We start from the raw sequence: 72,089 nt of genomic DNA, 5'->3' as shown, positions 1-72,089 counted from the left end.
CTCCCCCTGTGGTTCACAGGCCTTCACTGAAGCCCCGCCTCCATGCACGACAGGAGGACCAAGGTGACTTCATGATGCATTTAATCCCACCGGTCACTGTTCACCTCTGACTCCGCTTTCCTCTCTAATCTACAGATAATACAATCCCCGTCATGGGGAAACTACAATTTCATGATGTTTTCTTTAAATATCTGTACATCATTGCCCAACACCAGCAGTTCCTCCACTGCAGCTGAAGTGAAACCCCTTTTAAAATACTGCTTAAAAACCTGATGTTTTATTAAAGGTTTTAAACGGTAACTGCTTCATTAAGAGTAGAATAACTTTAGATATTCAGACAAAGGTCTGAGGTTATGGTGGCTGTAAACGATGCTTATTTTCCTCGTTTATTGATTCTATCCCCAACGTGAAGCTGACATCTATTAGTTGATTTTTTTTTCTGCTACAGACAGTTAAATTTTTTTGTTCCTCTTTCTTTTACCATGTTTCTCATCTATTGTTTTGGTACAAGGTGCATTTCTGTGCATATTCATTTGTTTCATGTCTAAGTGGATTTATCCGCTCCTTTTCTGTTTTATCTATAAAGCTCATGTCCATTTAAGGTCCAATTAACCGATGAATGAGTTTAAGTAGTTGTGTTTTTTTTGTCATTTGATGCTCGATGCTCTCGTGTCCTGTCATGTTTAAGTGCACAGGCTTTAGGAAAACAATCTGCTGGCGCTTGTTAAGGACAATGACTTGCGCTCGTCCCGACAATGGTTCTGAAATCCTAAAATGCTCTTATGTAACTGGAGAACTGTTATTTCAGCTGTTATTGTCAGGTGCATGGAGGTGAAAAGACCGCCGTCCGCTCTCAAACCCTGCGACTGCTGCTTCTTGTCACTGCAGGGCTCGGTCATTTGCACAGTCGAGCGTAATGGCTTTTTAAACAATGGCTTCAAAAAAGGGCTTGTGTTTGTGTTTCCAGTCCGCGCCCCCTTTCGCGGTTACGTCACCCTGTGATCAGCTGTGGCAGGTTGCACGTTTTTTTCTGACATGACAGCTGTTCCGCTGTTTGAGGATTATCTGGTGTTGCTCCCACGTGTGTCACACGAGGAAGAGGATTACTTTGAAAAGCACACGAGAGAGAGAGAGTGAGTGAGTCTGGGTATCTGTGCAATGACAAAGTGAAGCTCAGTGCACTATCAGGACGTGGGGTGGATGTGTAAAAAATGTGACACTGCTGTTAGTTGTTAAAGGTCCTGTGTGCAACATTTAATTATTGTCAGATACTGAATTTACTACACATAGGTCCAAGTGTCCCTTGCACCTGCCGCCTTGCCAGCAGGTGGCGCTATGCCTTTGACTCAGTTCTAGTGTGTTGATGTGTTCTGGACGAATCTGTAATGTTAAGTGTGGATTTTGGTGCAGATCAATATACAGCAAAGTTACAGGGGCACTTCCCGTTTCGCCGGCAAAACGGCAGCGAAATTCAAAATGGCCGACTTCTACTTGGGTCAATGTTCGTGAAAAGTTGCAGGGCCACTTCCTGTTTTCGCGGCGAACGGTTAAAATTCGCCAAATTTGCGATGGTCGCCTTGGCCACGCCCCTTTTGAATCTGCTAGACCTTTTGATTGATAACTTTCCATCTTTGATGTTTCTCGTACAAATGTATGTTTTTTTGTTGTGTTGGTACAATTGTCGTCCTCAGACAAGTTTATTTATATATTTATTTACGAAACGCGCAAATCGCTAATATGGACGGAAAATCAAAAATGGCCCACTTCCTGTTGAGTTGAGGCCATGGTCCCTATGGACTTTTTTATACGTCTCGGGCTTTGACACGTTTCCACCAAGTTCTGTGAAATTTGGTAGAACCCAGTTTAGGCTTTTTCTTACCTTTGGGGGTGCTAGTGAGCAATTTAGCACCACTTTTATGTATTTTCGCCAGTTCTGATTTGCGTGTCAACTCATCAACGTTGAGTACCTTGTAAACGTTGATGTTTTTCAAATCACAACATAAAATAGGGATTTCAATCGGTCCTCGCTCCGCTGTGTGAGTACTCTAATAATGCTCTAATAAGCCTTTTAAAAGTACTTTTTTTTTACATTATGCATATGAAGAACAACAATATAAAAGGGGAAGTGATGATAAATGCACACATGTTGTCTTCTCTGCTCTAGTGAACACGAGCAGTAATTAAAGTGTGTCAGTCGTGGTGCGTCGCTGTCGTCTTTTCAGTTCCTCCATCGTGAGGCAGATGGTTCAGCGGAGTCCGGTTCATTATTCATGAAGAGAAGTGGCTTGTGTTCTCCGCCGATGTTAGCCTCACCGTATTGATTGACAGTGGCCGCTAATGGCCGTGAAACATGCTGTCAGAGCAAATGTACATTCGCTATCTGACAAGGGAAGGGAAGGGAAGTGTGTACATTTGTTTATCGGAGCTGACAGGCGTTTCCTTTCTAATGCAGCCAGATGGATTTACAGGAATTTTGAACAGGAGCACTTAAACCTGTGCTACGTGCAGGGGTTAAAAACAGCTCCAGTTAATTTTTTTTTCTCTCAAAAATGTCTATAAATTACATTGTGTAATGATATTGTAGATTTTCCCTCACAGTATAAAGTAGGGTTGAACAATTTAGGAAACATTTTTCTCAAGGATATCATGATTGTGATTTATGGGAATTAAATGATGCTAACACATTAACCACTATATTCTAATGCAAGGTTGACAACTTAAACATGTTATTTACCATTGCTATATGAACCATGGGTCAGATTTGCTGTGGAACACATTTGCAACCTTTGCAATTTGCATTATTTCAACCTGCGATTTTGATTTACGAAACGATTAAGTACACAGACATGCGTATTGGTGTCGGGTTCAAATGTGACTGTTACTTGTCTTTTTACGAGACCAAAAGAAGCAGCATTACAGTGGCACACGTTTTATTCACTAACCACACATTCATGCAAATGTTTAGTAGACTTACTCAACAGGTTTTTACTAAATTACTGTGTAAACAATACGGCTGTCAAAAGTAAAACCAGTGAAATTAAAATGTGTTTTAAAGGGTGCCCCAACCTCCCCTTTGCCTCTTCAGAGTGCATAGGTGCACAAACACCACCTGGGGTCAGCTTGTGCACGTCCATGGTCCAGGGTGGGGCCAGGTGTGACTCAGCAGGTCGAGCAGGTCATCTTCTAAACTTCACCCAGTGACTCAGCTCCTAATGCCCAATGTGGCCCAGGGCGAAACACTTAATCCCCTTGTTTTGTCTCTCTGTGGGCAGTGTGGAATGAGGGCAGTGTAATGAATGAACAACTTAAATCTTTATTTTGAACATGTCAACTAAAGCCATGTATATGAGAGTATGAACATGAATGAGAGACAAATCCACTCACGAGTGAAGTGTATTATTTCCTGGAGTGAGCGGTCTGTGTGTGTACTATCATAGCACATTAATGCAGTTAGCTAATGGGCATTATCTGATTAGTGGTGGCCTGAGGGTGCAGCAGCAGCAGGAGGATGCCGTCTTGGTATTGTTCAGGACAGACCGAGTCTGTATACACACATACAGTATAAAGGCAAGATAATACCCTGGAGTCGCATGAAGTGAAACTCACCTTGGCTACAGTTGCTATGGTTAGGATGGATGAGTCCATACACCGTGATGCTCGATATTTGATCGTTCTTTAGCCATTTTTGTCATTCTATCGTGCACCGAAGGTAAATTCTGCAACATAAAGAACCTCATTTTGCATATTCATCTAATTTTAGAACATCAAGCTCCCTCTTCCCTCTGTTCTTTGATGGTGAATTTTTAGTAGAACTGTGTTGGGAGCTTTTCCCTCAACAGCTTTGAGCTTCTTCTTCTTTGCACATAAGCTTTGATTTTTGTCGCGATTAACACAACAAAAGACCTTCTTGCTCCAACCGGGATCACTCTTGAGCTTAAACTGTGACATGATTCCTAATTAGTACGACAAAGTCGTTAGTTAGTTAGCGATAGATTTAATGTGCTCTAATGAAAGCTTAGTTAACGTCCACCTCGTGAGACGGGATCCTAGGTTGAAGCAGTGGCGTGCACAGACATTTGGGCGGCACCTTTTTTGATTGGACGGGCACCCGTGGGAAAGAAAGTCGCAAGAGCGATGGTAGTAGCTCAGCTAGGATTCGATTCTAAGACGCTTAACCCCACGTTGCTCCAGCGTATGAATGAAAGATGAGTGATGCTCCGCTGCATGAAAATGGATGTGTAAATCAGCTTTGAATGGTCATCAAGAGTAGAATAATAGTGCTGTATAAAATACAGACCATTTATAGGGCACTGGATCACTTTTCTATCCTTTAGAAACAATAGTTTTTTAAATGTATATAGGCATGTGGGCTTTTCATGCGTAGCGCCTGATGGCGCTTCTATGCAGTTCTAGCAAACAAACTGGTGACGAGCAAAGTAGTTGTTTTCCGTGTACTGAATGGTTAGAATTATTTCGTTAAAACGATTAGTACAGTTCACTTCCTGCATGACCGGAGCGCAGACACACAGTCGCTATGACTAAAATATTGGGACTAGATATTTCCTTGTTAAATGTTGGAGATTAGCATGCGTTATCAAGATTTTCCACCCCAGGGAGTGGGAGTGAAGTATTGTCTTTGTGCGTCTGTCTGTCTGTTTCCACACTTGCACTTTGCAAATATGACCAACAGAGGCCGCCAGAGGCTTGTTTTTGCGTGAATGGGGCGAAATCTGCCATCTCCGATTGCCTTGTTCGAGTTTCATTCCTGCGTCGGACGTCTTTATCGTCTCATATTGCCCACCCGTTACAGAACAGCTGTCGCTCTTGACCAGACGAGATAGTCATTTGCCCCCCAGGTCATTTGAGTCTGGAAACCTCTTATAGTAAATCAATAAAAGGAATGGATTCCAGCTCGGTCAGACCGTATTTGTTGTATTTGCAGTTGATTTGTACGTGTTATTTTCAGAGAGATTACATTCCTTGTGTCTTAAATCATCGTTGTAAAAATATTGCATGTGAGAGAAGGTGCAACGTGGTGGATTTACTGTACTACAGAATGGGTCTCTATGTTTTTTTCCTGCCACGTTTGTTTGTTTGTAACCCAAAGAATAAAAGACAGATTTTGATGAAATCTTACTGGGAATTTACAGTAAGTTACGGTCCAAAGACAGTTCGTGTGTATTTGGCACACAGGAGTGCCGTCTCTGGCTCTTTAGTGTGCGTCTTTGTCATGAATCCAGATGTTTGTTTTCTTGGCCGTCGAGTCCGCAGCCCGCTGCCAAAGTTGTTGTAAAGCAGGTATGCGAGGCTGTGATATCACTGCATGGGAATTGTTTCAAATAAATGTGCCGTGTTGATGCAGATATCGGGCCACGAAAGAATGAGGTGTGCCGCACAGGCGTGTTGACGCGCGACCCTGTGCAATGTTTAATCTCACCTGGGGGGTGTTGAAACTTGTATGATGAAACGTGGCTCTTTGTTTCACATCGGTAAATTACTTTCCTACCATCACCGTCTGTCTCTTGATTGTCATCACCTTCCTGTTGATGATCCGATTGAATGGATAACAACCAGACTGTCCGCTCCACATGCTCAAAAGTGAGTTTTCTGTACAACAAACAAGCAGAGTTGTGTGTCATATTTAGGCTAGCGCAGACAAAGATTTATAACTCACTGATGTTATCAGTGTACTTAGTCACACCTCGGCCTGTTGAGACACTGAGTCGCTAATGATCTCACCTGGAACTCGATTGTTTCTTCACGTTGTTCCTGTGCTTGTTCTCGCAGGTTGAAGCTCTCAAGTAACTCTCAAGTGTCTATTGACCAAACGGCACAAGAGCATGTACAATATTTATTACTTTATTCTATTTAACCTTTATTTAACCATTGAAAACCCATCGAAATCTCTTTTTCAACACCTGGCGACACCTGGCCAAGAGGTCTGCGGAGAACGAAGTGGCTCTTTGGTTCTTTGAAGAAGAGAATGGAAATATGAAGGAACTAAGCCAAGAACAACCTTATATAATTAATAAGAGCCAGTGTGTATATCTGCATACACTCAGAGACGGCCATTCAGATTTAAAGGTGCACTATGTAATAAAAATACTGGCCATAAAATCCTCCTAATATGTCACAGAGACTCAGGAATAATGTTCATATAACAAACTGAACTCACCAACAACAACAGTACAGACAAAATATTTGCATAAAAAAATATCTTTTGCAGACTGCAAATCATGTTTATGTTTTGAAATCATGTTTTGGCATGTGGCGCCACCTACCGCCGTCTACCAATCATTGCAGTCAGTAGAGTCTCAGCTGCCGAGCAACCACAGTTTGCCAGTTACATCAGAAAACGAAACCTAAAAGACCTCGGTATTTTGAATTTGAATGTAGTAACCGTTTTTGGCCACATTCTTACATATGGCACCTTTAACATAAAGTTCTCAGTGAGTGGACAACAACCAGTGACCAATCTCAGGGCGCAGTGATACACGTTGTTCAAAAGCAGGAAGCAGAGGCCTTGATCACCACTATTATCTCGAGATCGGGGAATAATTAAGTCGTTATCACAGGATAAGAAGGCTCGTGATTCGCCTCTGAATTTGTTCCAGTATAGATAATTTATCCATAAATATAAATATTAGATTTTATTTTCATTCTGCCTTAGTAAAATGTGTAAACCTTCTTTTATCGCCTATCCTGTGACATAATTGACTTTTCCTGAGTGGTTTCTGAGGCGACTGTCGGTGTCCGTCTGGCGAGCGCAGGTGTGTCTCTCCACATTTGCACCCGCGAAACAACAAAACCATGAGCGCAGAGCATGCAAATACATAACCATTTGAGCCTCCCTGTGTTTGTGACAGGCTTTTGCTCTGCACGTTTGTTTGCCCTTTTTTTGACGAAACCTGTTTTTAACGGAGGTCGCTCTGTGCAACAATGGACGTCGCAGCATAGTCGTCGAGCTGACCTTTTCAGAAATCCACCACGACACCTGTTTAGTTAAGTGTCGGGCTTGAATGAGAGTGTTTAAAGGCCGAAGTACAAAAAAAGCACCATATTGGATTGCACTTGGCACAGAAACCAGGTGTTTCGGAGTCAAAACACAAGTCAGACGGGTAATCAGCAATGACAGCGCGAGGAAGGGAAGGTCACCGTGTCTGTGCACTGTCAAAGGCTTTTTGGAACTATTTTCTCGCAGCAGCAGCAGCAGCAGCAGCAGCTGGCTATTTGTCTGTGGCCGTGTGATCCGTGATTAGAGAGCAAGACCGAGGTTTGGCCTCGGTGGAAGGAGTCACAAGCTTTTAAAGGCCTCGCTGCCCTGTTCTTAGTCGGACACACACGGTTACTTAAAAACACCAGGGTTTAAATCCAGAGCCGAGAAGTGGACACATGCCAGGGCAATCCACTGTCAGTGTGCGCTATGGTTTGGTAGATTGATGCTGACGTGAACGTCTGAATCATGCCAGTTTTGGAAGGTTTTTTAAGACGATCATACATGATGACGATCTTCATGTGTGACGAGTTTTCTGTTTTCGTGCAGCGTTAAACCTTTGTAGAGCCGGGTTTTTACCCGTGTGTGCGTGCGTGTGTGTGTGTGTGTGTCCTGTCTCTTATCTCACAGGCGTGTGTGACCGTTGGACTTTGGTGTGTATTTGACGAAGCTGTTTGTCACTAGTCTGTTTGTGCATTAGTGGACGTTTGCATGTCCTATTAAGCGCTTCGTTTAAAGCTTTTTGATTTTCTTTTCCACTTGCCAAAAAGTGATCGCAGCTCCTACCTTGTAACCTAAACATTTTTTCTTGCCCTAAAATAACTTGATTACAATAATGAGGCTGATATTTGGCAGATCATACCTCACCCGGTCATCTGTACTTGTTGGAACACACGAAAAGGGCAATTACAACTCATAAAATGTACATTCCCACTTGCCAAAAAGTGATCGCAGCTCCTACCTTGTATCCTAAACATTTTTTCCTGCCCTAAAATCACTGTATTTCAATCATGAGGCTAAAATGTGGCAGATTATACCTCACCTATTCCTTTTTATTTGTTTGAATAACTTTAAATATGTCAGTATAACTCACAAAATGCTCATTTGCACTAAGGTGATTGCAGCTCCTACCATTTAACCTGAGCTGGCCCTTGAATATGCTCATTTCTAATCCTAATCTTCTTTTAGACAGTGCCACTGTTTGAGGCCGTACATCATAGCAGATCTTACTACGTATCTGTTTTATAAATGCCTCTCATTATTAACATACAACAGGTATTTTAGTATAATTTTGAATTTTGATGTTTAATGCACTAAATATTTCTGAGGCCTCATCAACCATTTCCTGCCTGGACGTTTCATATCGCATAGACCTACAAACTTTGATCCCAAAGAGCTACATATGCCTATCAGCATAACCCAAGCCCCCGTAATCTCAGAGTTGTAAGAATGTCATCAATATATGGACATGTTTTTCTGTTTTCGCAGACTACACAGGTTTAAGCTTTTATTTCACTTTTTAAATGATTATTTTTATCTTTATACTGCACATTATTTGATTCCCTTTACTCGGATACATTCATTCGTTTCTTTCCACCTGTATTCAGGCAGGGTGGTCCAGTGAATTCACTCTTTTTCATGGGCAGCTTGTTTTTATAGGTCAATAAGATCCAAGGAGGCAAAATTCCAACTATTGGTTAATAAACTTACAACACTGCAAAGAAATGAAGGAAGGGGCAAAAATATATAGATCTATATGGTGTTTATGCAAACACACTTATAACACGTTACCTTTGTAACAGTGATCTGGGCTTGCATAGTTTGGATGGCGATAACTATGTAAATACTAGAGCAACACACAGCGTAGCCTGCAAATACATTTCATTGAAGAGCAATACAGCAATCACAGTAATCACGGCTCCTCACTTACAATTGTAAGGGATATTTAAAAGTAGTGTGGTTTGCATATTTTCTCGATTACATTTTTCACTGATGCCCAGACCAGGAACTCCAACTGAATCCCTAATTGTGGTATCTTTTCACGACTTTAAAAGTGTTGTAGTGGAATTACAGTTGCCCTGCAGGGAATGCACGTTTTGTGCATTCAACAGCTGTGCGATCGATCCGCCGTCATTCACCAGCTTTTATTCTCTCACCCCCGTCCTCGTATCGACGATTTGGCACGGCCTCCGGCGCTGCTACCGTGACACTGCCGTTATGCAACGTGTTTGAGTTTGACTTTGCCAACGATTCACCGGGCGTTCGGCCAAAACAATCAATTGTGCCATTTGTGCTTTTGAAATCAAATCTTCATAGATGGAGAAAGATCAGACTTTCACAGAGGTGAGGTTTCGTTTGTCTGTGGAGAACTACGCTCAGGTTTAGTGCAACTTTAACAATACATTAATACAATGACATAGATATTTATGGAGCAAAATTTACAAGGTATATGCAGGAATCCTGACGTTAATTTCAATACCTTTTTAAGACTTTTTCAAGACCTTCTCGAAATATTTAACTCTTACAAAACAGTTTGAGTTTGCAATAAACTTACATTTTCCCATGTCTGACGATTGTGGGGTTTATTTCGCGCAATATCTGACACTATTTCCGCGCCAGGAGCAAGATGCGTAGCGTCACATGTATGTGCGCGATGCACCGATATTAATATCACTAATACTAATATTCTTCTTCATCTGCCGCCATCTTGTCCTCTTCTGTCCTCATGTCCTCCTTCACAACAACAACCTAAGCTTTTATTTAAGTTATTTTTTTGTACAGTAAGTACGTTTTTATTTGTTTTGAATGAATAAATGTTAACTTTAGTCTTAAGTTTGCCTTTGTGTGATCACATTATCAAATTATCTTATACAAACTGTATTGTTTTGATGCCATAATTTGCCTTAACACACACTATGCATTGTATACATTTTTGAATCGAGAATCGTATAAATCGAATCGGTTGAATCGAGAATCGATTTTGAATCGAATCCTGACCCTAAGAATCGGAATCGAATCGAATCATGAGCCACTCAAAGATTCACATCCCTAGTAATTCATATTTTTCTTTTTTTTTTTGTATTTTGGCACCATCCCTGTATCGATTCTAGCATATATGGCAATACACCATGATTCTGATTCTGATTAAAAATAAATACATTCATGCATACTTTTTGCAGTCAAACTTTATGGACAAAATTGAATACCTCATGAAATAGTGATTAAGACATTTTATTACTTTTTAAGGGCATGCATTTTCGCAAAATTTAGACACCCTGCAGGAATAGTTGTGTATTTTTAATAAGAATGAATGATTCAGGAAAGACAAATGTTCTGTGTGTTCATTTGCCGCTAATTTGATAAAAAGAATAGTGGCAAATCTTTCCCTTTAAAGATCAAGCGAGGCGTCCTGATTGAGCAAACAGCGAGGAGGAGTGACGGGAGGGAGCGGCGCTCCAGGAAAGAGAGGGAGTGTGATTACCTGCTCTCTCTCTCTCTCTCTGTTACCTCCCCTCTCTGGGAGTGCACACACACACACTCTTTGCGCTTGTTCACACACGCTCTCGTCTTCATGCCTCACACACACACACCTCCTCTTCCTCTGTGTGTGTGTGTGTGCATCAAAGAAACAGTTTGCTGGACAGGGTGCGAGTGTGTGTGTGTGGATATGTATGTGTGTGTGTATGTGTGTGTGTGTGTGTGTGTGTGTGGGTGTATAAAAGTTCCATCTCTTTGACCTAAAGACTGGATTATTCTATTTTTGGCGGAATTTTTTGTTGTCGTTAATCAGACGCAGAGACATAACTTTGTTTCTCACTAAAGGACCTGCTGCCGCCGTCGCTGCCGCCGCCGCTGCCACTGCTTCTCGTGCAAGTGACAACTCAGTTGACAGGGTGAGTGCTGCTGAACACACACACACACACACACACACACACACTGACTCTTGCTCAATTGCACAGCCATTTATTTTCTTTCTGTGTTGTCTCTCTCTCTTCTTTCATCATGTTCTACGTCTGCAATTTGACATTCTGTTCTGATGTGTGTGTGCGTGTGTGTGTGTGTGTGTGTGTGTGTGTGTGTGTGTGTGTGTGTGGGAGACAACTAACCCCTGGCGATTCAAACTCAGTTGTGTGTTTGCATGTGCAGGAGACGAGCTTGAACAGGATCAAACAAGAAAGTATTTCATCAAATCTTAAGCTCTTTTTTTTTTCCCCTGCAGAGAAAAAGACTCTCTCAGTCGACTCTTTTATTGTTTAGTTATCCTGTTTTTTCCCCTCATTCACTCACTACTTCTTTTTTTCCTGACAAACAAACAACAAAAAATGAAAATGACATCATCATCATCATCCGCCGTCCCCGGTCAAGTCGTCTCTACCCACAGACGGTTATTTACGGTCACGTCCACCCTTCAAAAACACGACCGTTCGCTGAATTATGCGCCTCGTGGTTTGAACTGCGCTCTGTTTTGAGGTCTATTCATTATGTTCCGGATGCCATTTCTCACGTCAGAGCTTATGAAGCTGAGCATGCAGTGCAGCTTTTGGGTCCAAACTGTGGAACTTCCTTCAGGGTTTGGTGGATTCTCTGGCTTGTTTATTCATTCTTTGGTCAGACGCTTTTCAGGACTTAAAGATCTTATATGTAACACTTTTTTCTAGTGCTGGGCACTAGGTTAACACACAACGTGTTTCCATGACGACTGAGTGGAAGTAGACGCGCGTGACGTCATGTTTACGTGCCGCGACACCCCAGAGTCCAGGCACCGTTAACCAGTTAGCTCCGTTAGCTGCATTAGCTCGTTTAGCACTGTTAGCGCACCTACAGTCGAACTGGAGCGGTCTGTTTATGAAACGAAAAGAGCAGCGCTACAAATAACCACACTCTTAGAAATAAGGGTTCCATTTGCTTCTGAAAAACCCTTTCCCGAAGAAAGGGTGTTTCAAGGGTTCTTGGTAACACTAATAGTTCCAGTAAGAACCATTTTGATCCAGAGAACCCTTTAAATAAAGGATTTTAAAAGGGTTCTTGGTGGAACCCTCCAAAAGGGTTCCAGGTGGAAACTTTATAAAAAGGTTCTACCTGGAGCCAAAAATGGTTCTCCTATGATGTCAAGCCGAAGAACTTTATACGGTTCTACTTAGCACTTTTATTTCTAAGAGCGCAGCATACCTGTGTATTGCGTATGTGTGCCTCTGTTTTTCAAGGTTAGCGTTACTTTAGAGACTCATTTTAACAATCCGGAGTCACGCAAACATGACGTCACACCAGTCTTTTTCCGGTCAGTCGTCATGGAAACGCGTCGTCCGTAAATGTTGACACCGTTAACCGCCGTTAGCACGTTAGCGCACCCAGCACTACTTCTTTCATTTAAATGTATCATCCACTTTAGGAAGGAGGAAGGAAATATTTCCTAATATCTTTTACTAATAGATCATGAATATTCATTGTTGTTTTCAAATATTTAGGGGAACCAAAACGAAACAACAAGACAACAAATCCCATGATACCGTGCTGCTACCCATTGTCATCAACCCATTTTTGTACATTTAGAGACTCCTAGAGACAGAAATTACACCGTTCGTGTTAAATTCTAGCCAGGAAAAGTTCCTTATTTGACATTTCTGCTTTCTACAGTTGTCATTAAATATAAAAAGGTAAAAATCGCCCTTAAGAAAATATTGCAAACGTGTTCTGTTTTCAGTACCGACTGAGTAATAGCATCAGTACTCTGTGTCCAGTTACAGTGACCGTCTGTCCAGAAGTGCATCCTTGCATTATCGCGTTCCTCAGTGGTTAATGGACAGGAAGTACATGTGCACTCTCCTGAGGGTGAAAATGAATTGAAAACTCTCAGGGAAGTTAATGGGGATACCTGCTCGCGTATTACACGACTGAGATATGTTTTGTTCTGACTTATAAGTGGACACCACCATCAACCGCGGATATTCCCAGTTTATTATGACTCTTCATTCTTACAGCTTTTGCTCTTTTGCCAATGGCCAATGCATGAAAGTTAGACTAAGATAGGTCTGAACAATCTTTAAGTTATTAGGAATTCTCTTTCTCTCCGTTTTGCTCGTCCATTATTGTGAATTTCAGTGTCGGGAATGCCGTGCAAGAATCTCCGCGGATTAAGCAAAACATTTTCTCTCTCTCTGGAATGAAGTGATTAGGTCGTGATGACCTTGAACAACTTGTGATGATGCTTTATATTCAAAAACGGTTCAAGATAAACTAAAACTAAAAAACACTTGTAGTCGTTAATTAAACCTGTTCTTAATAAATTGACCTATACATATATATATGTATATATATATATGAGATTACATGCGTGATGTCAATCCCATGAAGAAGTTGACATGTTTTTTTTTCTCCAATCAATGACTCCTGCATGTTAATCATTACTTCCCTTATATCAGTTCATGAATTCATATGCCTATAAAACGTCCACCTAATAGAAAGGGACTATTGTGCGATGGCCTGAAGATCAGGAAGTTCAGAAATCGTGAACTTTGAAGTTTGTCCCTGGTTATAGTTTTAGCAAAAAGAGAGTTTTTCGCCAACACTCCCTCCTTTAGATTTCTTAACTTAACAACCGCACACAGCTTACAGTATGTACTCCGTATTATTATGCAAACAAGTGTAACACATGTACACACAAAGAATGACATACGTGGCCGTGTCCTTCACATGTGTGCTCCTCTAAAGCAATAGCAGCTATAGGATTACCAGTCTGCCTGTTATCCTATTACAAGACAGAGGTTGTAAGCTGTCATCTGTGTGTGTGTGTGTGTGTGATGGAGTCTCACCTCGTACTAAGACGCTGCACAATGAGTGCACACGGACACACAAACTGCCTCAGCGTACGCTCGCACCTGTGCATCCCGCGTCTTGAGTTTCACTCCGAGCGTTTACAAAATATGGCTTGGATAGTGGATTCTGGGATTGGGTTCGGTGTCACAAGGTCAATCCTTTCAGGACTAACACGCGTAGAAGAATGTAGGTCTGTTTTTTGTGAATGACCACGTTAACAGTAACATGACATGTTGACACCAGTGAGTAAACTTTGAACTGCTACAGCAGAGACGGAGAAACGAGAGGAGTGGCTGCCGTGGTGTGCGATGTTTATGAGGTATGGGGACGGCCTTTAAAAGACGAGATAGGAGAATGCTTTTTACACATATATACAAGTGCAGACCGTACTCGCAGAATCCTTTTCCCTGACTACAAGGATCGCGCCTCCTTCTCACTATATCGTTTGTCACAGGAAATCAAACCAAATGTGCCTGGCTGTCCTTTGATCAGCAGAAGCTGCTGTTTAAAAATATCCTGAATAGTGTTTTCGTCATCAGCTCGGCGAAGGATCTGAGGGACACGAGCTGAGAGAGGAAGCCGATTACGATCCTATGCTGTAGACGTGACGATAATTGTGTTCTCTTTGCTTTCTGCCTCAGCGAATCAATCACGAACGCTGATTACACAGAACCAAATGACTGACCGTGTACAGTTAATGTAGATTCACCTTATGTTTTAATGGCCTAATACGTTCACGTACCCTCTTAGAAATAAGGGTTCCAAAAGGGTCCTACAAGGGCTGAGGTTCTACCTGGAACCATTTGCTTCTGAAAACCCCAAAGAAACGGTTTTTCAAGAGTTCTTGGTAACACTAATGGTTACCATTTTGATCCAGAGAACCATTGGTTCTTGGTGGAACCCTCCAAAAGGTTCTACCTGGAGCCAAAAGAGGACAAGCCGAAGAACCTTATATGGTTCTACTTAGCACTTTTATTTCTAAGAGTGTAGGAGGAATACTTTGAGTATCGGTTTTACTACGGTAGAGTGAACAGGTGGCTTTTCTTTCGCGATAGTGATCGAGAACGTACGTCGACGACGTCGCGTTGCCTCACGCGTGTGTTATCAGGGATCTTTGAGTTTACACAACTATGCAAACCCTCTAAAATAGGAATGCATTCCTCTTTAGAGTCCAGTGCGCAGGAGGAGGAGGGTAAATAAGTGGCTAAGTCAGTGTCTGAACCAATCCATTGATAATATGCACAAAAGTACCCTACTATTTAAAAGGTTGTGGTCACTTAGAAATGTCCTTTTTTTGAAGGAAAAGCACTTTTTTTATCAATGAATATAACATTAAATGAATCAGAAATACACTCTATACATTGTTAATGTGGTAAACGACTATTCTAGCTGCAAACGTCTCGTTTTTTATGGAATATGTACATTGGTGTATAGAGGCCCATTCCAGTGTTCTAATGGTACATTGCGTTTGCTAATCGCGTTAAAAGGCTATTGAATGATTAGAAAACCCTTGAAAACCCTTGTGCAATTATGTTAACACAGCTGAAAATCACTATTTCTAGTGGTGTCAATGTCTTGATTATGTTGTCTATTCATTTTGCAACTCTTTTGATGAATAAAAGTGTGACTTTTAATGGCAACACCAAAAAAATTGTATAGGTGACCTCTATGTTTTGGGGGCAAACACTGAAGATGCTTTCCATCAGTGTGCCATTTTCACAATTTCTGGACACATTAAATGGTCAATATTTTGTCCCTGGTATCTGGTCGATCCACAATATACAGTTTCTACAACTTTTGGATGGATTTAAAACACTTTAAGACAAACTCTGTGTCTCATAATGATCTAAAATGACTTTTGTGATCGCCTCACTTGTCCATTTGCAGCACGACAGCAATGTTAATATTTGTGGTTTTGAGGAGAAATTTCCTCTGGGTTTAAATGTCAACGTTCCCAAAATGTTCCCCAGATTCTCAAAATTCAATTTGTTAGACTTTTTCTATTATCCCACTTTGCTTTTGGAGAAGACAAAGCTGTGTTAGCTTGACGCTGTGTTAGCTTGAAACCAGGTGACATTTAATGTTACCTAGCTAACACAGCTACGTTTGTATTAAACATGTACAGCACACGTTGTACTCGGCATACATTTTCTAGTGTTTCACCCACGACATATTGTGTCAGAAACACCTGAGCAGTTTTAAACGGCGCTCTTTGTCAGGAAGGGGGTGAAAACATTCCTGTGTGACAGTGTGAGGCTCTCTACAATGGCCTGAAGGTAGAAGGTGAGAGGTGGAGGAGAAAACTGAGATGCCTCTCCGTTCATGTCTGTTACTTTGGGATTCTCCTTTCTTTTTCTTTTTCTCAAACATTTTCCTTCCGTTTTCAGCTTCCTCTGCTGCATCATAACGGCTAAATGGTTATTTTTACTTCCCCCTGGTGCCACCGTCGAGATTCACATATGGCGTCTGAAGGGGGTCGTACCTATGTTCCCCGGGTCCTATGTTCCCCGTTTTTCCCAAAAAAGTTCCTATGTTCCACACTTTGTGGAAGCCTGGGTGTGGAGCTCCAGGGTAAAGGGTTAGGGTAAGGGTTAGGGTTAGGGTTAGGGGTAGGGTCCTATGTTCCCTGGGTCCTCTTGGGTGAAAGCGGGGAACATAGGACCCTTTTTTAGAGAAAGGGTCCTATGTTCCCCGGTCACATACAAAGCAGGGAACATAGGACCCGGGGAACATAGATACGGTCCCGTCTGAAGATGGTCTTTTATCCCGTCTTGTTTTGTTCATCATCTGTCATAATCTATCTCTTCGTCCTTGTTGGGGTCGTAACATCTCTGTCCATCAACCTCCTCCTCCGCCCCTAATTCATAAGTAATGACCATGCAGCGGGCGAGCAGGGAACCAGGCATAGCGGGGCGGAGCAGACATGTTGGCTGGGCTGGACCTCGTCCCTGCGGACCAGAGCCACTTATCGCTCGCAATAATTACATATACGTTAAACGTGGCTAAAAATGGACTTGAGATTTGACTTCGCGAGACGTTCCTCTGGTTATTCTTAATGTGTAGTATACTTCATTGACTGTAAATTTGACCTGTAAATTAAATATAAAGTGATATAATGTATATGTTCTGACTCATTCTGAAATACAAACACACCACTTTGTTTGTGTATTGTCATGGATGCTGTGTGGATGGAGCTGGGTTATTAACGCCTATAAAAAGCCATCCATCATCATGACTGTGCGAGGTTTCCTCCTTGACTGACCTCTCTCCTCTGTCCTTGTGCCAGATGTCATGGCGTCCTCAGTACCGCTGCTCCAAGTTCCGCCACGTCTTCGGCAAGGCTGCCACCAAGGAGAACTGCTTCGATGGCGTGCCGATCACGCGCAACGTCCAGGACAACAACTTCTGCGCCGTCAACCCGCGTTTCCTGGCGGTCATCACTGAGTGTGCCGGGGGAGGGGCCTTCCTGGTCCTGCCTGTCCATCATGTGAGTGTCTATGCTACGCGCTTACATTAACAAACGTGTTTTAAAGTGGTCAAACAAAATGTACTCGTAATTGTTTATGTTAAGTGTGTGCCCTCACTTACAATAACATAAGACACTAACTTATATAAGAATGGGCTCGTGCCAGAATTGTAGAAGATATTCATATACAAGGATAAGGACCGTCTGTTTTTGTGGGAATGTTATGCGCGCATCTCATCTTTTTGGAAAACAGTGATCACTTGATACTTGAGACATTTTTCATCCTTTTGTCAAACAACAACTCCTGTATTAGTTTAGGATTTAGAAGAGGCAAACCGAATAGGCAAATTTTTGCTTCGTAATGTGGGCCGCCACAGGATTGTACGGAAGATGATTAGTGCCACACAGGAAACAAATATTTGAATTCTGACTTTAAAACTCAGACTTCTGACTTTAAAACTCAGAATTCTGACTATTCTGAGAATTCTGACTTTATTCTTAGAATTCTAACTTTAAACTCAGAAGTCTGACTATAAAACTCAGAATTCTGACTTTAAAACTCATACTTCTGACTTTAAAGTTTTTTCTGACTTTAAAACTTATACTTCTGACTTTAAACTCATAATTCTGACTTTAAACTCATAATTCTGACTTTAAACTCATAATTCCTGACTTTAAAACTCAGAATTCGGACTATTCTGAGAATTCTGACTTTATTCTTAGAATACTGAAGTGTGTTTTTTTCTGACTTTAAACTCAGATTCTAAAGTCAGAACTCTGACTTTTCCTGTGTGGCCCTAATCCTCTTCCGTAAGATCGCAACCCTCCAAGTGCCACGAATATAAACCCATGTGGCTTCTTCCGCATGCTTTTCATGCATTTAGACGCTGTATGTGAATGTCGCCTAAGGCTGTGTTTAACAGTGTGTGCAGTACTTGGTTGAAGGAGGCATTTATTTTGTCATTATAAGTTTGAATATTCTTTGTCTGTGTATGATTTAGTTGTAGGCTTAATTATAAGGTCCATACTTTACATATAGGGTAAGAATTTTTATCGTCGTAAACGAGGCCTGCGTTAAATGGGAAGCTCAGGATACACTACTAATAGTGTGTGAAACCCATTAACCCAATCAAAACAATACAATTAACAGATAAAATATTTTCATAATGGGTCTGTTCAGAATAAATCTTCCTTTTAAATGAAAAATGACTCATAAAGTCCTAGCATAAGACTAAATTCTCAGTTGTTTGTTTCTAAATAATGACTTTAGTGTTCCTGTACACACACACACACACACACATCACACCTGGAATAGACAGCTCCGCTCTCAGAATGTATAAATAGTACAGCCAGAAGAACTTGTAAACACTAGGAAACTCCCACAACCTAAACATCGAGCTCGACTCAGAACGCTCAAACACACCTAAGATTATTGTTTATACATATTATGGCGTCTGCTGCTCTTATCAGTATCAGTATTGATGATCTCGACCGTCTGCGCTCGTGCACAGGTTGAATTTACAGTCCTGCTGTATATCTTCATCAGCCAAAAAACACTTTCTTCCACCTTTTTTTCGCCTCTTTCTGTATTTCTCCGTTTGTATAAGAATTGCATACGAGCTTAGGAATGACATAACTCATGTTTAGACCCCCCCCCCCCTCACTATCTTCAGCACCTCCTCCTCCACCTCCTCCATATCCCACCTTACAGATAAGCTATTGTCCTGTACGCCATAAAGTAGAACGTTGCAGTTCAGAAGGTCAGAATCTACCTGACCTGCTCAGGCTTTGACTGAGACGATCGCTCCGTTGTGACTTCGTTATTTTTGAAGGTGGAAATCCTACATTTAACCCTCAGAAATATAAGAACACAAGTGCTATGTCGACTTAACGTGCGTGTCTGTGTTAGTTATTACATAATACCACTGTTCCAAACACACCCTATACTACCTTCGCAGTCATCTCGCCCACAGGTGTGTGTGTGTGTGTGTGTCGGTTTCTACAAGCAGGGGGTAATTAGCAATCATGTTCAGGCAAAAATATACTTCGGTAACACCGAACGACTTTGACCGCGTCATTTACTGTCGGGACGTGTGTCAACATCGATGCCGTAGAGCAGTGGTTCTCAAACTTTTTCTACCAAGTATCACCATTAACGTTAAAATGTGTAAATCAGTGTTTTCCAACCCTGGTCCTCAGGGAACATTGCCCTGCCATGTTTTACATGTTGGCCTGCTCCAAAAAAAACACCAGATTCAGATGAAACATTACATTTTTGAAAATAAATAAATAAATAACAAAAGTTGAAACATTCAATTTTTGAAAAAATAAATAAACACAAAAATTGAATTATTATTATTATTAAATGACCAGAGTTGAAACATTGCATTTAAAAACATTTTTTTTTTTAAAGAAATTCACAAAATGTTTTCAGAAATGTAATGTTTCAACTTTTGTCAACATTATTTAGCAAAAATGTAATGTTTCAACTTGTCGATTTCTTTTGCAAAAATTAAATGTTTCAACTTTTGTCTTTTTAAAAAAAAAAAAAATTTAATGTTTCAACTTTTGTTACTTATTTTTTTTATTTTTTTAAATGTAACGTTTCATCTGAATCAGGTGTTTTTTTTGAGCAGGGCAACATGTAAAACATGGCAGGGCAGTGTTCCCTGAGGACCAGGGTTGGGATTTACACTGGTGTAAATAGACCAACTTTTCACAGGAGGCAGATTTAGAGTAAGATCAATAAGACACTGATGTACTGAAATTAGATTAAGACGACAACCCTGATGTGGAGGATAAAGTGTTAGAAAATGGATGGATGGATGTTAATTTCAAGAAAACCTTTCAAAAGTGGCTTAAATTATAAATTAAGTGAGAAGCAGGCTCATTTTCCAATTGACTTCCATGCAAACTGACAGTGGAGTCACCCCTCGGTGCCTAATTGATGCTTCTGTCCTTCATTGCCCACCACTTTATTCTCCACACTAGGGGTCACGTGGTGCTGAAACAGGGCGAAAGGTGCGTGCGGTTCACCCTGGACACGAACAACCATTCACTCTTTCACTCACACCTATAGTTAATTTCCAGTGTCCAATTAACCTCTGCATGTTTTGGACCGTGGGAGGAAACCGGAGAACCCTGCAGAAAAACCCCCTCTCACACACACACACACACACACACACACACACACACACACACACACACACACACACACACACACACACACAGGGAGAACATGAAATACTTAATAGGCTTCACTTTTTCCGAGAAACCTGCGTCCATTTTGATTCATAGTCTGTGGCATAGCATAACACACCGGGATCTAGCAGTGTAGGTATTGTGGATACTGTCTCTGGATAATAAATCTGGAAACACTGCATTTATTTTGAGCCGTGGCCTTTAACGTCACTGTCCACTGTTGTGATTCATGGCGTGATTTTTTTGTTTTGTTTTGTTTGAGTTTTTTTAACGACTCTCTTACCAAGCGTAGTTTTCCAGCCATGAACTCACTGTGCTCTGCCTTACCGCTTAGCTCCGATCACCGAACAAGTCGTAGCTTGTGAACGTAGCAGCTCGTTTAGCCGCAAGAAAAAGAGAGATCACCTGTGTGAGTTGATGAAAAACCAACGAAACAAAAACAAGAAAAACTGAGTATTAAGTTTAGCGGATATTCAAATCAGATTACCAGACACGTGCATGAAAACGAGTTGATAATGACTTGTTCTGCTGCCTCCAAGTGGCCAAAAGATCAGTTAATGCTGCTTTAACGTCAGTCTTAAAGCATTACCATGTTTTGAATGGAAACTCACTGTTTATTTTCCGTTGTCCCTGAATAAACAGCAGTTATTATATCAGCAGCTCTTTCCATATATATATTTTTTATTATTATTTTTTTTTTTTTTCTCTTATCAGACAGGTAAAGTGGACCCACAGCACCCCAGAGTGACGGGCCACAGAGGTAACGTGTTAGACATCAAATGGAATCCCTTTGACGACTTCTGCATCGCCTCTGCTTCTGAGGACACAACGGTTTGTACACACACACACACACACACACACACACACACACACACACACACACACACACACACACACACACACACACACACACACACACACACACACACTCACACACACACTCACACATTGCATTACATTGATTTTCATTAAAATCCAAGAGACTTACTTGCATATAAGTAGCATACTAGCCCTTTATTAGTGAATATTAAGCACGTATTAACACCTTATGTAGGAAAAATCTTAATTCATGTCCTAATAGCGGTAGATTAAGGATATGTAGAATAAGGTGTTAATACGTGCTTAATGATGACTAATAAAGGACTAGTATGCAACTTATATATGTAAGTAAGCACCTAGTTAATGGTGTTAACTAATCTAAAGTGTTACAATAACATAACCCCAACATGTTATAATTAATGTTATGGAGACTTGCTTTTTTGTCCCCATAAGGAAGACAAGGTCCCATAATGTGACATATGTAGGTCCCCACAACATGAGTAATACCTGGAACACACACACACACACACACACACACACACACACACACACACACACACACACACACACACACACACATATATACGTGTTTTCAACTATCTTTTTTAAGGACTGAGTACCATTCATTAGGACAAAGTGTTATCCATAATCATAACCGCAATTTAAAACTTTAATTCAACGTTGCCCTAAATGTAACAAGGGTTGCCAGATTGGCTTAAAAGTGCACCTTTTTACGTGCAGCTGGCATTATTACTAATCTGGGACTGGCACTAGGATGTCTATTTTTCGTATATATCTATTTGTGTAGCCTATGGTTGATTTACATATTTGATGCAGATATGAAGCTCTGGTTGTGTGAAAAGAGTGTGTTTTCTATTGCATGTGTTACGATTTTACAGATTTACACGGGCGTCTGGCAACTTTGTGGTTTGGGCTGGTTTTTATTGGACTGGGCGGGTTCTAAGATGTGATTGGGCTGGAAACCCAACCAAACGTAACCAATTATTCATTCAAAACCAGGTTTTGGTCCCCACGAGGACTACTGGTCCTGACGAGGCCAGTGTTTATGCTGGAAAAAGATCCTAAACTTACATGTTATCATTTGCCCTGGATCTCGAGACAACTTTCACAAAGCGTGTCCTGGGGCTCCATATTCTAGCCGTCTCAACCTCCACCTGGATTATTTTACATAAATGTAGAGGTGTAGATTGCAGAGACTGAAGTGTGGTGTGTTCATGTGCAGGTGAAAGTGTGGGAAATCCCTCCTCACGGCGTCCTGAAGAACCTGGCGGTGTCGTCGAAAGAGCTCCAGGGTCACAGTCGCAGAGTGAGCCTCATCGAGTGGCACCCGACCGCGAACAACATCCTCTTCAGCACGGCCTATGATTACCAGGTAACAAAAACACACAAACCAAAGCAGAATAAATAAAACTGAATAAAAATAACAACAAATAAACTCAACAGCTGCGGTGAAATCGCAGCCTTGTCCTTTATAAACAAATCTGAGAGTTCTCTCGCTCGTTCTTTCTTGCAGCTCCACTGATTATTCCTGTGTTTTTTTGCTAACAAAGCAACACACGCCTGTTAATTCTGCCGCTTGGATTGAGATAATTGTTTGCTCTGTGCTTTGTGCAGATCATGATCTGGAACCTGGACTGTTCCGAGCAGGTGATAAAGAACCCGGTTCGTACCATCAGCCACCACACGGACGTGGTCCTGTCCATGTCTTTCAACACAGACTGCAGCCTCCTCGCCACCACCTGCAAAGACAAAACGATTCGGCTGATGGAGCCGCGCTCAGGAAACCTGCTGCAGGTAAATGTGTGCCTCTCTTTGTATGGTGAGTCCTTCATATGTAAATGGGCTCTGTCAGGCAATACTATCAGACCTGACTGAGAGTGTGGAAATACAGCGGTGAGCATTTATCTGCTCAAATAATGACCTGAGTGTTTTTGTGCCGTAAAATTCACTTTTTTGTGGACACTTCTTTGTGTTTTCGGTCCTTCTCTGACTTGTTTGCCAGCGCCTCGCTTTGCATGTTGCCGGGTAACACGATATTTAAACACTGCTCTACTGAGAAATACAGAGAGAGTCGAGTGGAGCCGAGAGTGTTTAGCGGCACTGTGTGAACTCATTTGACAATGGTTTGAATGTAATGGGAGTTTGTTTATATTCAAAAGGTATAAACTACTGTTTTTAGGAGGGATTTGCCTCTGTAAAGTACTAGTAGATTCATTTTTTGTATCTTAAAACTATGTATTACATTGACATCCATCTTCTCTTTTTTAGGTGTATTCTTATGAATACACAAAGAAATTCAATGAAATTACATTTTTTTGTATTAAATGTGTGATTTTTTTGCTTGATAATTTCCATTATTCCCCTTTATTTTTCAGTTTTTTAAGGAATTATCTTAGATCTGATTACCGAAAACAATGAAAAGTGTATTCTTTATCTGTGAGTGCAACTTTAAAATAGCTAGGGATATAAAAATCTGATGTAAATCGTCAGTTCCAGTTGTACTCTCCAGCGATACGAGAGTGGAAGCTTCCTGCTACGTTGCCTCCTCCTCCCAGCCAGGGCGCACAGGGCACTCATCCAGCACCACACAGCCAAAACTGACACCTCTATCCTGGACTGGCCTTCAACATAACTCTGCAGACCTCTGGGTCACCAGCCAATGACTCACATACTGTCCTTTAGTCTCACTCTACTTATATATGTATGTATGTATGTATGTATGTATATATATGTATGTATGTATATATATGTATGTATGTATATATGTGTATGTGTATATATATATATATATATATATATATATATATATATGTATGTGTATATATATGTATGTGTGTATATATGTATATATGCATGTGTATATATGTATGTGTGTGTATATATATATGTATATATGTATGTATATGTATGTATATATGTATATGTATATATATATGTAGATATATGTATGTTTATGTATGTGTGTATATACGTATATGTATATATGTATATATATGTATATGTACAAACATGGTAATATATGGACAAAAGCAACCTTTAGTGTTTTTTTTAATAAACATTAAACCTGTTTGGTTCATTTTCCAGTGCCAGGAACAGATGGAGGTTGAAAGCGTGTGAGAGTTATCACACGAGAGGAGACGACAAGGCGACGATAACATACTGTAAAAACATTTCGAATCCGTGTCCAGAAGAAAAATATTGACACCGACATCTCTACTGCAGACCCTGACTTAGCTTCTCCTCTGCTTAAGACATTTTGAGTGAGGCTTTTCAGCTTCAGAAATGCAATTTCTTACAGAATGCACCTTTTTAAACATGCTTGACTTTTTCGCAGGAAGCCAACTGCAAGACGCACAAAGCCAACAAGGTGTTGATCCTGAGCAACCTGAAGAAGCTGGTCACGTGCGGCGCCTCGCGCTGGAACGAGCGGCAGATCGCTTTGTGGGATCAGGTAAGAGTCACGTCACACGCGCCCACAGCGAGACAGGAAGTCTGCTCGCCTGGAGAGTCGGTAATCAGTAAATGGAGCGGGATCAGGTGTTATCACATCGGACCACGTTTCCGGTGATGTGACGACACATGAGCTGATGATCTCGTGGAGCTGGAACGATGAACAGGCTAAAAAATATTGATCTTTTTGCATAGAGTTTCAGCTGAGGGCGACGTTATTTTCCTACTAAATGTTTCTGTTGTTGTCAGAGAATCATAATCTGTGCCTTCATGAGCTTCCAACATATTTAAAATTCAAATTCTCTGTGCCTTTGTTATTCTAATTATTGAGTAATCAATCAATAGCACATGGGACACTATTCAATTTTCAATTCTGGATGTGTTTCCTGTCTTGTTTATTTATACTATACATTATAATTTTTTATCATTGTCAAATAATGTTAATGATTCTGTCAATAACAATAAGAGTTCATTCATTTTTCAGTCATTCATACATTGTTGGATAAGGCAAGGCAAGTTTATTTGTATCGCGCCATTCTTACACAAGGCAATTCATAGTGGTTTACAGGCAGGAAATACATTTGAAATTATAACGCAATCAATTTAAAAATCAATTATAGAAATTAAAACCATTTAAAACATCAAACAATTAAAAATCATTTGAAATGAAAACACAATAAATTCAAGAACCAATTATGAAATTAAAACAATTGAAAACATTAAACAATTTAAAATCAACAATCAACAATATAAAATTAAATGCAATTTAAAATCATTATTTTAAAATTATTAAAATCATTAAAAAGGAAAGTTAAAGTGGTTGAAATTGGATCAGCATTTTAAAATGAGCACAAATCTTCCTCCAAATATGCAGAACTCTGCCATCTAGTGGACATATTGCCCAGTCATCAGTATGCCAGGATGTGAATTCCCTCTGTGCCCTTGGAGTCATAATTCTTTTTTTTGTTGTTATTAGTTACTGAAGTGTTTTTATATCAGGCAATATTAAGCGTTGTTTTGTTTCTGTGCGTTTGCAGGACGACATATCCGTGCCTTTGTTAACGGAGAACCTGGACGGTTCTTCGGGAGCCCTCTTTCCGTTCTACGACCCTGACACGCACATGCTGTACCTCGCTGGGAAGGTAAGGGGGGGGGTCTCTGACAGCAGCCAGAAAACTTGTCATTCATGCATAAAACACTTTTTAATTTTAATAGTGACGTCGTTGTCTCTCGTGTCTTCGCAGGGCGACGGGAACATCAGATACTATGAGATCAGCTCGGAAAAACCCTACATCCAGTTCCTGACAGAGTATCGGTCAAACGCACCTCAGAAAGGAATGGGTAAGGAACAAAAATACATATTCAAATATATATAGTCGTATGACGAGTTAAAGCCTGTTTTTGGTCTTTTTCTTGCACCTGTAAGCAAAGGTGCTGTGCAAATATAAGCAGAGCATATTTGAATATCCAAACCAGGTGTTCAAAGCGAGGTCGCATGAAACTGACGCGGCATGAGGCGAATCATGAAAAGGGTCATTTTAATAATTTTAATTATTCATATTTTGCTCTTTACATGAAGATTACAATGGATTCACATATTCAGGCTTTAGAATATGTTATTTTTTTTTCATTCTTTGTGTTAAAATAGACCGTTTTTCTTTTCTTTTTGTTCATAAAAACGAGCCACGTGACCTTTGAACTGTGACGTATTTCCAAATATCACAAATTCAGTACGATTTTGAGTACTTTTTGCAAATTGTGCTGAAAAAGAGGACATAAAACTCTATACTGCACATTCTTATATCCGTATACTGTATGTTTTAAAGGTGCATTATGTAATAAAGCTAAAGCAACTGGCCATAAAATCCTCCTAATATGTCACAGAGACTCAGGAATAATGTTCATATAACAAACTGAACTCACAAACAACAACAGTACAGCCTAAATATTTGCATTAAAAACAAATATTTTGCAGACTGCAAATCATGTTTATGTTTTGAAATCATGTTTTTGCATGTGGCGCCACCTACCGCCGTCTACCAATCATTGCAGTCAGTAGAGTCTCAGCTGCCGAGCAACCACGGGTTGCCAGTTACGCCTAAAAGACCTCGGTATTTTGAATTTGAATGTAGTAACCGTTTTTGGCCACATTCTTACATATGGCACCTTTAACATAGTAAGGGAAAAGCCCTCTATTGCCCTCTATCTTATCAAGTACATGTGGTTATTACCGTACTTTTCAGTGTTCTCTCGCATTTAGACCCCTGTTTTCTTAACAAATACACTCGCCGACTGCTTCACTGTTGACAATACTTTAAAGAAAACCAACATTGTCTCACAATCGCTCAGTAGGTGACTGCACATGTGTGTTCTCTGACAGGTGTGATGCCAAAGAGAGGCCTGGACGTGAGCTCCTGCGAGGTCTTCAGGTTCTACAAACTCGTAACGATCAAGAGCCTCATTGAGCCGTTATCCATGATTGTACCGCGCAGGGTGAGAGTCGCGCAAAACGTGAACATTTGACTCTCAGGAACATAGAGTTTGACGTCTGTGTGTGTGTGTGTGTCTCCAGTCAGAGTCGTATCAAGAAGACATCTATCCGATGACACCCGGTAACAAACCTGCTTTGACTGCAGAGGAGTGGCTCAGTGGCATCAACAAAGGTCCAGAAACATTCGTGCTTAATAACATTTTGAAGTCTTTTGCACTGTATTTGTAATATCTGAGCCGTGCTTTGTGACTCTATTTGTCTTACAGACCCGGTGTTGATGTCTCTAAAGCCTGGAAGTCAAATCGCCGAGTCCAATTCGGAGATTAGCAAGGAGTTTGGAAGTCAACGCGACGCCCGCCGGTCTCTGAGCAGACCGGGCGCGCTGCAGCTGGCGTACATTCAGGACCAACTCGGAACCAAAGACGGCACAGAGGACGGCAGCCATGCCGACGGCGGCCGGAGTCCGCTGTCCGTTAGCAACGGGGAGGAACTTGCACTTTTCTCTCCTCCGAGGACAGAGAACGAGGTACGTTTTTTGGTGACTTTGGGCCAATTCCAATTCCTATCTTAACCCTTAATCTTAACTGGCCCTCAAAACCAAGTGTTGAGGGTTATTTTGTCACTTAGAAATGGGACACCCCTTAAATGCAGATACGTCTTCAGACTGTAGGGGGCAGAATAATGCGAAAGCTGCGTCCAGTCTGTCAACTCCAAAAAAGAAGAAGAAGAAGAACACATTTACGTCACGATTATTTATTACGATCCGTTAGTCAGTCAAGTTATTAGGTTGTCAGTTAGTTATAAGATGATACTCATACAAATACCACAACCACGGACATATTCAGCTGACAGTTACCACACACCACGGCTTATTGAAAAGTAAACCATAGCAAACGATCGCTTGTCCGCACCGGCCGGCTATTGACAAAAGATCGTAAAAATAAAAAATAAATGTTACGCAACAATGACGTCAGTAATCCATAATATGGGCCTAAACTAAGATTATACAGTGGTTTTCATCATTTTTATATCTCTATTAACAAAGAAAATACTTAATTTGTAGCGTACTCGTTTCGCTGCTTTCGGGGCCGATCTTTGTTATGGCAAAACTCGCAATTGCATTCTGGGTAGCCCTTGCTCCGAAGGGTGGTCTCGGAAAATCTCAATATAGAGGGCGATGCAGCCCTTAAACTTGCCCCTCAACTTAATTATTCTGAGAATCGGGACAGCACTTGCACTAGAGGGAGCGCGCATTTTTGAGATTGAGGGTTAAGCAAGGAATTGGAATTCACCCTTAACCTGTTTAGTCACCCTCTGTTTTACATCGTTCACCCCTTTCATATCCCGTGTATGATTTGTCCACAGTTGCTGCTCAAGTTCCATAAGCAGCAGGAGGAAATCCGACGACTCAGGGAGCTCCTTAACCAGAGAGATGTGCGCATTACACAGCTGGAGCTGGAAATTAAGAACGTCAAAAACTCCTCTCAGTCTCAGGGCTGACTTTTTTTCTTTTTTTTTTTACCACATTTCACGACCTGCAGAGTCATCTTCACTTTCTCACGGGGGACACGTGCATCACTATATAAACTTACTCACCGTACTTTGGCACCACCACGCTCTCTTTTTTAGGGTCCTGACTCACGTTTCTACCTCTGACGAGGTCCAATAATATTCACTGTCTGCACAGGGGAAATTTAAAAACGTTGTTTTTCGCAATCTTTGTCAATTCTACACCAGTTGCACATATTGTTTTGGTTCATGTAGATACACTTAATTGCTGAGTCTCAACAAGGTAAAAAAAAACAAAAACATTTTGCACCTTTTTTGCTCTTTTCCTTGCTTCTTTTGTATACGCTCCACAGCTATGCAAGATAATTGTAATTTTTTAGCTTTTTATCGCTCTTTGTATCGGACAGAAATAGGGATGTTTGTGCCTGTCGTGATTGAATGGTGCGGCTGTTTGTGTGTGAAAGTTGTTGCAGGGACAAAGTTGATGTGATTGTGATGATAATGCTTCCATGCTTGGTGATTTTTTTTTATTATTTTCTTGGGTCATTACAAACTACTGTTGGAGTGGAGTCCAAACTTTGAGACGTCTCAGACTTTTGGACGACGTTGTCTGTGCTTAAATGAGAGCGAGAGCTAAATGAATGACTTTAAATTATGATCCCAGCTGTGTTCTGCCATTCCACTGAGCTGCATTTGCCTAATGGTTTTTTTTTATTATTTTTTTTTATTTCCCGAATGACTGGAAAATTACTGGAAAATCAATGTCTCACTGCAGCTATTGTGTAAGCCAATTTTACATTTGATGCCATGTAGCAGTTTTGCTTTTGATTTTTTTTTAAATATTTATTTTAAAATACAAACAATGACATACAACTAAGCCAATTACTTGAATTCACTGTTCTAATTTTGAAAAAAAAAAACTGTTTATTCTTTCTTTTTCGTGAAGTCAGTTAGGAAAAAGCCATTTCTAGAGAAATCATTTAAAAAATATATATTTTAAAGGTGCATTATGTAATAAATCTAAAGCAACTGGCCATAAAATCCTCCTAATATGTCACAGAGACTCAGGAATAATGTTCATATAACAAACTGAACTCACCAACAACAACAGTACGGACAAAATATTTGCATTAAAAACAAATATTTTGCAGACTGCAAATCATGTTTATGTTTTGAAATCATGTTTTGGCATTTGGCGCCACCTACCGCCGTCTACCAGTCATTGCAGTCAGTAGAGTCTCAGCTGCCACATTGGCCACATTCTTACATATGGCACCTTTAAAGCTTGTTTTCCATCATTATAGCTTTTGGTTTTCAGTGTATTTTTTAATTAAGCATTTTTTATTGCTCTTTGTAAAATATCAATATGTGATATCGCAGGTATCTATTCATATTTGGGTTATTCGGACAGTGAGGTGTGAACGATATTTGTCAGTCGTCTGTATGGACCACTATCAAATTTTAAATATTTGGTCTAATTTTGGACATGCTATAATTCTAAATTTTTTAAATTGAATGCGTTTCTTTTCTAGCAACGCATTCTTAATAAAATGGTTTATGACCAAACTGATGATATTCCCAACAGCCTCAGGTGCTCTCCATTTAGAGTTAAGCATTTGCTATCGTTAACATGCTAATCGTTGGTTTTGTTGACAGTCCACGTTACCGCTAAACATTTAAATGAAAACAGATCATTTACGTCCTTCTGTTTAATTACAAGTCTAGACTTTAATGTGAATATTCAGAATGTCAATTTAATAATGAAAAATGAGTGTATTGCGTCATCTCTCTGAATATGTTAGCAGGCTAGCGTTAGCCTTTAGCTCAAGGGTTTTCCTGTATTTCAGTACACACTGCCTTCATTAGCATAGATTTATGGCAGTATCCTGTTTTCATACGATTTCAGCATCAATGCGAGGAAGTTTCCAAGTTTTTAGAAAAAATAACAGACTTTCCTTAAAGGTGCATTATGTAATAAATCTAAAGCAACTGGTCATAAAATCCTCCTAATATGTGACAGAGACTCAGAAATAATGTTCATATAACAAACTGAACTCACAAACAACAACAGTACAGACAAAATATTTGCATTAAAATAAATATTTTTCAGACTGCAAATCATGTTTATGTTTTGAAATCATGTTATGGCATGTGGCGCCACCTATCGCCGTCTACCAATCATTGCAGTCAGTAGAGTCTCAGCTGCTGAGCAACCACGGGTTGCCAGTTACGTCAGAAAACGAAACCTAAAAGACCTCGGTATTTTGAATTTGAATCTAGTAACCGTTTTTGGCCACATTCTTACATATGGCACCTTTAATGGTAATTTACCCCGTTGACCAACCGTAGCACTATGGGCCATCTAGATAAACAATACTACAATAATGTGTCTTTCTGGAACAAAGGATTTTTTTCATGGTTAAATTCCTTATTGATCCTTGAAAACAAATCTCAAGATCCACCGACTCTGGAGCTTTCAGTGGGAATTCATTAGTAACTGGTACATGGACCATTTGGGGGATTATTTGAGTTTACGAAAAAAAACAGAATTGCTCAACTTTTGAGCCAAAAGTCCCGTAAGTGTTTAGAATAACAATGTTTTATAGTAGCACTATATTGATTTGGAAATGAAAACTTGTGACTGTAGAAGTGAGGTAGTTCCCTCTACTCTCACTGACTTGTCTATAGGCCTGTAAATACGCATAGATTTCGCCAATATCTGCTTACACGTACACAAATGTAGTAAATAAATAAGATAAGCAGCCATATTCACTTTAAATGACTATACGTGCCCGAGGTATGTGAGGCATAATAATGATAATAATGACCATTTAAAACAAAAAAAAAGTGATGCACGTCAACTGACAAACTGGTTTTGAATGCCGTTGTGACCTCTTTGACCTCTTTGACCTCTTTGACCCCCTCTGTCAGGACAGTTCTAGCTCAGTTTCAGCTCTGGCCTGCTTTTGTGTCCTCTCTAACCGCTGCTGCTGCTGCTGACGGTGAATAAGTCTTAACACATTCGCCCTGTGAGCTGCTGCTGCTGCTGCTGCTGCTGCTGCTGCTGCTGCTGCTTTTGATTTTTGGTCAGTGGACTGGGCCGCTCGTCCACATTCACCCGTTAAGAGAACCAGATTAATCGTCTTTTCTGTCACAGAATCATCACCAGTAAAAGTGATCCAGATTGATCTCCCCCCCCCCCCCCCGTTATAAATGCTTTTTTAAAATCGGTATTACAGCTGGTGGGACGGTCAGAGAGATGTCAGTCGTACTAAAATTAGCAGTGTAAAGTTGACTATGACCCTGCGGACAGAGATATCTTAGATGGGGCTTGGTGTCGACAAAGTGTGTGGACTTGTGTACTGCATGGAAAGGGGTCTGGAAACGTAGGCCGGATTTGTATTAGAAACTTTAATTTGGCATATCTTGGCTTTCAGTTTTGACCATCGTTCCACATCAAAACAAACTTTATTTTAAAATTGTGTGAATTATCATCATAAATATTATTATTTTGACCTTTTTTTCCCCCACCACTGGCCCCCTACTGACCAAACTAGACGCTCAGTGGCCCCCAGGTCATTTGAGTTTGAGACCCCTGATTTAGGTTCAGTTGTAAATGTAACTGCAACTGACTTTAACCTGAACCAGATTCCATAAACTACAGTAACTGCCAGCTGCTGTCATACACTGGATACAAATAATCCACCTCACTGCCAACACTACCTGTTCATACCCAGTCAGTCTTCTGGTGTATCGTCACATCTTGCAATACTTCAAAATAGAGTATATTAATACTCTATGTCTAGGTATGAATACTGTTTTTTATTTTCCTTTTTCAAAAGCACTGAGTGAGTTTTAATAGTGGCTCATCCAATGCTGTGGTGCACTGATGATTGCATTTCCCTCACAGAAAACTGTCGAAAAAATTATCATTATCGTGTTCCTCTGTTATGGTTATGGCCAATACCAAGTCCTCACAATAATAACCTTTCACCAAATCAAATCAGAAAAAAAACCCACTGTCAATCTATTCCAGAGACTTCTTTTAAAGCACACACATTCCGACAGTCTGTCTCGGCATAATGGAGCAATAATGTAATGGCAGAGTCAGAGTCTGATTTATAAAAAAAAAAAGCATTTCATTGCTATAAGGTTTGTATGAGCCTCACTGTGCCTGGCTTGTATGCTTTTTCTTGTTTTTTTTTTTAAATGCAACTATTGTAAAGTTTTTAAATTGTACGTTCAATGTATTCAGTAAAAACTGAAAAAAAAAATGTCTATCCCACTTCTTTTAATATTGTTTCTATATCGTTCATATTTAAGCAGAATTTTAGCACTATTCACTATTTTGTCACATAAAAAAATCGGTTAACTGTGGAATGTTTTGCGGTGGAAATATTGTGTTGATTGTATTGCTCGTTGAGAATTTACATAGAAAAATGTCCATTATAGGTACATGTTAGGTATTATTATAGGTATTTTTATATATATGTTTATATACATATGTATATGTATGTATATATATGCATATGTACATGTGTATGTATGTATATATGTACACGTATATGTGTACATATGTGTGTACATGTGTAGGTACATATGTGTACGTATACACGTGTTTGTCCATATATGTGTATGTACATATATATGTACACATATATATGTACATATGTGTACACCTATATATGTATATGTACACGTATATATACATATACATTTACACTAATACATATTATGTATACACGTATGCATGTGTACATATATGTATGTATCTGTACATGCATATATATACACGTGTACATGTACATACATATATATATGTACACGTATCTATGTACATGTGAATGTGTATATGTACATCTATACATATAAATATACCTATAATACCTGACATGTATGTGCTTTCACATCACATCAGAGAACAGAGAGCTCAACAGCAGAAGCAAAATCAGTATAAGTGGTCATATGGGAATGATTTCATCTCTTTACATTAACTTAAGCAAAAGGCATGAAGAGAGAAAAAGCACAAAATGTTAACATTTTATTTACAAAGTTGTTTTTTTGTCATACAGAAAGTAAAAATGTAGCTACAACCATGATTTGTGCAACAGGCAGCCAATCTAAAAATCATGGCTCGCTGGTTGCACAGCTGCTATAGCAATAATTTTATTGGGGGGAAAAAAAAACAAGGGACAGAAAAAAAAATAAAAATAAAAGACGAAAAAAAAATAATAATGAGAAATAATAAACCCAACAACGAAAAATAATTCATTCAACAAAATATTAAAAGCACAGACCCAAAACTAGATACCAGTCCCAAAGTTCTCACACGGGAATACATAAGAGGGATCGACAGTGAAATTGTGGAATGCTGAGTGGTGGGCTGCCTGAGAACCTCGGAGGCCGTGGGGTGGGTGAGGTGGAGGATGTTGGGTGGCTCTCAGTTCCATTGGGGGGTAGGGGAGGAAAAAAAGGGGGGGGCAGCTCCACTCGGCCCACCCATCCGGTACAGTCTTGCCCCATTAAAAGAGCTCAGAGCCGGGGGAGGGGGGGTGAAGGGGAGTGGACATGGATTACAAAGGTGGTGAGAGTTGTAGAGGGCGGACATCTGGGTTTGTGGGGGAGGAAGGAGGGGGAAACTCGGTCGGCTTATGTTTTCAGTTTTGCTCTTAATCGTCGTCTTCGTCGTCGTCGTCCTCATCCTCGTCCTCTGGGTCTCGCTTTCTCTTCTCTCCTTTGCCAGCTTCTGCTTCTGGAGAGTGACGACATATTAATTGACAATTCAATCAGATGTCAATTAAGAATGTCAGAATATTATTATTCTTTAGATGCTCGGACAGTAAAAGAAAAGCTAAAGTAATGAGTCTGACAGAGGAAATCATATGCGATTAAAGTCATCTTAATCAATATATAGGCTAATGTGGTATTAAACATGGTGAAATGTGAAAAATATGATTGCATAATTAGAAGTAAGTTAGTATATTATGTGAGTAAAAGCATCAATAGTGTTAGACTTAAATTATTCGATTAAATAAATTAATGTTATGTATTTATTTATTTATAGAGAGGTCACATCTCTCGGTGCGTCAGAATCTCAAAACTGGTACGAACACGTAAAAAAGTCTGGGACGGAAATTAAAACTACCGTCACGATCTTGTTGTAACAACGGCTCTGATCAAACGTTATCTCGAACAACGCGTTCCAGCGCAACAGCGTTACTGCCGTGATTTAACCCGGTTAAAGTTATCTTAATGACTGCAAATTTCATGTCGCCGCTTGACTTAACCGTCTTGTCTTCACAGAAAACACGATTCTTTGACGATACAGAATCGACATCACAGATATCGTCAACATTTCAGATTCTACTTTGACGCCGCCAGGTGAGAATTTTATTTCTATTGACAAAATCCATAACACCATGAAAGCTGTACATATGCAGATAATAGTCATGCATACAAATACATGTCAATATAATGTATAGATGTTGAGGCAAAACATGGTGACAAAGTAGATAAACATCAGCAACTGCTATGAATGTCTTCCTATTTACCGCAGCCGCCTTATATATTGGTACATCCCTCGGTCAGGGCTAGTGTATAATTGCATTTTTAAGGGTATGGTACTGTACATACCGTCTTCATCTTCATCCTCCTCCTCGTCTTCGTCCTCTACTTCTCCATCCTGACCAAAGTCTTCCTCCTTGGTAAAAAAAAACACAGCGAAACAAATCAAAACAAATGCAAAGGACCTATTTGACCTCAAACTAATCCACGCAGGTCTCTTTCTGGTTCCTTTACCTCGTCTTCGTTGCTGACCTCGTCGTCGTCCTCTTCACCCTCTACCTCCTCTTCGTCTTCCTCCTCGTCCTCTTCCTCGTCAAAGTCCTCCTCCTCTCCATCCTCATCCTCTTCCTCCTCTCCTTCTGCAATACAAAAGCAAAAAGGGATGAAAGGCGGCACACGGTAAATCCCGTCAAGAGCAAATTTAGGACAAATGGAATGCTGAGGTTTGAATATGATTTTTCCATCAGCAAAACTTGAGCTAGCTGAAATAGCGAGGGCAGCGGCGTACCTTCATCGTCGTCGTCGTCTACTCCGTCCACCTCTCCGTCAGAGTCCGAAGCTTCCCTGTCCTCCATGTCGTAGCCATCCAGGTAGGTGAGCTGGGGCAGGAGCTTGAAGACGCTCTCTCTGTAGTCGTTCAGGTTTGTCACTTCACAGTTGAACAGGTCCAAACTCTTCAGGTTGTCCAGCTTTTTCTGTCGAATAAATACAGCGAAGTGATGACATGCCGTCATATATATATGGATTCTAACAGGACTGGGGAGGGGGACATACCAATGGTTCCAATGTGCTGATGTCTTTCAGTTTGTTGCCGCTCAGGTTTAGATGTGTGAGGTTGGGTAGTTTCTCTGCTAAAACATCAAGGCCACCACTGATTCTGTTGTCGCTTAACTCCAGCTGAGGAAAAGACCAGAGAGAAAAATCAATCCATCTGACCGTCTCCATCTTTTTCCCCCCCAAAGAGGTCTAAAAAGTGAAACGTTACTTTTACCTTTTTGAGTTTTCCTAGTTTCGGCAGATTGGAAACTGAGATTAAGCCGACGTTTATCAAACTGAGGAACTCCAGGTTGACAAAGTCAGCTGTGAGACCTCCAACTTTTCCTTCAAGTGATCGACAATTGTCGAGGACAAGTTCTCGTACCTGAAACGTAGAAAAGAAAAATCAAATATCTTTATTTATTGTATGCATCATGTCAAACTATCCATAATTCAGGGTCTCTGCAGGTTTCAACAAGTCAAATTTTAGACTTTTTAAGACCATAATGAATACAATTTAAGACCCATTTCAAATCCATACTGGTAAAAAAAAAAAAAAAAAGTACAAAAGACATGAAGGAAAATTGGAGCCACAAATCGTTGAACTTGCAATTTGGCTTAGCTGACACCACTAGCTTGCGCGCACAGCAAACTAGCAAGTGGTGCTCGATATATTCTCACCGGGCAACACAGGTGGCCTACTTTAGTTCCATGTTGTAGTTATTGTTGTTATCACATCCTCAAAAATAGAAACATTTCAAAGCGAGACGGAAGTTTATGCATGTTTTATATAAAAGTAACGTTAATGGATTTTTTAGACCTTTCAAAATTGTATTTAGGAGCTTTTATGAGATTTTAGGAGAATTTAAGACATTTTAAGGCCTTAAATTCAAATTTATTGGACCCCACGGATACCCTGATAATTACAATTCCCTCAAAAACGTGCAAATTTCTAAAAATACACAATATTTATTACATGGTTTATCTTGAAAAATATGGCAAACAACAAAAGAACTGTCAAAAAATATTTGAAATAGACTTTATTGTTCAGCAAAAACATTCACAAAATGTTGGTATAATGCTCTAAAAACGCACGAAAAACAAGTCCGAAGGCGGAGTTACTGGGCCAGTTAGAGCTAACACTGGTTGCGCAATACAGTGTTGGGCAGAAAGAAAGAAAAAAAACGTTGCTAAAAAAGTTGTTGTCAAACGTCAAAGAGCACGAATTCAGCGCTAAAACGGCTAAAATGAACGCTACGTCTCCGTCTAGAAAACACCCGAGGTTCTCTGTGCGCTTCGTTTCATCACCAGCTACGGTGATTTCTTTGAAACGAGGACGCCAAAGCACCGAGCTACCCGTGGCCTGCTTGATGCACTCACTAATGACAAATGCAATGATTTTTTTGTGTGAGCTAGCTCGCTACAGGCTAGCCATTGCCCCCTTTTAAACGCTGCCGTGCCGTAGAGGAGCAGCTAGAGAGCTCCGTCTGCCCGCCATTAGCCAACCCAACAGCAACGGAAAGGATTGCGAATACACCCTTAGTTCAGATGTTCTCTTTTTTTTTTCCTGTTTAACCAGCTTTCATGTGGGAAGTGTGGAATATTCCTCGTCGTCGAGCGAACGGCCAATATTGCCACTTTGGCATCGTTTTCAGGTCGATGTGGCGAAGGAAATGTATTGAGAACGGAAATTTAGCTTAAAAAACAAAAAACAAAGATGGAGACAGTTCCTTTCTCCCAGGGCTTCAAAGACGACAGAATGACAACATGGCGATCCCTGCGATACAGTATGCAGTTCTCTGAACACTTTCAATGGCGAACAGTGATGCATAGGAGATGTAATAACCGTTTTCTGCACATTAACGAAATACGTCCTCGGTGTTTGAAATTGTTTTATTTCGTGCATGGCTCGAGCGGAAACGCCGACCGTCGAGTTTTTTCACTGCCCACGCATCAAGCGCGGTGCACCGGATCTGTGTGTCATTCAAGCAGGCTGACTCGGTTCACGAAGCCGCTGGGCGACAAATAGCGATGTTTAATTACAAAAGGACGTCGAGTTACGCTTAAATTGCATTTACCGTGAGACATAACGGCTGTGTTTGACAATTGAAAGGCTTTAATTGGCACATTTTGTTGTCTTTGACCAGCGTAGCGAAGGGGGTAATATGGCGGGAACAAAAACAGTAAGTTAGGTGGCTCCCGTCTGAATGATAACAGACTCGACACACTTAATATCAAAGTGTGTACTGTTTTTAAAAACGGCGAGTATATGAAAATTAAAGCATAACTGCTGCACAGGCTGTAAATGCTATTTTAAGGAATTAACCGATGCACACTCCCTTTCAAACTTGGGGGTCGCATCATCTTAAACGTGGCTTTAAACCACCGACGATAACAAGAATACTTGCAGCACTGGTTTCGCAATAGTTCGCGTCGAAATATCAGCCAGTAAAATGGTAGCAGGGGGGTTTAAATGTTCATTGTATGGATGACTCGTTAACCAAGTGACTATTTTTTGTTGTCGCTGCTGAATCTGGCCATTTGATATTAACGTTAGCGTGCTCGGCGCACAAATGTTCAGACATGATCGGCGTTGCTTCGTTGCACAAACTCGATTTCGGGCACACGATGCCTTTCTTATCAAAGTTGTAAAGTGTATATATATGTATATTTAAAATCAACGAGCCCCCGTTTGAGCAATTGTGCTAGCAGCAAACATGGCTTCCAAGGTCTGTGTAAAATATATCGCTGTGTGAAAACCAGACGCGGCGCAGGGTGCAAATACTCCAAAATAAATATTAAGTTTACTAATGCTGCTACGGCGGTACAGTCGATCTAAATGCTGTGTGCACCGCTGAGCAAGGAGGCTGCGAAACGGTTAAAGCACTGCAATAATGCCAGCAAGCTGGTGGGGAATCGCCGTTTCAAAGTAACGATTGAATGTAGCTTTTCTCGTCCCCTCTCGTCCATATACGCCCATTCCAGGCACAATGTACAGGCTTAAAAGCGTGTTGTGTTGAGTGTTTTCCGCCCGATTATGAAGGAGAAACACAACCTAAAGCCCATGTGGTCACCATTACGTTAGCCACACAGGTCACTCGCAAAGCAGAAAAAGTAGCAATGCTAGCTAGCAAGAGGCTAGCCCGAAAACTAAGGGCTGGTTTTAAAAAGCACGACTCACATCAGACGGTGTCCTGTTTCTTAGCTCCAAGTGGATCCTCTTGTTCATGTCCATCTCGCCCTGCGAAAGTTCAACTTTTTCTCTCCTGGGTTTTGACGGGATCTTCAGTCCAAAGGCAGAGAGATGCCCCTAATGGAGGGAGAATATAGGACTGTATAATGAACTGAGCCAAACGCTAAGTTAGTCGGAGAGAGGAGACAACCATGGAGGGAAACGGGACTGAAACAAAATATATGCTCAACAGCGCCATCAGCGTCCAGAAACGCCCATCGCCTTCAGAGAGCCATTGCAGTCACCTAACGTGACGACGCTGCCCCCGAAACAGTGCTGTGGTGCAATTTCTTTTCTGTAAAGAAACTACTGTACTAGGTTACAAGAGGCTTTTGTCCGTAAATTGAGGAATGCAGAACACATTATATCCAAAAAAAAATAAAAATATTTAACCAATTTATAATAGATATTGAAAAGAAGTAGTCGATCACAGAGTATAATAATTCAATCAACTTTCATTGATCAAACGCCCTCCTTTGATATATATTTATATATAATGGTATTCTGCTCTTCATGCATATTCCGCCTATGTTTGATAAACATCCATCACTCCTGTTTTGAGTCTTACTCAAACAGGAGACTCAATATCCTTTGTTTTATTATAGTCTATTGATTGTAATAACTGTGAAAATGTACTCCAATAAACCACATGATGGCACAGTCTATGTTGTACTATGTTGTCGATTCACAGGCAGCGACTACTACTTCTTGTATATTTTTTTTTCCCCCACGCCACCACCGTTTGGACACATTGCTCAGAGGGGTATATTTGGTTTGCAGTAAAGAGATCATTGTGAATGCATGTGGTAGGGTTGGGTACCCCCCCCCCCCCTCAATCCCCAACCCCCAACCCCCCTTTACTTCCTGAGACACCAGATCCCTCAAGGAGAACTTTACTGAGTATGGACTGTTTTGGTCAGTTTTTCCCCCTCAATACTAATATGAACCAGCAACCACACTCTGCACAGTTGTCATACTGTGAATATCCTGCAAGTTAGTAATGTAATAGACCAACAGCAGACATAGATATATATTAAAAAAATTGTTTCTATTATAGGAAATAATAGTGTAGATCAGATATATTCACTGTCAAGGGCACACTATCAAAATACCCCACATTTGGCCTTGTGTGTGCTCTACACTATACTATAATATATATTTCACATTATGTACAAACCGTTATAAATACTAGGCTCTAGTAGTTCAGGAAAAACACCAGAAGATGGCGCTGTTATCTCTACTTTCCATGTGCACCAGCAGGGGTGTGTGTGTGTGTGTGTGTGTGTGTGTGTGTGTGTGTGTGAGAAAGAAAGTTGTCGTTTGCAAAGATGTGCACACGGTGTACCATTTCTTAACTGTGTGCAGCAAGTCATTATCTTAGAGTTGTTGTTTTTATGCATATTGCATTTTTTTCTAACACTAACCTCTGTACGCCAAAGAGTTAAAACATAAAAAACTCAAAATCAAAATTATCCAAATTTGGAAATCCCATTTTTTGCTATCCAGGATCAGGTAATCTGTCTTACTTTTAAGTCGGTTTTTTAGAGCAACATTAGATTGGATCACCCTGATCCAGCTACACAGTTTTCAAGATGACCAAATCCGGATTACCAGCTATGTAAAGAACAGGTAGAAGAGCCATCATTGGGTCACTTTTACGTGTTTATTTTGAGACGAAACGCTAAACATAAACATCCACTTCCATTCATAATTTCTTTCATGACCCTTTTACGATGCACCTGAGCGTGTTGAAGAACCAGACCAGTCAGAATGACGGACTGACTGGACGTGTAGTTAGGGATGCAATTGTTCTAAATTATTTTTGACAGTTTAAAAATCAAAAAGTTATTGAAATCTGTTTGGGGGGATTATTTCATGGGGACATGATCATTTTTAGTTTTACTTTACTATACTGAAAGGCTTAATTGGTATAGCCTATGTCACTTGATCACAAACAAGTCAAGTGCAAAATATAAATAAAAGTATATACACTAATTTTTTGGATCAAAGTTATCCAAATTCTACTGAAAAGTTTTGAATACCACAAACTGATGGTTTGATCCATTTCCAAACTATAATTGGATTACATGATCCAATTTCAGAATCCCATTTTCCAGATTTGATCCAATCCTATAACCAAAAATCCAATCAGATTACCTTTGAACAACTGGCCCCCTGTTATTATTATTATTATGATATTATATATATTATTATTAGTAGTAGAAGTTATTTCTGCACAGAAGCAAGTATATTTACAACAACAGGGTGACACTCCAACGTTTCCCGCTGCAGTGTTCGGGAGGCAATAAGCAGCCGAGTGTTATTTACTCTGCTGGACAGCTTCGCTCGCTGAGTGGCTCAAATACACACATCAGAGCTCAATGTGCTGTGAGAAGATTGAGAGCACGCCCCAACCGAGCAGCTCTCCATCTGTGAGATAAGACGGGTATGCCCCTCCGACTGAAGCTGAAGACAGGATTTTATATCTTGGTATTCAGCCATCAAATGTGTACAGAGTTTGACATATTCTTTACTAGAAAGACACATTCTGTGTGTTGGTTGTTATTGTTGCACGGTATTTGTGCAGAAAGCAACACTTTGTGGGCTTTGGAATTCAACCTTATCACACACGGAGCTCTGTTTATAGTAATATTTGTCAGTCTAAAAATGAAATAATTGACCGACTCAGTCAAAGTAAATTTGCCTCCAACACAGAAACATAAGTTTTATTATGCAGATTTTTCTTTTTTGTTACTTTAACATTTTTAAACATTTGAAGTTTTCCACTGCCCAACACAACTTGCTCCACTCTTCTTATTTTCCTTCCTCTGTTGTGCCAACTCCTCCAGCTTTACAAATACGATAAGGCCAAAGCTGCAACCACTCTTCCCACACGGCGGTAATGGTTAACCAGATAATTCATTTAGGGGTGGGAATAGAAAACAGTCAGAAGTTATTCTGACTTCTTTGCTTGTGCTTTTTTTTTGCGCGCCCTTCAATGAGCCAAATTCATTCATAGTTGGACTAAGAATGGACGACACATTGCAACAAGAGAAGCAAGAGGCGGATTTTCAGAATCCAAATGAGGACCAAGGTAACATTTGCAACGTCTGCTGTGTTTTTTTGTGTGTGTGAATGAGCGGTGTCTTTAGGTCAACTCAGACAAAGACATATTTACATTGTACAACTGAAATGCAAATGTGTCTTTGTTATTCGTTTTAAAGCCAAATGTGTAATATTTGTGTCAGTGACTTGTTTACGTGTAGCTGTAAGATGTCTTTATATCCTCAGTCGCCTACGTTAGTCAGTCGTGCATATCAACCACAACCCTTTGAGTGTCTTTGAGTTAAATGCTGCATTTGTTTCCTTCCTTCGTTTGAAAGGTGGGATCCGCCGCCGATTACGAGACCGGGATCTTCTCAGGAAGAGGAAGGCTGAAGCAGAACAGAAGGAAACTAACCAGTGGGTTTTGGGGTAAATTTATGGAAAAACTCATGCTTTATGCTCATCTTTTTTAGACACAGATGTTTCATTAGCATTATTAAAGCCGATGAGCTTAATTATTATTATAATGTACTTTGCAGAACAGTTAATAAACGTAGCTTTAGTTTAGTTTATCACTCCTCTTGTTGATATTGAATATAGAGCAAACCAAAGGTTGCTCTGGTGTTTCTGTTGACGCCCCAGAGCCAGGTCAAGGACTTTGTACTATTAGCTTTGCAGAAGTACGTTTTTTTTTTTGTTGGCCTTGATGACAACTGTTGTGCTCTTCCAGGGTGGAGAGCCAGAGGAAAAGATCAAGGGGCGATGAGAAGAGTGGCACAAAAAAGAGAGGGAGGCCCAGGAAGACTGAGCCCACAGCGAAGACGCTGCCTGTCATCCAGGGAGAGTCGACGCTCGCTCAGGAATCACCTGCAGCAGTGGTGATGGTGGCGGTGCCCGAACCTGTGGTGACCGAACCTGTGGGGATCATCTCAGAACAAACACCAGGATCCCTGACCCCGTTACTCGTTGCTGAAAGTGGTGACAAACTGGAATTGCAGCCACAGTCTGCTCCTGCTGCCCCTGCTTCTACACCCGTTTTTGGATCCGTCCAAATTGCTGACCTTGCTCCTTTTCTGACTCCTCCAGCGCCACCTAACCAGACTCCAGCTCCTGTTTCCCTCTCAGCTCCTGCTCCTGCTCCACCTCCTGCTCTTGATGTTCCTGATGCAGCTGCATTTCCTGTCCAAAATCCAGCTCCAGATCCAGTTCTGTCCCAAGCCTCTATCCCAGCTGCTGCTGCTGCTGCTGCTTCTCCCCAAGTAGATACCCTCTACACAGAGCCACGAGAGAGGGATGCATTTGACCAGGTCCTGATTGAGGATGTGGGACCAGACGAGGAGGAAGACCTCATTCCACTGCAAGACAAATCAGCTGTTGAAGGTACGTATAACTAGTGTGGGAGCACAACAACGCATGCACTCATTTGAAACCTTGAATAATCATCAACTGCATACTGTCTAATTTTATTTCTTATTTTTATTTTAGATCTGACAGAGATTCCATTGCTCAACGTACCTGAACAAAACAAAATCTTCTCAATTCCATCTTTGTCCACTCAACCTCCCCCGCAAGAATATTTCCCAAGGAATTCAGTCTAATTTGTGAAAACCTGTTTTTCTAATGCCACCTCATAGCGCTGTCAGTTTGTGTCTGAGTAAACGTAAAACGTATGCATTGCTTCGTTGAAAAAAAAAATAATGTACGTATTCTGTTTGCTTATTTATTCTTTGTTTGTGCTTTACTACAAAGTTCACAAGTTGCATTTTGTACTTTAAAAGTGAATAAGTCAATGTTAATGATGTGCTTTTAATTGTGGATCAATTTGAATTTGAATTGTGTCAAAGTTGTTGTTTTTTTTCGACCAAATAAAATACACTGCTTACATAATCTGACTATGGTCATTATTATGAGTAAATGTAACAAATATGTAAACATTTGATTTATCAGTTTATTGGGTGATTTCCCACACAGAGATTAGCGCTTTAACAGGAATTATAAGGAGGAATTCCACCCAGTGGACACAGATATGGACCAATTTTGCTCTTGATAAATGTAAACACATTAACATTTTTCTGTTCTCTTCAGCCAAATAAGAAAAGTATAGTACATATTTGGTTCATTAATGCAATTTGTGCCTTATTTTCTAAGGCACAAATATCTGTCAATGTTGCATCTGACTGTTTTTGTTGTTGTTGTTGTTTTACCCGATCCTTTATTTCAGTAAAGTAACAATTCACAGTGTAAAGATAATTACATTAAAAAAGTAATTCCTATAATCAGTTAATTAAAAAGTACTATCAGTACAACTAACACTAGTATTTTCTGTAGAGTATACTCCTAAGTGCTCATCATGCAGCAGGGTGAACCATTTTACTGTAACATTAATTGTAACATCATTCCCCTTGTTTTTCTGTTCTCAAATGCATTTTTTTAAACTCCTGCATTTGATTAAACTAGTTTTGTCACACTTATGGCTAAAATATTATTATTTCCAATTATTTTTGGGTTCCTAACCCCCAGTCATGGGAACCACTTTTGCTGTCGAACAAAACATGTGACTTGTTCTGTTTTATAAATAAAGTTCCATTCAAAAACAGGAGATGAAATCACTCTTTGCTGCCCCCTGCTGATAGTAAACAAGCAATGGCCAACAACGACTGAACAGTTCGTGTTTTGCTACATTTATGTTTTGTTATGTAGCACACACACACGTTAAACTAACATAGAAAATTCAGAATATGACAAAGATAAAATAAACAACACGACACCGCAGAGGCGTTCACGGTCACAATCTTCTCACGTGAAACACCTTTGGTTGACCAACTATATATCATTACTTCCGCATTGGGAGACTCCTCGACTCCCACGTGTGTCGTTAGACAGTGGTGTAGCCGGAGCAGCTGGTTCAAACAAACTTGATTTGTTAAGATTGTGTTATTATTACTCATTGTTGTCACAAAGATGAGTCCCGTGTGTGACTGTTGTAGTGAGAGCTTCACTAACCTGAAACAGCAGGTTTCTGTAATGAGGAAAGAAATCAAGAACCTGAGGTACGTTAATAACAATAATAACAAACTAAGCAGGTTTAACATGCACGGTCGATTCCTGGTCACTGAGTTAATAAATCGTTTTCAATTGTTGCTTATTTCCTCATTTTATATGTGCTTACAGTACCCTGTTGTTGTTTTTTTAACCAGAAAGCCTTCCATGATTCTATGTACCGTACCTGCATCTCATATGCTGTATTGGTTTGGTTATTTAATCCTGTTCCTCGTTTAAAGTCGTGATTCTTCTTTTCTATGTCTGTTGTATTGATATTTTATGACCTGCCGATTTTATTAAGTCGATGTTTTGAAGCAGTTGTAATGTAAACAATGATAAGTACCGTCGACACAACGTTTACTACTACTCTACTATAGCACAATATCCAACATTAGCTTCAAGGGACAGTGTGTAACATTTACGAGTTAAAAGAGATAAATTGATTACACTACACTTAAGTGTGTGTATAATCACTTGTTTTTTCACAGCCTTAGCCTTTTATATACACATTTAATCAAGGCTTTGCTTTATGGAGGCTGCCATCTTGCACTGCCATGTTTCTACGGAAGCCCTAATGGACAAACTGCATTTTAAAGCTGAGAGAGTTACTACTTTTAGACACAGAACAATTAAGTTAAATCTGTTTATTTACCTGTTATTTTGCAACTGTTCAACATATGAAATAAAAAATGCATTAATTCGTTATTGTAAAGTGTAATAATAATAATGTAATTTTATTTTATTTTATCTCTTCTCCCAAAAGGCACATGTTGGACAGTGCAGTTCGAGCCCATCGCAAACACATGGTATCCATTCAGTCTGCTGTGTCAAAGATTGGTGAAGGAGAGAAAAACCAGACACCACCTTCACCTTCACCTTTATTATCATCATCATCATCATCATCATCACAGTCAGCCTTAGAGCAAGGTGATAACAGCTGTTTTCTGAATTTCGGATAAATAAAATGTCAGTACAACTACAACTACAGCAAACACACATTTGCATTTGTGCTATTTCTCTGTCGCTGACGTTGTCGCCTGTTACTTTCCAGGAAGCATCCAGACGGTCCCGATCGGTTACATCACTTCCTGTTTCTCCGCAAAAAACGGGACACCCAGGCAGCCCACCATTTGTGGACCCTCGCGAGGAGAACTGCGCATCCAGCAGAGTGTTTTCACTAACCCGCAGCATGCTCTGGTAGGACTGGAGCAATACTCTTATGTTTGGTAAGAGTATTTTCCTGACAACTCAATAGTGACTCAAAAAGAAAAATATTAGACTGGTCACCATATAAAGCTGATACTTTTTATTTCATCATTTAATTTCAGATTTCAGGAGTTGCACATATTGGGTTTATGGACATATTTCTTAAACATGTACATCCTAGAAGCATTTGTGAAAGCTGGGAACCTGACATAATAATTTAGATATGCTGAATTAAACTAGCCATGTTTCTAAGCTGAATTTTGTGTTTTCGGCTGTGAAAACTGATATTGTTTTAAAGGCATTACAGATCAGCTTTACATTTTAAAGACAAAACTGAGAGTCAGTGACTGGATATGACATTTGACATATGACCTTTTTTTTAATCCACTCTTCATGTCATGACTTCCCTGTTTTCTGTGTTCACAGGATCATCTTTCTCTTTCACAAAAATGGACACCTGAGCTCCAAAGCTAAAGTGAAGCCTCCTAGACTGAACGGTCAGAGAGTTGGTGTGTACTCCACACGCAGTCCACATCGACCAAATGCCTTGGGTTTGACTCTGGCTAAACTCGATAGAATTGTAGGTGAGTAATATTTTTTTGTGGATCATTGCTCTGATTAGGCAGACTGTAAATATATCTATAGATGAAACTCTAAATGCTTTGGCTGTTATTGATAAGATTTTTCACATACATTTTAGGTGATACAGTGCATTTGTTAGACATCGACATGATTGAAGGAACCCCAGTACTTGACATCAAACCCTACATCCCCGAGTACGACTCTCCTCAGTCCAGGACTCGTATGGATGTGGAGACGTACGACCTAAAAACACACCGACCAACTGAAACTGCAATGGAGGAGTCAAAGCTCTCAAACATCCACGATATCTCAGACACTCAGTCTGAGATTCAGTTCTTAAAAGACAAATCTGCAGGTGAGATCGCTCCGGTAGATTCACCCGGTGTTGGTGACCTGCACACTGTTCTGGAGGAGGTCAGGACATATGTGTCCCATCGTGACCTTTGCCAAAGTGAGGACCAAGTTTCAGACTCTTCATTGAGCAAACCTTCAGAGTCATCAGTGGACCGCCCCTGCTATGGAGAGGATGCCTACAGTAGCATTGCTGGCTGGATCAGGGAGCCTCCTGTCTCCAGTCTGGAGGTACGCTTCACTCCTCATGCTGAGAGGGAGCTAGCAGAATTCCTTCCTGCACATATACCAGGTAAGACTGTTACTACTTGGGATACTTTTTGCTGGACTGTTTAATTCCCTCCACAAGAGGGGGCTGTTGTGGCAGTGTTAAATATGAAAGCAGTCATTCATTACTGAAAAAAAAAAATCATATGCCACACAGGACCCTTTGAAAGTGAGAGACCCAGGTTCAAGTTTCTGCGCAGTCCAGAAGAGGCTGCTGCTGCCATCAGAGGGGTTCTGTCAGCAGACCCACGGTCAGTGTACAGGAGGACACGCTGCAGGGACAGACTCTTCTTCTTCACCCTGGACACAGCTGACATCACCTGCTGGTTTGGACAGGACTTTGCTGAGGTCCTGCAGGTCCGACCTGTTGAGAGCCAGATTGCCTCCATGTAAGAAACTTTTTCATGAAAAGGGTCACATCTCGCACAAAAATAAGTCTGTAAATTCTTCTCCACCTCAACATTTCCAGGTTATTTTACACCTGACAGATGTGTGTGTAAATTGTGTATTTATTTTCCTTTTCTGCCTGTTCTTGTTTTCTTTTCTTTTCATGACGATAAATCACTTTTCAGCTTTAGTTCTATTTAAGTAGTTTTGTCAAGTCGAGATAAGGTGGAGTAAAGAAGACAAAGGCAATATAAAACATTTTATCCATTGTATAAATCGTCACCAAACCGGTTTTAAATGTAATGTCATGTCTTCATTTTATATTTGTTGTCAGCCAAAGCACTTTCGCTGTACTGTCATTCGAGGAATATGTTTTTTATTAAGGGTTTGGATTCTTATCTGTTGCAGCAACCGAATTCTGCAACATGAGACGACGACGGCAACATCATATAAACATTCACGATAACATCTTTAACAATCGTCAACAATAATTTGTTACTCTGATCATCTGAGGTTACATGAATGAGACGGAAGACAGATTCCATATTTTTTTTGTATTAAACTTGATTAATAAATCAAAACTATTCACGTCATAATTTTTAAGCACTTGTTGTTGCACCGTGGGAGCGATGGAAAGGCTCACACCCTTTTCACTAATGACTCCTCACTGTGGCATGCTGGCTGTGTATGATCTTCACACCCTTGTAAACAACAGCTGACAAATACCTGTTTTCTTTTGTTTTGTTTCATTCTGTTTTTGGCTTCCATGCCTGCTACAAATGTATAAATGCAATATTCAAATATAATGTATCCAATAAAACTTTCAACACACCTAATATTGTAAATAAAAACTTTGACAATAAGTAAAACTAATTAAAAATGATTGTAGCTCATAATGTCCCTGAGCAGCAAGAGGGGTATACATCACTGACATCACTGTCCTGAGGGGGGCGCTGGTACGTTTTCTCACGGACGGCGTCAACACCGCACGCCATAATAGACGAAGAAGACTGGACCAATAGCAGAGCTGACATTTGTGTTTTGAATGAGACGCGGTTGACGCTTGTCTTAGCGGAGCGCTTGTGACATCGCCGTTCACTTTTACATCACTGGTTAATGTTATTTGTCAACGTTTGAAGGTAATGTGCTTTTATTTAACTGTCTAGGCAAAGTGTGCTGTGGTTATAGCGAAATGTTCACATATTAGTTGCGTGCAGGAGTTAGCGTAAGTTAGCTAAGTTGCTATGTCGACACCCTTAGCACAGCGTTGCTTCATACGTGTGTGTTGTGGTTAGCTATTCATCCAAGTTACGTTTGTTTACTTATTTACCCTCATGAATTTTGTGCTACTGAATGTAAAGGCAATTATTATTGTTTATATATTATTGTGTGTATATTAAGGTCCCTTGGAGAATTCATTTTATCGATACAAGCCTACAACAAATATCCCAACTGAGAACCAAATTCCATAATACCCAGTTCAACCCAAAACAAACATACTCTGTTGTTCTGGACTTGATAGAATGGTTAAATAGAAAATACAGATTTGTTACTACTTTAAATGATAAGGATATTATTTTGTTATAGTTATAGTGAACACGAAACTATATCCAATGATTAATGTTTTGCTCATTTTAGCCAAGTATTTCATCCACAAAGCAAAATCTATAAAGACCCCACAATTTCTTTCTTTCCCTTTTTTTTTAAAATTTTTAGGTTGTTAGGTTTAGGCTACATTACGTTTCCAAATGTTTCGTAACTAATTTGTTATTTTGTTGTTTATATTTATCTCAATATTTTCAAATGCCTTACAGTGTTGTAAATGAGAATAAAAAAAATAATAAGTCTAAGTCTAATTATTGTCTATCTTAACCACAACATCAGAGGCAACTTGCGTCATGTAATGCAGTATAGATATATATAGCACCACTTTAACAGGTCTAAAATAGTTCACACCATAATTGTTATATATCTGTCATCATTCAATTACTCTACTACTACTACAACTATGACCTAAGTATTGTATTTCCCTGTATGAAAGGAGAGGCGTGTCCTTCACATAAATCACAGAGAAAGTTGGAATTTATTGTGAGTTTTATTTTGTTGCAGTCGGACAGATACAGAGTAATGTCCTCCAGGAAGTCAAGTTCCCCAGGCGAAGGCTTGGTAAGACATTTGCACATTAATCATTCACAGAATACCTGAGCAAGTGGATCACATCTAATTAAAACATTTTTTTTGATAATAGCCTTCCAGTAAATATGGACAGCGTACTCCTCTGCGAAGTCTGGAGAATGAAATGCTGCACCTGCCAACATCTAGGCTGAAATCAGGTGCTGATGCTGCCAAGACGGCAAAGGTGGGTTTATTCTAGCCATGACAATAATCACTACAACATTACTTTCTTCAAAAGCAATACGATAAGTTTAATTAATCACAATATTATATTTGTGCAAACGCAGTGAGATGACATACCTGTACATGTTTTAAATTTCACTCTAAGCAGTGTTTTCTTCTTTTTATTACGCTTTCCATTTCTTTTCATACAGGATAACGTTCCTCTCCATGACGGTTCTCCATCCATCAAAAAGATACCGATCTACAATCCTACAAATGCTGAGACTGCTTGTGGACTTGGAGACGTAACATATAAATCTTTCGTATGTCCTGGTGGCGAGGTGGAAATTTCAGACTCTTCAGTGTCTGCAGAACACAGCATTATTTTGCCTCAGGATCAGGCTACATGTAACACTGGATCAGAAGATACAATCATATCTGACAGTATGATTGTGCAGTCATGTGGCGATCACATAGACCATCCCTATTACAATCCAGAGACAACAAATGCTACATTGCATGAAACTGAATTTCCCAACTCTACACTGGCCTCTGGGAGACAGGATGATAAATGTGCTGCACAGGAGTCAGAAGTTTTTGAGAATGACCATGATGGAGATGAAGATATTGCCCAAGAACATGACACCGTTCCTCTGCCACAGTCACAGGACATTCAATCTTTACAAGACAACAGTGGAAATTCAACATATTCCTCTCACTGTGGCCAACTGTGTGAAACGGAGCATGCTGATCATCCCAACTGTAGCAGTGTGAATGTTCCTGACATCACCACTTTCTCCGAGGCTCCAATTGTTTTTGAGAAATGTGCTGATAGCATGAGTGATGTAACCTTCAAATCGTTTAACTGCACTGGGGGAGAGATAGAGATTTCAGAACCAACCAACATTATGAATGACACAGTTCCTGTACCAGACGACACCATGACGAGCAGCGTGCCATACAGTTACAGCATGAATCAAAGCATTTTAGCCAATGACGATGATGGGCAGAATGGCAGTAGACATTTGGATCATCCATACTGTTATCATGAAAGTTCTTCCTTGACCTCAGGTGACATAGAAGAATCAATGCCATGCATCACTAGTGCTGTGGATGAGGTTAAAACAGCGGATGGGGATGAAAAATCCAATTGCTCCCCATTGCCTGAGAAAATAAACCCTCTGCCAGATAACGTCACACAGGAACTGTTCCCCTGTGAGGAACAAATCCATGGTGACTATGAACCACCAAACTGTCATGTGGAAAATGATGAAGTTGTTTTAGATTCTCAATCACCACCTATCAACACATCGTCAAAGCCTTTGGAAAATGACTCTGTCACCTGGCAAGAGCAAGAAACATTTAAACCCTCAATACACTCAGAAGACAGTGCGTTGCCTTCATTGCTTTACAAAAACGAGGCCTCAGCAGAGAATCTGGCACCTGTGGAAGTGCAGCAGCTTCTGAAACATGTATCTCAAGTGCAGTCGAGCAGTGCACCAACTGAATCCAGCGAAGCAAAAGACAGTGCTCTTGGTTCATCGGGAAATGGACCTGTACTTGGTAATTCTGCAGAAAAATCTCATACAGAGAACCTTACTGATATTTTGAAAGCTCTGTCAGAGTGTCCCTCGGTAGCATCGGCTTTGCAGTTCGGACTGCTCAGTCCTGTTCTTAGGAGAGCCTCAAAGTCCGTATTCAAGGCCCTTAATGATCAAGCAGTGGATAATTATTTGGCTGACGACTCTGCCCTCGATGGTGAAAAGAGCTTGGTGTCTCCTGTCATCACGGATCCCTCCGGGTTATGGGTAGAGCACTTGGAGAGCCCCATGCCACGACCCCTGTTCAACTCTACAGCGCTGTGTCAAAAGCCCCATTCAGGCCCAGTCACTGAACCGGAAAAGGGTGTGGGTGAGAAGCTTTATGTTGTGCCACCGTCAGAGAGAGAAAAGCCAGCTGTGGATTTCCCATTGATTCCAGACGGGCCACTTCAGCAGCAACTCCGGCAGATGGCAGAGTTCCTTCTCTTGGCATCTGGAAAAATGGGTCCTGCTGGTGTTTCTGTATCTGCACCTCCTCCTGCTGCCACTGTGGCACCACCAACAAGAGCTGCTCGTGGAGAATCCCACAGTGTCTGTGTGGGTACCTCTCCTGTGAAACTGGTGGACCACAGCATCAATACATCTGGCCAGTTTGAGCTCAAGAGAGATTTCTCTGTGGCTGATTCCTGCACTCTGACTGACCCTCTCCTGTGGAAGTAAGTGTTGGCTGTGAGTTAATTATTTAATTAAGTGATATGTCATGATGAACTGTGTCTTTCTCTGATTATTCAGTCTTTCTGTTGGTGTGCTTTCAGTGTACCTCCGGGGAGCCTAGAGTGCCTGCCTAGATTGGAGCTGGAACAGAGGTTAAGGTCTAGCATGATCATGGTGGAGGCCCTGGTGCAGCAGTTGGCTGCATCTCAAGCACATGGATCTACGGGCCCTGCACCTTCAGAGCTCAGGGAGAAATTAGTGCAGACTGACCACACTGAGCTTAGTCAGGTAAGGACAACTGCACAACTTCAAAACCATTGATAGTTGTTTCTGTTTATGCTATAAATAATCCTGATTTTTTAAAAAAATATTCTGTTATACACAGACCACAGGGTATCGAGACCTTTATATGGAGGCTCTGAGCAGGATTCGTGAGTTGGAGCTCGACGGAAGTTCTTTACAGAAACTCATTCAGTGTATGCAAGACATGAGAATCACTATGGTAAGACACAAACATTGATAAAACATATGCTCTTTATATTATATCACAAAGTTGTTTGCACCTAATAGATAAAATGCCACTACAAGTCTTACATCAGTACATTAGTTGTACAAACTGTTTTCGATTATTTGCTTTATCTCTATGTGTAGAAGATGTTTTTAAAAACCTATGCTTTGTCATTTGTCCATTTTTTATAAACGTGAGTATTTGATCCCACAGGGTTCTTTGAGTAGCAACACAGATGCTGCGTTCTCTAATATGGTAGAAATGGAAGATCTTGTCAGAGAGGACCATCAAAGCCTGGTTTCACACGTATGTAAATATGTACTCGGATGTCATGTTAAAACTGTGTGTAATGTGTATGTTTTTGTTCTTGATCCGAGCTGATATTTATTCCTTCTCTGTTGTTAAGTATGGTCAGATGAAGCATCTGTTTGAGAAAACGAGGGCGACGCAAACACGAATGACGCAGAAGGTCAGAGAAACTCTTCGCCAAAGAGATGACATGAGGACACAGATGGAGGAAACCTTCGAAGCCAAGGAGGCGGTAATCACAGCAACTAATCTGTTTTAATGTTATATGTGGCCCTGCTCTGGGTTGCAGCACTAAATATCTGTGGGGGGTTTTGAAACATACGTTATGACTGTAATTCCAACCACCAGGAATGCAATTTTTCATTATTTTACAAAGAAAAGTTAAAATAAAACAAGAACCCGTCTCTTAATACTTGATGTTTTATGTAGCCAGAGTGGTAGTTGCTCATGAGGACCTGACTCTTTCATTTTAATAAATAAATCTAGTTGATAAGTCATGATTAGTGTCACTGATGTGCTTTTTGCAGCTTTTCTTCCCTACATCAACAAATGTGTTTGGTTTTTCAGGCCTTCCGGACGATGGAACAGCTGAGGACACATTGTGCCACAGAAAAAGCAGAGTTAGAGAGGAGTGTTGGGTCTCAGCAGGAACTACTTGCTGCCCTCAAACAGACTTTTCCAGAACAGGCAAGAACAAAAGCAGGATTGTCATTTATTCAGTGTAACATTCTCTTGAACACATGTCCATTTCAGCTTCTTTATTTTCCCCCCTGACCCCTTCTCTTGATGCAGGTTGCATTAAACCAGGCTTACACTGAAACGCTGAACTCTGCTTCTGATCTGTTGTCTGAAACCATGGTCGAGCAGTCCAGTTTGATCGAAGAGGTAGGTTCAGTTGATCTTTTAATAAGTTACTAATAAAAACGCCTATAAACAGAACAGTAGGAGTCTAAAAAAAAATGGAGCACTAACAACGCAACACAACAGAGCCTTCTCTTGCTTTCTTCTGCTGTGTTTGAATATGACGGTTTCACGTGGTCATCTTTTCACAGCTCGGCACAGTCAGAGCCCTGCTGCACAAAACTGCTCCCATGCTCCTGAAGCTGAACGACAAAGCTCGAGCTGCGCTCCGTGAGAGAGACGAGCACATTTTTGCGAAAGACCAAGCTGTCGAAGAGAGGGAACAGGTCAGATTTTGATAGATTATCCGTGACTCTTATATCACTGCATGGTTTCACTTGTCTTTTGAAAATGGTGATGGCTAATACTTATGTTTTTTTGTATTCTAACAACAGCTCAAAGAAGAGCTGGACCAAACAAATCTGAATCTACAAACTGCCAGAGAACAGATTGGAGATTTAAATCTGCAGATGACAATTTTGTCCTCAGGTGAAAACTGAAATAAATATATAAAATGTTCTTGTAATTTTTGATGGTTGCATAGATTCAAATTTGTTGAAATATTATTGACAATTGAAATGCCTTCTCATTCAATTTCAGAGATGAATGTTCTGCATGAGAAGTTAACAGAGAGCGACCAAGAGCGTGATCAGCTGGAGAGGAAGGTGACAGAATTGTCTGCCGCAGTTTCCTCAACACTGGCTTCCTACACTTTCTTGGAGCAGGCACTCACTGCTGAAACAACAAAGTATGATCCGCTCAACCCAATCATTAGACTAAACACTAATAGAATTAAAAAAAAAAAATAATAATATAGCAGTCAAATGCTAAAATATTTGTTATTTTTGGTTTATTATTTTCCAGATTGCAGCAGTCATGGAAAGACATCCAGCTAGCCAGGGACAGAGGGAATGAGTAAGTGTGGCTCACGTTAAGATAGAAACTAGTTTGTAATTTCTTAATTATACATTAAAGAAGATACATTAAAGAAGAAAATGACCTAATTCCACTGCTTCTGTTTTGACTGCCTGTGCTCAGGTTTGAGGCATCACTGGAGCAGTCAGAGCAACAGGTTTTGGAGTTGACTCAGGCTTTGTCTCAGAGCGAGGAGCAGCTCAGTCAGCTGCAGACCCTCTCACAATCTCAGAAAATGGAGCTCCAGCAGCTCCAGGACCTTTGCACGCAACTCAGCGGCGTACGGGAAATGAACGAGGTTAGTTTTTTCACGACAAACAAGTCGAGACTTAAAATCTATTCCTCGATACTTCTTAGATTCTCTGTCTAGAAAATTTCTGTGCTTTAGATGTGCTATTTTGTTTTTCATGTTGTTGACGTCCTCTGTCTTATTTAATACTACTTTCGTCGCATTGCAGAGAAATGTTTCATCAGTGTTTTAGTTCTATTATCATATATTAGCACACTAATATGTGGATAACAATCCCTAACCTTTGTTTCCTGAAACTTGGAATGTGAATAAATTGATTTAATTTCCCACTGATTCCCGTTCAAACTGTTGAAACTCAGAAAAATCTTGGCCTACAGTGTGTTTGCATCGATGGAGATTTGAGAAAAGCAAAGAAATTTTGAATTGATGAATAGATTTTTCCCTCAGATGCGAGCAAAAATTGATTTTGGGTTGTGTGCGCGTGTCAGTTCTTGCAGATGGAGAATGAGTTAGCGAGGGAGCAGGTGGCTGAAAGTGAGCGCCTGCTGAGGGCCAACTTGCAAGGACTCAGGGAGAGGAACATCCAGTGTGAGGACCTAAAAGAAGAACTTTGTCAGCTTCAGTAAGTCTAATTTAACAACATCCAGGCATCTCAGCCTTGGTTTATCCATATATGTAGGTTGTATTTGATCTTTAGAAAAGCTGATGTTGTATTTCATGCAGCCTGCTCCTGACAGTGTTCACCATTTTCCCAGTGATGACTCACTTGTTTGTTTGCGATAAAGGCTTGAAAACCGAAGTTTGCAGGAGCAACTGGAAACCACAAGATCTGAAGCCTGTGCAAAGCAGGTGGAGCTCGGAGAGAAGCTGGCTCAGACGAACACTGAGATCACTTTGCTGCATCACACACTGCGAGGACTCGCCAATGAGCTACAAGTAGCTCTCAACGATGAGGTAACGCACACATTCAGGGGGACTCTCTGTGGCCCTATGGAACAAAAACCTCTTAATCATATGAGCAGTTTTTGTAGCCTTGACCACAATATTTATAGCTTTGATACTAAACAAAGGCAAATATTTGCTTGACACAGTAATTAATATTAATGGTATAATTAGTAGTAATAATTTTGTTGACATTTTAGGTCATCTTTTAGTTAGAAGTACCTGAGGTTCTCTCAAAGATTTTTTTTTACATGTGTTTCTTGTTAGAGAGCCGAACAACAGAAGGATAAATCTCAATCAGTCCAGAAAATGCAGCGCCGTCACCCGTCCAGCTCATTTGTGGACAGCGTCATGGTCGCATTAACTGCTGAGCAAGAGGAAGAAATGAAAGCAGACATGCCTCCTGAACCAGGTACTGTCGCTCGGCTTTATCTCCTGGTTTTAAGGCTGGCTTCAGAGACGAGACAAAAATGGGTCACATGTTTTTTTTTTCAGAAAAGCAGCCTGTTACTTGGCTGCTTTATTTTCGGTAACACTTTAGATTACACATATTTACTATTAACTATGTGCTTACTAACATATAAAAGTAGCATACTAGCCCTTTATTAGCACGTATTAACACCTTATCTTCATAACCTTATTCTGCCTCTATTAAGACGTGAATATGTGCTTAATATTTACTAATTAAGGGCTGGTATGCTACTTATGTGCATGTTAGTAAGCACCTAGTTAATGGTGAATATGTGTTCCCTAATCTAAAGTGTTACCTTATTTTCTTTACATTAAAAATAAATGATTGCATTGTATTTGTGTTTGGGATAAGAGCTGGTGACAAGTCATTTCATTTAATTTGCTTAAAAATGGGTTAAGTCCCATATTGTCAATGCTGTATGTGTTATGGAGTGAATATATAGATATAGCTTAAGGGCTATTATCCTAGAAAAACATTATAAACATAATATTGTATATTCTATTTGAATGAACAAGTTACACACCTATGTGATCATGCTCAAACTAATTTCTTTAACAGTCCACAGTTGCAAATCTTAAGTTGTAGTCCACTGTCTCTCTCGACTCCCCTCAGACTCGCCTGAAGCACAGCCGGAGACGTGGTTCAGTAAGACGAGCGCCTTCACCCGCATTGCAGCCATCACTCCTAAAAAGAATCTGAACGCAGCAGAGGCTGAACCGGCAGAGGACGACGAGAGCGACAGAGTGGCAGAGCTGGTGGTCGACGTGAGCGGGACCGTCGCAGAACTCATCGGCGCGCTGAAACTGCTGCAACAGCGCAAGGATGCTCAGCTGGAGGAGCTGCACAACACCGTGTAAGTGTTGCAATTTTAATAGTAGTTTTTATATAGGAATCAGGTGTATTTCCATGTACTGTATTACCATGTATTATTTTTTTCTATTTCACTAGTTATTAACACCACATTTTCATCCCATATTTTTTTTACTTGCATTGTTCCAGCTGTGGCCTGCAGGAGGAGCAGCAGACTGTGAAGAGCAAACACGAGGCTGAAGTGTCGGAGCTCAAGAATCAGCTGAACCGACTGAGCATCCTGGCTGAGAGAGGCAATCAGGCCTTGCAGCAGAAAGCTCAGGTCAAGAAATGCTTAATTTTGTCACTTTTACCTGTGAAGTCCAAGACGGTTTCATTAAGACGGCTGTTTTTTTACGTTCTCTTTACACAGGATGAGAAAACGGTGGTTAACTTGTCCGAAGAAATACAAGAAGTCCAGGAATATCTTAACAAACACAAGTTTGAGAATAACGTAAGACGATGTACACAACCCACTACATCAATTTAGGAATATTTAATTTGCCATGTGTATGAAAATGGCAGAGACGGATTTTCAAAAAAAACATTTTTTTTATTTTTTTAACAGGAGTTGCGTAAGGAGGTGATAGAGCTTCGTCGCGCTCTCCAGCAGTCGAAGGTGGAGTCTCAATTCTTGCGTGAGGAATTGAGAAAAGCTGGTGGCATGTCGGCTAACCCTACACATCTGATGGAAGAGAAGATCCTGTTATTGAAAGAGGTACATACTGTTTCATACTGTCACATATAGCATCAGTATAAGCATGTGTTGATTCGTTAGGGAATGAAATGCCTTTGTCATCGTACAATACAACTGGGTTTTTATTATAATTATAAACGAAAGCTTATTTTAAAGTGTTTTTCAGCTTATTCCGAAGCAAATAGTGCAGGTTTTATGCCCTTTGTCTCGAAACCCCAGGTGGAGAGACTGAAGTTGAGTCTTCAAGAGGTGGAGCAGGCCCGAGTGAAACTCCTCGAGCGAGCAAAGAGACATGTAAGTGCTGAGGAAATCACACTGTCGCCTGTTTATGCGTCGGCGCCATTTGGTACCATATTTGTTATTGTCTTGAGAGAACATTTTACTGTCCCGCGAGGATGTGACCCAGTGTTTTTTATGACTCCTCTCGCAGCAAATGATCCACCAGAACAACCAGCAGAAAAGTGAGAATGAACTCCACATGTTAAACCACATGATCAATAAAGTCAGAGAGGTAAGAGATGATTTTAAATGGCTTCTCTGTGTTTGTTCACTTTTTGTGTCTTGACGAGAGCACTGAGGGATAGTCGATGTAATGGGTGGTGTGTTTTTTTGTGTTTTTTTTTTCCACACAGACTCTGATGTCTTTGCCAGAGGTTGTGAAGAATTGTGAACTCCTTCAGCAGCTTGTTGAATACATTGGCTAATGTGTTGTTTTCACTTTGTTGTGTTCATTTTATTTATGTCTTAAGCTTGTTCTTCCTGTAAGTTGTCATGTTTTTCTAATTAAATTTCTTGTTTAACCTTTTTTTATTTGTCAAACTTTATGCTATTTTTTTATTTTATTTAATTTTTTTTGCATTTGAAAATCAAAGAAGTCAAATGTAGTACAGTCTTGTTAATATTAAGAACAGCGCACGCGACCACTGCCAAATTCGAATACATCAATGCTGAATAACTACATGTTAAATTAAATTAAATTAATAAATTAGTAATTATTTAATGAATTTAAATTAATTTGTGAATAGAGAAACACGTTTGAATCTCAATTTTCAGACACAAAAAAAAGGATATTGGATATTTTTCCTCCGCACAGTTTGTTAGCCGTGTAAATTAATATTAATACTATGTAAATGTGTTTGAATTGGATGCACAGAAAATTAATAAAATGTTTATATATATATATTTTCCTTAAATAGACCGTTATTGTTAATGTATACAAAAAACAAGTTTCAATTATAGATTAGATTATATAATTTATTTGTATTAATCTTTTATCACTGAAAAATTAGCAACGCTACAGTTTATGAAGTCAATTCTTGGAATAATATTATAATAATAATGTCCTTTAAATTCTGTTTGTAATTTGACAATTGCATATATCTTCATTTAATACACAATTATATTAAGTGGGTCTAAAGAAACGTAGACTTATCTGCAAACAAAGCTTATTTTCTGATGGAAAATAACACATATTTTAATTGCAATTGTGCAATGGTGTCTTATATTATGGTCCCATTGACAGATTGTTCCTAAGAGCTGTGTAGATGTCTGGGCTTGATAATAGATGCCCGGTCACGGTTACTGCGAACTCTGTGGCTCCAGACGACACTTTAAACCTGCTGAACTGAAACAGTGAAGAAAGCCGTGCAAACACAAACCTAAACGTGTTCTCTCCTGGTAACGCTGCGTCTGGATCTGTTGCCCTGTTAATTTATACTTAAGTTTAAAATTTAACACGTGAGATTTAATCAATAATTCAATAATAAAAATAAGCTATTCTTGATTTTTATATTAGTTTTATTTCCAAAAAAAAGGGTAACCTGATATGCATTTTCATTTAGCAAAAAAAACATATACACAAATACATATATATAAAGCTGATGTTCTTCATACAAGCCACTAAAATGCAAAGCCTATGATCAGAGAACAATAATTTAGAGTAACATTTCGGTGAATGTGAATATTAAACTTGTACATTCAAGTCACAACAACAACAACAAAATAAAAGCTCACAACCACACATTTAAAATAAAAAAATGGATGAGTTTTACATTCTCAAATGCTGTGAAGAAACCTTGACACTTGATACCAACATTAAAGCTTAAAAGTTAATTAAAGAAAGCACTCCGAGTGCAAAAACCTCTGCCAAAGTTTCCTGTATTACGTCCTGATTTGGATATCTTCCTTGGGCATCATCTACATCCCTAGAATTATTATTTCAAATCAAAATCAGTATCTAAATGCATCCAAAAACTTGACTTCCTTGGCAGAGGTATTTACCCTCCGTACTGAAATAAATGCACTCGAGCATTAACAGTATTAATCACAGTTGTGTGTATTCACTTTGCTTTCTGTAGTCCATAATTGATGTCATCGACAAACACAACACAAACATGTTTGTGTGGAGAACTGTCTGGCTCACTTCTTGCTGTCTTGAGTCTCTGCTGGGATTCTCCAGTCTCCAGTTTTTTGTTTTTTTTCAGATCGCTGACACAAACCTGTCTATATTCCCCGGGTATGTCGGGTGTCTCAGGTAGGACCCGGGGTTCCCCATTGGACCTGCGGCACTGTTGTACGGAGAGATGGAACCCAGCTGCACCGGCGAGATCCGGTCGTAATGGTCCACGGACTCCGCGCCTCCGTGTGCCGAGACGTGGAGGCGTCCCGTTGCCGTGTACCCCTGGGTGTGGCCCTGTCCGTACGAGCCCTGGTGGCCGTGGTGGTGCGGGTGGACGTTCGCTGTGGGGTAAGTGAACCCGGGGTGTGTAGAGGAGCGGGGTACCATGGGTCCTCCGCATGTTTGGCCCTGGTAAGCTGGGGCCCCCTGGCCGCAGTGAGTGGACCCATTTGGAAGCCCCTCTGGACTGAAGCTCCTGTTGGGTTGCTGCATCACCTCTGACCCTTGACCTCCCAGCATGCTGGACGGAGTCGGGTGTCCCATGAGGTTGTTGATGCTGAACATGCGAGTCTGACCTGGTCCGAACCCGGACGGCGATGAAGAGGAGTAGTAAGTAGAATGCAGCTGTTGCCCGTAGGCTGGACTCACCGTCATGTTTGGGTAAACCGAGTTGGGATACGCCGCCGACCTGGCGATCTGGACGGGAGAGAAAACCGGCGCCTCGTGCACATATGTGGCATAGGTGGTCAAGTCGCAGCGTTTGAACCTCTTCCTCCTCCTCAGGAAGCTGCCGCTCTCAAACATGTCCTCTGCGTTTGGATCCAGAGCCCAGTAGTTGCCCTTTCCCGGCCTCCCCGGCTCTCGGGGGATCTTGATGAAGCAATCGTTGAGAGTCAAGTTGTGGCGGATGGAGTTCTGCCATTTCTTTGAATTGTCTCTGTAGAAGGGGAAGCGCTCTGTGATGAATTTGTAGATGCCCCCCAGTGTCAGTTTGCGGTCAGACGAGTTTGCTATGGCCATGGAAATGAGCGCGATGTAGCTGTAAGGGGGTTTCCCCCGCTGGAGAGGTCTCTTCCTCCTCCGACCCCGGGGCTGGTCCTCTGTCTGTGGTGCAGGGTTGGAGTCGGACAAAGCATCTGCCGGAGAGTCTTTCTCCACTTTGACCACTGGCATTGTCATGGACAGCTTAAAAAAAACAAACAAAGATTTTAGAGTGTGTTCAGTGCAAATGCTGTGCACTGACGTTACTTCCACAGATTTGATCCTGGACAGTGTGAACAGAAAATATTTTTTTTTTTCAGAAAAAAACTCACTTTCTTTGGAGTCCAAATCCAGCAGTTCTTCAAAAGCAGTGGATTTCAATTAATCCTGGTTCCTTAAACGCACTGCTTGCCTTATTCAGAGTATTCCCACAGTTTGCTGCCAGGCTAAGTTGACGTGTTAAGGTGTACCAGTGCCATGTGCGCTGTTTAAGGTGTGTGTGAGAATGATTCACACAGCTTTACCCGAGCTGAGTATTACCTCCACGGAGCACCTGAGGGACCACACCCCCACCAGCAACATACCTCAGCTTTATAAGGGCCTATTGTTCATGTTCAAGTCTGCATACTTTGCGGTGGAAATTTCTATTGACATATTCTTAATGCGGTGGCAATTAATTGTCTCGCGTCTTTAGCGTTCAAAATGATCATGAACGTTTAAGTTGGTGATTACCATTGCGATTCCATTTTAAAGTTACAGTAACAGGTTTTTAATGCAAGTTGCTCGCCGTGAGTTGTTCTTTGAAGGCTGTATTTAGTGTTTAGTGTTTTATAGACCAGAACTGTCAAAACAAACATAGTTTCCTCTTCATATTCAAATCCCCCCCCCCCCACCCCTTCAAAGCTCGACCTCAGTTTATTTTTAAAACACTCCAAAATGGCTCCGCGTTTGTTTTGACGTTTAACACTAAAAGACCTCTTTAGTGGTAACTTGCACTGCGAGTTGTTTTTCTACCTCGCTTCCTTGTTTGCTTTGCGCCAGTGGTTGGGCAAGCCAGCTGTGTTAAGAGATGTAAATGCTCTCCAGACAAAGGCCCTCCTGTGATTTCAGCATGCAAAATATAGGCTATCATCATAATTTCTTGGATGTAACCTGAGAGACGAGAATAACCAGCTCCCGAATTGAAAATGAATCGACAAAACTGGATTTGATAATGGACGTCTTCGAGGACGTGGTGGTGAGACTTGCTTTCTAAGGTCTTGTGGTGCATCAAGTGCTGTGCACTGTTCTGGATCAAGTCATTTTGATTATAAGTGGACTTTAAAACACTATTCTTTTTTCCCCAGCCCTCCTGATGGATGCAGTACTGACGCTCAATGCATACTCTGTTGGTATGAAATCCAGGGACTCCTCAGTGATGGGGCTCATCGCCTTAATCTCTTAAACCCGGAGGGAAACACAACAACAGCAGAAGCAGAAGCAGAAGCAGCAGCAGCAGCAGCAGCAGCAGCAGCAGCACAAGCACACACACACACTCCCGCTGGGTTCACACTCACCAGCCGTGTGTCACAGCAGACGGATGATGCGGCACTCGTGGGCTGGCCAGGATTCCACGTGACGGGACGAGGAGGTTGTTTTTATTTTTGGCTTGTTTGTTTGTTTTAGTTTTTAACAAGAGTTCATAGTAGTTGTAGTAGTAGGGTTAAGTTTAGCTCGCGTTCTCAAAACAAGACAACTTGCTAAACAATGGAGGAAAAAACAAGAGCGAGGACAGATTTGTTTTAAAAACAAGGATTGTTTTTTCTGGTGTCTAATCAGAAATGTTATTAGTTTATGTAAAATATACAAAGCCACAATCTGTATTTATATAGTGATTTTTCTCCTCTTGATGACCCACAACCTTCAATTTGAAAGATCACTCGCTCTACTTACTGATCCATGGTATACATACATATGGATCAATAATATATATATATATATGTGTATATATGTGTATATATATATATGTGTATATATATGTGTGCATATATATATATGTATGCACACATATATGTATATATATATATACATATATGTGTACGTGTGTATATATGTGCATATGTGTACGTGTGTATATATATGTGCATATATGCACGTGTGTATATATATGTGCATATATGCATACGTGTGTGTATATATATGTGTATATATGCATATATGTATATATATGTGCATATATGTATATATATATGTGCATACATGTATATATGTGTACGTATGTGTATATATGTATGTATATGTATGTTTTGTATATATACGTATATGTGTGTAAACGTATATACGTTTATACATATATAGGTGTATACATATATATGTGTATGTATATGTATATATGTACGCATATGTATGTACGTATACGCATATGTATATATGTGTGTGTATATATATATATATATTTAAACACTAATAAATTAATACTCATGTCGGCATGTATCACCTTTTCTGACAATATACTAAACAATTAATAACAAAACCAATAAAAACAGTTGTTATACGTGTCCTTATTGCACATGATTTAGCATAGCATTTATTCCATCTTTGTCCTTTCTCAATATGCATTAAAATCCACTTTTAATTGCCCAAAACAGGTTTAAAACACATTGGAGTTGAGTTTCAGCGAGGAAGCAACACAGCAAACATGCAGTGAAAAGAATAAAGCAGAAGAAAATGGCAAAAATACAGGGCAGCAATAAAATTAATAAAAAATTAAGATTATAAAGTAGTTTATTAATTCAAGTGCATATTTTTGGATATGGCGTACATTCACAGGTGGGCCTGTCAAATTAAACAGTCGACCAAACTTTCACTTTGTTCATTCGTTCTAACCATGCTTTTGTGGTTATGCCATTTCAGCCTCTGACAGATATGACAGACGTGCAGTGGACCTCACCCTGTGCCTAAGTCAGCTTTGTATGCTCTCTCATAATGAAGAATTAATGGCGAGTTATTTTCTCAGGTTTCTGTTGTTACTGGAACTCGGCTTGATAGCTACTGTCGTTTGCTTATGCGTCGCAATTTGGCATCCGTGCAGAAGTTTAAAGTCTAATATTTGCTCATGGGCTTAGTATCTCAGTGTTTGTGCAGGTGGATTAAAAATGTGCCCTGTGCTGCATAAATGGGACTTTAATGTCAATGTTTGTGATTAAAATTCACGTGAAAGCAGGTGGTATTTTGAAAAGTTCACAGCTGCTAAGAACACAGTTGTACCATGTTTCGAAATAATTTTTTTTCGTTTGAATCTTAATATTTTCCCTAATATTTCATGTATACTTTGCCTCTGTTGTTTCATATTAACGCAATTAACAATGCATGCTATGCTAAAGACGAAAGAAAATGACCGCCGTTTGCTTTGTGGCCAGCAAATATTTGAATGACACATCTAAAACGCCAACTTGGAAAGTGTAAAATGCAAAACAAAAAAAACCTCACAGTGCAATCACGCTTGCCTGTTCGACGATAAACTGACGAGGTTAAATGTACCAAACATCAACTGTGTTATTGTCTATTTTCTTCTCTAAGTGGAAACATCATTTACAAAATCACTTTCCATTGAGGGCCACACGGTTGGTATAGTAGTGGTCTGCACTCTTGTCTTTGACCTGGTCACAACAGGGGACTTTCTGCAGGGAGTTTGCATGTCCTGCAGTTATTAAGGCCCCATCCCATTTCTCCCCCTTAATGCTTTAAGGTAAGCACCATGAAAAAAGCAAAGGAAAAATTATTATTTTGCATTTTTTATTATTTTATTTTATTTACTTATTATAACAATAATGACAATCAATATATATATATACATTTTTTTTAATTAGACCCATAGTATTTTAGATACAGACCTCTACCAAACGGTTGAGATGTCTGTTCATAATAAACCTGGTTTGCATAATTCATAAACTACATTAAGTCTCATTAATTTAGTGTTAGTGAGTTCAGCTCGATGCATTTCTCAATGAGATATAGTGACTTAAAGTGCGCTCGACCAAATGGTTGAGTAGTACCTTAAAGGGTTAAAATGTCCACTTGGTAAATTACATAGGGGTGTCGGCTTCCTTATGGAATTGGGACACCACTATATGCAAATTAGCGTGAACGTCGTGAACGTAACGTGCTAACCTACGTCACATGTTGACAATTAATTAACTACAAGACGGGCGTACTCTCTCGAAGCACTCTGCAAATAGCCGCTATATGAAAAGCGATTTATGAAAGCTAAAATTAGCGTTCAAAGCTCAACGGTCCTTTGGATGCATATCAAACCAACATATTCCAACACATTTCGACGTTGTAACGTGCTTATTTGGGTAAATATACTTACAACAAAATTGTTCCTCGGCAGACGTTGCCGCCATCTTTGTGGCTCGCTGAATTCGCAAAGCATCATGGGTAATGTCATCCTCCACTTCGTTTTTAAGCCCGCGTCAGGGCTCACTACATTTTGAGGGTTGATTATAAAAGGGCAAAATCGCACTCCACCCTACACAAGAATGCACAAAATTTAGGGTTAGGGGAGGTATTGGGACGGGGCCTAAATGTCTATGCTGATAACTCACTGTGTCTATTGCTGTGTTCCACTGCAGGAAGTCGTGTGCAGGACATCCTGATGGAGTCTGAGCTGTTGGAAAACTCACAGCCAAGTGTTGTGAACACGGTAAATGTGAAAGATGTCACTATTCTGCCTTATATTTAGTATAACATGTTGTTTTCTGACACTGAAAGACTGAATGCGTATATACGTTAGGGTCTCCACATGCAACCGATGCTATGGTGGTAGGGACCCGCACATGCCCATCACTCTGCTATGCGGAGACGCAAATGACAGCTGGAGGCTAGAACAGCTTAGAAAAGAGAGCAGGGCTGAAGCCAAGGCAAATAAAGGGCTCTGCACTTTGTGTCTCGCATATGCCGAGGCTGTGCCAGGGAGAGAAACGGCTCTCTTCACACAAAGACAAACAAATTAGACATTTGAATTTGAACACTCGACTTCAACCAGTTGGTGGCAACACCTATTCAGGTCGCAGGTGTCTTTTTTTTTTGTTGAGTTGATAGTGGTTCAGATCGGTTCCAGATTCTGCAATTTGTGGATATCAATGAGGGAAAAGGGGGGACATTTTTCCAATGAATTTGCAACAACAACAAAAATATGCAAAACCATTTTTTTCTTTTTTTTTTTCTTTTTAATTTAGCCGTTGATGCGACTTCCACGGACACAAACGTGTCTCGTTGTCGTGCCGCTGCTGGTGTCGTGGTGCAGGAAAATTTTTCTTGGCACAATTTTGATCTCTTTAATCAAACAATCAACGTCTGCTTAAATGCCACAGCTTATACTAATATGGCTGCTCAAACTGGTTTTTTAATAAACCTGTCGGTGAGTTCAGTAGACTTTGTTTGCCTTCAGCTTCCCCCGGTTCGTCAGAGCTGCACATGCAACCGACATATCCACAGCGTCCAACTGTTATCGTGCACGCGAGCCTGTTTTTACGTCCACATTATATCACATTTTTTAAACCGAATGCAAAGGTTCCCGGTCATTTTTCATCCTCTTGGGAGGTGGAATCTGTTCATTTTCATGATGTGTTTGAGACGAATATTGACTCAGTCAAGCCACGCAGAGCAAGTTCTTGTTTGCATTCGCAGCTGCAGGGCCTTGGTAAGGATGCAAAGTCTCTGACGGTTGACTTGTTCCAAACCTGGGCCAGTTTACATAACTGAAGCGCCCGCACTTCTCAGGAAACCTGCCGTTAAATCACAATGCGTGTGTCCGTGTGCGTCTCTCACCCGACGGTGCATACGGGGGTTTTGTAGTCTAAAGAAAGAAAAGTTTGGTTTTCTCTTATTTAACTTGACTGTGCACACATTTAAAAGAAAAACAATCTCGTGGCACGGCGTGGATGTGCACACAGTTAAGGTAACGAGAGGGGAAGTCGTGCATTTTAAACAGTTCTGAGGGACAGCTTGTACAAATACGCACACAGGACAAGACGGATGGTTTTGGATTGACACCTCACACTTACCAAACATCAGAATTTGTCACACGCAACTACCGCTGTCCTTGTTTCAAGTGCTACACATGTCTCAAAGACACACACTCACTAAGACTTAGACCTTTAGGCTAAAAGTTTCTGACATTTTCTGACTGACGTCTGTTCCTATGCAGCACCACAATAATTTAGACTTAATGTGAATCAGTTTTTATAATGACTCTAATGTCACCTCAGGGTGCGAATAACTGTTGGCGATTGAAATGCCTGGATCCACCACATCAGACTGCGAAACTGATTGTGGAACCGGTGAAACAACAACAATGAATGTATTCCAACTTGGAATTAAAATGCTATGTTAGCAGGTTGTTGTTTTTTTAAAACACAGTCACAAATTAAATGTGTTCTTACCTTTTTTGATTAATAGATTATCTTAAGATTGACACAGTGGGGAGTAAAAAAAAAAAAGCCTGCGACTTGTACCGACTCAAAAATGATGTAAATAAAAAATAACATTGGATTTTTTTTTTAAAGTAATATTATAATAGTAATATTTAATAATGAATTAATAATATTATTTAATCAATCATTGATATAAATAAAAATAACATTGATTATCAAATAAAAAATAATCATAAGTAATATTATAATAGTAATATTTAATAACTAATTAATAATATTATTTAAACAATAATTGATGTAAATAAATAATATCATTGATTATTAAATAAAAAATAATAGGTAATATTATAATAGTTGTATTTAATAATATTATTTAATCAATAATTGATTAAATAAAAAATAACATAACTGTTATGAATAATACTTGTTGTTAACCCCAGTGTTGCCTCGACACATTCAATAAAATATAGATTTAATTCTATTCATTAATTACATATTGCACATATCTGAAATCCAAAGGTGTCTTTTGAGGTTATGTTAAGTGATGAGTTTCACTGAGACACACAGTCAACAAACGGTGACGCTGTATTTACTTTAGACCGAGGTTATTACATGATTCCAGACGTTATTGAGTGAGTGATTCTCCATAACCTATTGTCTTCTGTATTTAAGGGATTCTTATAATTTAAATTATGAGTGTGGTACATGGCTGTGGACCATTGAATTGGTCAAGATGTTGGTTTGTGATCGAGGGAAAAAAAAAGGTGTGGATTTTTAAAGTAACGCTGCCTGTTTTTGATCTGGATTGATGTAAAAACACATTAATGATACAAAAAATAAATCTATTCATGTCAAAAACAGAGACAGTTAAGTGAATAATAATATGGACAACTGTAATTAAAACACAAAACAAGCTTTAAAAAAAAAAAGATAAATATATAATTTAATGTTGAATGTAATGCATTTACTAATGTACAGTATTTTTAGTATTATATATTCTCAGAGTCACTTTGCCATGTTTTCATTATAATATGATGGACCGCATGTGGCCCACGCTCCTCCAGTTTGACACCTATTGTACATACTATTTTCTACTTGTATTTTTATGTATATTTTAACACATGTTTTTATGTAAATTAATCATTCTTATTCTTATTGTTGCAGGACAGCCCATGGCCTTGTGGGAAAGGAACTTGTAAGCCTTGTAAGCGGACAGTTGTTGGTTCCAATCCCTATAGGTCAAGGGCTAAGCTACCCCTGAGCAAGGCACCAGATCCCCATTGCTCCCCAGTGATTGGGTTAATAGGAGGCTCTTCAGACCCACCAGTGTGCTCCTAGTGCCGGTGGGAGGGTTGCAACTCCAAGAAAGGTAGAAACCAAAATCATTTTCATTATTATTGTTGTTTATTATAGCACAGAGACAAAAGTCTGCTGAACCAAGAATTAGACAAGAAAAATTTTACACAGAGGCGGTTCACGATGAGGTTTTTCCTTTGTATGACTCACTGCGTCTGACTCACGCTCTCTACCGTATAGAGATGACAGTATCTGTATCAGAGCTCACAATTATCAGTCATGCCCGGTTGCAAATGTCAGGGCCTCGTCCGTGTCAGTTAGGTTTCGTTGGAGCTCTGCGTTTCAACACCTCGCAGATGTCTGAGCCTGCACAGAGCCGAGCAACGTCGCCTCTCGTGAACATTTTTACCCGTGCCCGCACCTGAAAGGCTCCTCACTTGCACAATCGAATCGCACCACCACACGTTACGATGGTTGTGCAGTTGAAGTGGTTCTCCTTCGTTAACACGGATTCATTTCTTTCTGTGTGCGTGAGCTGCCTGACAGAGGCGGGAGAGTCAGAGACGTCGTGGTGTTTACCCCTCTGAGAACTCCTGTGAAGTATTTACCATGAAGCAAAAGCATTTCTCTTGAGTAATGTGGTTGTGTGGGCAAGTAACAGCAGGCCATTCTTTCTGCAAAGTTGCCAGGGGATTTTATGAGCATAAATATCCTTAAATACATACAAATAAATGTTGTGTACAAAGGATAAAACATTCACCATATGCTGATTTCCGAGTGTGGTTGACCTCAGAGGTCTCAAGTCCCTGGAGTTGTCATTCTGTGCCTGACACTTGGGAGTCTTTTTGGTTTTTGCCATCTGCATCTGAGCTCCTGTGAAGTAGCAATTTTCTGACTTTTAAAAAACAGGAAATGGTCAAATACACAGTTTATATGTACTTTTTAAATACACAGTTTATATGTACTTTTTAAATGCATGGGAGTTAAATGAGTGACGATTAGTGAAGAATACCATGGTGAGATAAAAGTGTTAAATAGTGATCTTTGGAGTTGGGACGTTGTTATGTTTCCATTTCCTCCTTCACGGACTGTTGTGATCTTACGCTGTTGTAAATTAGATTCTGGTTCTCAACGTGACCTACCTGGTTAAATGAAAATAAAATACATAAATGCTTTGGCATGCGACTTGCTTTTTGTTAATCTAATCAGATACAGCAGAGGTGATCTTCTCGTTCAGGAGGAGCAAATTTCCCTATATATATGTATATATATATACATGTATATATATATATGTATGTATATATACATACATATATATATATGTATGTATATATACATACATATATATATATATGTATGTATATATGTATATATATGTATACATGTATATATATATATATGTATGTATATATATGTATATGTATGTATATATATATATATGTATGTGTATATATATGTATATATATGTATGTATATATATGTATGTATATATACATACATTTATATATACATAGGTATATGTGTATATATGTATGTATGTATATGTGTATGTATGTATGTATATATATATACATATATATGTGTATGTATGTGTATGTATATATACATTCATATATGTGTATGTATATATACATTCATATATGTATATATATGTATGTATATATGTATGTGTATATAGGTATATATATGTATATATGTGTATGCACATGTTATACATATACACATAGATACCATTCATACAAACAAAAAAGTATATAGATTGCAGCTTGATGTCCTACATGGTGTCTCTCTCCACCAGAACTGTATCTCACAGTGGTAAGAAATGCACGTTTTATCTTAAACTAAAACTACAATTGTTCATCGTTACAATGTTTTTTTGTGTGTCATTGCTGACAAGCTTTCACCGCCGTCTAAATCCTCTGATTCCTAAGCAGGAAGATACAGGTATTCGTCCAGATTCCTTGTTGTTATCACAGCTGTCAAACTCCTGACATGTCTTTTAAAGCTTGGCAGATGAAGCACTCGAGGTAAAAGGGCCTTGGGTCTAGAACTGTGCGTTTGTCTCTATATGATGTTGAAAGTGTACGTTTTGTTTTAATAAGGAGAGATGATTGATTTGCTGGTAAATTGATCACAAACAGTACGCAGCTTTTGTGAAAGGATATAAACTCAATAATAAGAAAAATCATCATCAAATTGCTTACATGATCCGATCCATTCTCGCCAAGCGATGTTGATTTTTCTTTTATGCCTTAAAGCAACTTTATGTAAATTTTTTGCCAATTTGTTGTTGTAGCAAAACTCACCACAGTGACATTTGATGACTTCTAAATCTTTTTAAGGCGCTCAGACACCACGTAATTATGCC

At 40.0% G+C, this 72,089-nt stretch overlaps 4 protein-coding genes across 4 annotated transcripts; 2 read left to right on the top strand and 2 right to left on the bottom strand.

The window, feature by feature from the left end:
- Positions 1-17,093: 17,093 nt before the first annotated feature.
- On the top strand, positions 17,094-28,755 carry coro2aa (coronin 2Aa; the record flags this gene model as incomplete). The annotated part of the gene is made up of 11 exons (XM_083909268.1): positions 17,094-17,294; positions 21,189-21,305; positions 22,537-22,686; positions 22,929-23,108; positions 24,649-24,765; positions 25,802-25,906; positions 26,009-26,105; positions 27,145-27,257; positions 27,337-27,427; positions 27,522-27,781; positions 28,621-28,755. The coding sequence occupies 11 exons, from the start codon at positions 17,094-17,096 to the stop codon at positions 28,753-28,755; spliced, it is 1,566 nt and encodes a 521-aa protein (XP_083765394.1).
- Positions 28,756-33,974: 5,219 nt separating this feature from the next.
- Positions 33,975-39,862, bottom strand: anp32b (acidic (leucine-rich) nuclear phosphoprotein 32 family, member B). The gene is made up of 7 exons (XM_083909421.1): positions 39,266-39,862; positions 36,320-36,469; positions 36,103-36,225; positions 35,837-36,023; positions 35,563-35,687; positions 35,398-35,464; positions 33,975-34,516 (listed from the first exon to the last, which is right to left on the bottom strand). The coding sequence occupies exons 1-7, from the start codon at positions 39,317-39,319 to the stop codon at positions 34,434-34,436; spliced, it is 789 nt and encodes a 262-aa protein (XP_083765547.1). The 5' UTR covers positions 39,320-39,862; the 3' UTR covers positions 33,975-34,433.
- Positions 39,863-45,322: 5,460 nt separating this feature from the next.
- trmo (tRNA methyltransferase O) lies at positions 45,323-48,202 on the top strand (the record flags this gene model as incomplete). The annotated part of the gene is made up of 6 exons (XM_083909381.1): positions 45,323-45,411; positions 46,167-46,330; positions 46,455-46,629; positions 47,036-47,193; positions 47,310-47,834; positions 47,967-48,202. 6 exons carry the CDS (start codon positions 45,323-45,325, stop codon positions 48,200-48,202), a joined length of 1,347 nt encoding a protein of 448 aa, XP_083765507.1.
- A 12,907-nt stretch (positions 48,203-61,109) lies between these two features.
- foxe1 (forkhead box E1) lies at positions 61,110-62,384 on the bottom strand (the record flags this gene model as incomplete). The annotated part of the gene is made up of 2 exons (XM_083909105.1): positions 62,342-62,384; positions 61,110-62,213 (listed from the first exon to the last, which is right to left on the bottom strand). The coding sequence occupies exon 2, from the start codon at positions 62,205-62,207 to the stop codon at positions 61,110-61,112; it is 1,098 nt and encodes a 365-aa protein (XP_083765231.1). The 5' UTR covers positions 62,208-62,213; positions 62,342-62,384.
- Positions 62,385-72,089: the final 9,705 nt, after the last annotated feature.

This window comes from Microchirus variegatus (genome assembly GCF_963457635.1).
Source record: "Microchirus variegatus genome assembly, chromosome: 23".
In the NCBI taxonomy this organism is placed as follows: Eukaryota; Metazoa; Chordata; class Actinopteri; order Pleuronectiformes; family Soleidae; genus Microchirus; species Microchirus variegatus.
Note: the sequence above shows the minus strand (reverse complement) of the source record. Positions and strands in the feature narration are given on the sequence as shown.

Bases quoted from the DNA above. Each gene is read 5' to 3' on its own strand.
- anp32b (XM_083909421.1), bottom strand. From the start codon at position 39,319: ATGGACATGAACAAGAGGATCCACTTGGAGCTAAGAAACAGGACACCG. The intron at 36,024-36,102 runs GTATGTCCCCCT...TTTATTCGACAG, and splicing joins TCAGCACATTGGAACCATTG to AAAAAGCTGGACAACCTGAA. The intron at 34,517-35,397 runs GTATGTACAGTA...GTCACTCTCCAG, and splicing joins GGAGGATGAAGATGAAGACG to AAGCAGAAGCTGGCAAAGGA.